The 61,628-nt window shown below is 46.0% G+C and overlaps 2 protein-coding genes across 2 annotated transcripts; one reads left to right on the forward strand and one right to left on the reverse strand.

Moving 5' to 3' along the window:
• Positions 1 to 8,557: 8,557 nt before the first annotated feature.
• Positions 8,558 to 15,605, reverse strand: trhra (thyrotropin-releasing hormone receptor a). The gene is made up of 2 exons (XM_030102476.1): positions 14,734 to 15,605; positions 8,558 to 9,275 (listed from the first exon to the last, which is right to left on the reverse strand). The coding sequence occupies exons 1-2, from the start codon at positions 15,538 to 15,540 to the stop codon at positions 8,835 to 8,837; spliced, it is 1,248 nt and encodes a 415-aa protein (XP_029958336.1). The 5' UTR covers positions 15,541 to 15,605; the 3' UTR covers positions 8,558 to 8,834.
• A 19,897-nt stretch (positions 15,606 to 35,502) lies between these two features.
• tmem74 (transmembrane protein 74) lies at positions 35,503 to 37,156 on the forward strand. The gene is made up of 2 exons (XM_030102956.1): positions 35,503 to 35,566; positions 36,262 to 37,156. Exon 2 carries the CDS (start codon positions 36,317 to 36,319, stop codon positions 37,154 to 37,156), a length of 840 nt encoding a protein of 279 aa, XP_029958816.1. The 5' UTR covers positions 35,503 to 35,566; positions 36,262 to 36,316.
• The last annotated feature ends 24,472 nt before the right edge of the window (positions 37,157 to 61,628 follow it).

The raw sequence follows: 61,628 nt of genomic DNA on the forward strand, positions 1-61,628 counted from the left end.
CTTCACAGACTCACTTTTCAATGTTAACTTCGGTACTGGTTTGTTTGATGTAGCGCTCCGGAGCATGCGTATAGGTGCGACCGGTGTACACCCAATGCTGTGCGCAGATGTCCCCGGAGGAATCTACGCGGACGGGAGCGTACGGACGTGAGCTGAGTTTTACGTGCTCCCTTAAAAGTTATAAGTGCTCACGTAAACAACTTTACGCGAGCGCGTAAAAGTTCTACGTGCTCACGTAAACAACTATACGCGAGCACGTAAAAGTTCTACGTGCTCACGTAAACAACTTTACGCGAGCACGTAAAAGTTCTACGTGCTCACGTAAACAACTTTACGCGAGCACGTAAAAGTTCTACGTGCGCACGTAAAAGCTTTACGTGAGCACGTAGAACTCCCTTAAAAAAATAATTTTTTTGATGTCCCTTTAGGGGCTCCGTACAAACTCAATCGTTTATTTACTTTTTAATGAATCAAATGTGATTTTTTTTTTTTTTTTTTTTGTGTTGATAGTTTTCACAGTGTAAGCTTCTGTGAAGAATAAACCTTTTGAAATCAGTACGAAGTGTGGACTCTTTCACTGACCAGCAGTTACACTGATCAAATGTCTGCCATCCCAGAAACATCTGAGTGAAGATCTCTGAAACAATCCTGCTGCAGAACTGCTGACGCTGTCATTCAGAACCCACTGCTCTTTTATTCGGGCAGGAGCATCTTCATTAAGCACGACTCCTCCCGGTCTCATCCCTCCTCCAGTGAAGATGCTCCACTGTCAGAACAGCCAAAACCCCGTACCTTCAGCTTTGCATCGTCCTTGATCCTGCTGGGGCAATTTCTTCTGAAGGGTTTGAAGAAAGCCTCTCTGGTTTGTTCCTGTTTTTCAGCACTAGTGCACCGTCTTTTATACATGTGTTTTACTGTATGTTGCACTGTAGATTGGTATGTTTATAACTAAAAGTTGTCTTCACCCCAAAAAGGGTCTGTCTTGTAAATAAAATAGTTTTTCATTGGAACTACTTGTATAAATAAAGGTTAGTAAAATCGGGCTGTGGCATTTGGGAAGTGTTTTCTGTCAGCTACAAGTAGAAGTACTCAACCATGATCCGTGTGTGAGTGCATTAGCGCTCAATAAATACTTTGAATTGCCTTGTGTTTGAATTGTGCTCTGTAAATAAACTTGTCTTTCTTGCCTATTAAAGGTTTGTGGTGCTTATGTTTATTTTTCACACAGGAATGTACCTGTTATCACTCTCACCTTCATCCCCAGTCCCGGTCTGATCTTAAGGGACAGTTCTGTGCCGCCTTCCCCCTGCACATGGTCATTTCCTAGTTTCTCCAGTTCCTTTCCATGGTTCAAGAATAGGTTATTTTGTGACTATAAATTGCTCTAATGGTGAGCTGGACTGTAAATCGGCTGTAGGTGTGAATATGATTATGAGTTGCTGGCTGTCTCTCTGTAATGGACTGGCGATCTGTCTGGGATGCTCCCGGCCTTCATTCATAGTCAGCTGGGATCGGCTCCAGCAACCTGCAACCCTGAGTTGGATTAAACACGGTAGAACGGACGTGCTTATATTATGCTTGAAACAGAGGTTGGGATGTCTCTTTTAATATATAATTAAGATAAAACTGCATGACCTTAGGGAGAAGTACGTCCGATTTTAGAAAATCAGGACATTAATATCATACAATAAACTATATAAACAATAACAAGTGTACATGGTTACAGCACAGATTGTAGAACAGTTTCAAGGCAACCTTTCCCTCCTCGATTGACTCTGATGCTTCTGGGCTTTCCATTATATTATCGATAGTGAGGCTTTGTGAAATGTCAAATCTGAGCCTTCAGGGCTGTCTCCATATGTGTTCATTTTATGATTTGATCCTGTTAACATGCAGTCAGATCGAAGTTTATAATTCACCTCTGAAAATAAAGACTATAACATGTCAGCTGTGTACATTACTGAATTGGTGAAATGGGCTGAAACTGCATTCAACATAAAATGAAGGACTAATCAATCGTGTGGGGCATATCTGGGTGAATTTGCATGCATGTTAATGGACTTCAGAGGAGGAATAAGAGCCGTGATTCACTGTTGGAGTGAATTGTTGGAAAATGGGAGGAAACCCATCGCGTCTGTCTTCTTCGCCCTTGTATGTGTGTTGGCGTTCTGCTGATGGCCGAAGCATCATTTCCTTTCTTCTTCCTCATCGACGAAGTGAACACAAAAACGTACGGCACTCTAAACGTAATGGGGCTGGAAGGCAGAGGTAGGAGAATGAATGAGGTCCATCAAGCCAGTACCATTTCAGTGGCGCAGCTGCCCGGTGCCGAGGCTTTTATTCTGATGTCTCATCCTCTTGGCCACTTCAATGCTGCTCAGTGTCTCATTTTCAACGGTGTGAAACACTTTGCCAAAGCTGTAAGGCTCTCTCAGGCCAAAATGCTTTGGTATCACTCCCTCTCGCAAAATGACTGAACTGATCTACCCAGAGCCAGTGCTGAGCTTCATTATCTAAAAATTAAAAGCCGAATATTTCTCAGTTCGCTGTTTGCCGATTAATGCAGTTATTGTTAAATGACATACTCAGTAAACAAGTTTTTCAGTCTGCAGGCCGATTGCGTTCAGCTGTTTCCCCTCACGGATCGATCCATGCTGCTTTGCAGAGTGCAGTCTATAGGAGAGATCTTTAGCTTAAAGGTCACAGGAGAGGTTGACTATGAGTGTGTTGCTTGAGGAAAAATCCTCTAAATGGTAGCACAAATCGTTGTTATTCAGCTTTGTAATCATCGCATCCCAACAGAAAAGTGGAGTGTGGATTGAACCTTTACCCTAAGTGAATATAGGAAACCTTTTTGACCTTTTGCTGTGCATTTTCTGAAATCCTGCTGCCAATCAGGGAGAAATTATGCAAGATACTCCTGAGGACTGCCGAAAGTGCAAATATAAGAGAATATATATTTGAAATGGACCAGACAGTATTATTTCTTTGTACTTTCTTTGTTCAAATTGGAATTCAGGAGCTGCATTCTGAGACAACAAGCAAATAGTTGATCCCGCTTCTGTAGACCCTCAGATTCTGACCTGTGAAAATGTAAGAACATGGCATTTGAATGCCTTCTGCAGACACACTGCATTAATATTTTATTTTCTCATTGCACTTCCTTCCTGGGAGATCTAACAGTCGACTTTCACCTCACCGCAGATCAGAACGGGGCATTGGCTCCGGCTAACCTCCTGAAATTACAAATCATCTGTCACTCTGTTATATTCAGATGACATCCGAGGGAGGATAATGGGAAAGGAGAAACTCTGCCCCACAATTTGTAACTGTTTTCTTCCACCTTGTTCTTTTTTTCCTCATGTACCTGTGCCGGGAAATAAAAAAAACCCCATTTTGAAGTGATTACGAGCGTGTGAACATTCAACTACATGTGTCACTCTGACCAATGTTGGCTTCACTTTCCACTGAATAGCAACATGTAAAATGATCAACTGGAATGGGACCATTTATCATGTCATGGCAGTGAGGGTGGGCCCTGTATACTTTGTTTTTTTTTTTTTTTTTTTCAGCTGTTGGAGACCAGATGAATGCTTGTGCAAACTGTCAAACTAAGTGAGAGGCTGAAGATTTACAGCAGTGTCCTGCAGCTGTAGTGCTTTCTGCATTCTGAGGCTTTGCAGATAGAACTCAGAATACCTGTGATTGCTGGGATGCTGATTCTAGGCAGAAAAATGTGTTCTCGTTCTGGCTGACGAATGTCCAATCGGACTGAGTTTATTCATTACGAGGATCTTGGGACAGGCGAAGGTGTCCAGAGGAGAGTCCAAACGCTGGTCAGGAGGAGAAGCAACGTCCACACAAGAGAGCACTGACATAGAAACATTATGGAAAAACACGGGAGTGACAAGGCAAGGTACGGGACAATCTAGCACAGACACACCGGGAGACGGGGGAGACGGGGGAGACGGGGGACACAGGTGGATGAATCACACAATCAGGACAAACGACAAGCAGATGGAGGCGCAGAAAAACAGGTACAACAAAGTAAAAGAGGAAACAGAACAGGTGAACTCCATGAAGACGCTCAAGGATCCCCAACAAGAGCTCTGTGTAGATCCGGATGGCATCACTTCTGATGCTCAGCCCCGTTGCTGTTAAGGGTTGCGTTGTACATGAAAAATGATATTGTTGAAATTCAATTGACGACAAGGGTCAACATCTCACCTGTTTAACTTGTGTTACAGTATTTTATAACGTTTCTATGAATTTGTCTTCCCTCTGGTTGCTTAAGCTTTTCTTATACTCTGTCTGTACATAAATTAGAGGCTCTACCTCTGATTATTCCAGCTTTGTTTCCTTAAATACATATATATCTGTGTCTTTGTCAGTTGAAAGACTTTTTGTTCTCATATTGTCCCTGTATTTAGTTTCTGTTTTGATTAATCTTTTATCTTGACTTTAACAAGACCCGCGAGTGAGCTTTTTTTTTAAACACCATCTTCTCTAAAGATTGAATTTTCTTGGAAATATTTCTGTATTTGATTCTTTTGCTTTCAGCTTGATGCCTGAGATCTGTAAATTTACAGATGTGTCCATCCAGGAAATAATCCTTTTACGCCAAACCCTCCCTGGGGAAAATTACAAATAACCAACTGCAAAATGTGTATGAGTTGCACTTGTGTGTCTGCAATCAGTGTGTCTGTGTGTCAGGGACGCGCTCTGCCAACACTTTCCATCTCAATAACGGTGTGCAGGTAATTACAGCGATATGTACTGGAGGTGTTTGCATTATTGCTTCACAAAACTGGGGAAGGTTTGATGACTCAGACGCTCGGAGTGGCGTACCCTCTGCAGTTGCTAAGTATAAATTGTATGTGTGTGCATGTGTGTGTGTATTTTCGGTGGGTGGGAGGGGAGTGACCGGCCACATTGTTTGTATTAAGAGAACATTCAGGCCCTGAAAGCTCCGGCGAGATAAATTTGTGTCGAGGCGGGCGGCCGCCACATACCGAGTGAATTCAGAGCAACGCCATCAGCTCCTGTGATTGATGTCCCCGCTCCGGCCATCGCTCAGAGAGCAGCTATCTGCGACTGATTCATGTCACAGCCCGAGATGAGGCAGTTTCTTCAGCCGGCGTCGGTAATAGATCAGCAGTGTCGGAGTCCTTTAGATGTGAGATCAACAGACACACACACACTTCATGCTTGAGACCGTCTGGAGCAATAACACACCGTTAAACTGGGAGCTAGAATGATCGTCTTTTTATTCTAAACAAAGAACAATACAAAATACAAAAACAGCCCATTGAACAGCAAAAGCAGAGGAAAGCAGCCTGGAGGCAGAACCGTGCGGAAATACGTCAGGTTGTTGAGTTTTGAGTTGAACGTCACAAAAGCTTGTGTTCGTGCTGCAACCTGTGCACGCTGTGCAGAACACAATCGGCAATTTGTCCAAAATGGAAACACATTTCAAGAACAAGGGAGAAATCAATGACAGGTTCTTGTTAAAAACTTTCCATTTGTGTTTTAATCTCCACGATTTTCTCACTCGTTCCACTTTGGCGATCGTGGCAGCAAACACACCGATGAAAACAAAAAAAAGGATCAATATGGGCTTTTTTTTCTTAAAATCCGTTTGCTGGCACATATTTGAAAACACAATACTGAATGAATTTCACATTGCAATACACAGTCAATTTTAAGCAACTTTACGCTATGAACACGTTACGTTTACTGGATTCACTGAGTGCCCTGCAATTTACTCACACATAATTCAAAGAAACGGCAGAACGTCCTTCCTTTAATAGCAGGGTGAGCTATATACACATTGTGGATTGGCCCCAATTCAAGTATGGCACTTTGTTGGAATCTATTTACACATTCCATCATTACTCGGTGGGTTTTGCTGACCGGATAAATCAGAGAAAAGTGCTGCATTCTGCAGTCGCGGGCAACAGCAGTGAGTTACTGCCACGGCATTTAATCTGACCCTTTAATATCCGGCGTCTCCGTCGTCACATCAGAGGGAACACATTTCTTCCTCGTTATGATGCACTGGCCACTGACCTTCACAGGCTCTCCACACCGGTCAGCGTCGGTGACCGACACGGCGCACCGCTCTGACGTTTCTGTCACCACCAAGATCAAAATCCCTGCAGAGATCATCATGGAGTCCAGGCGCTTTCAAATCCACACGGCAGGTGCGAGCGTGTGTCTGGAAAATCGCTAACTTTTCCGTGTTGGGACCTTTCTGAAAGGTCATGTAATTCCATGTCGCCGTTCTCCCTCGAGTGGCGAGATTAAAATGTCGCGGTTGGGTGTGTTTGGTTACGTTCGGATTACATGGCTCGTGGAGTGGAGATGTGTGGTGAAAGAGAGTTTTGCTCCATCTGTAAAAGCTGGCTGCGCCACAGCCACTAAAATGGACGTCTGGGTGCTAAAGTGAAGTGAAATACTGACTGTGTTAGAAAATCTACTTGATTAGAAGATGAAAAACCGCTGATGGATTGTATTGTTTTGACAATGGACCCATTCGCAACAGAGCAGACTCAAGTTCATCCCAATGAACAAATTAAAAAAATAATCACTTCATTTATTCTCTATTTTCCTCATGTTTGAAATGCTTTCCCTTTTCATTTAATAATTATGCTTCTTGAGACAAAAAAAAGTGGTTATAGCATAAATATCATTTTGACACATTTAGAAAAAGACAAAACGGCACTGGGGTCGTCTGCATTTCCTCACCCTTAGTAGCTTGTTTCATTCATCTATACATGTTCTGTATCAACAGAACAGTTCCCATGAGGGTGGGATCTGTTCCTGCGGACGAAGGCAAAGTACCCCGACAAAGGATCACCAGTCCATCAAAAGGTCCAATAGTCTCTCACACACACACACACACACACACACACACACACACACACACACACACACACACACACACACACACACACACACCATAGTACACACACATATCTTGGGATTAATAGTCATCAATTCACCTGAAACATACGTCTTTGGACTGTGAAAATCCACATATGCAAACGGGGAACGTGCAGACTGTGAAGTGACAGTGCAAACCACTACACCAGCAGGCGGCCCGAGCAGGACGACCCCAGTAGGCCTGACCTTGACCTTAAAGTCGAGGCTCCATAAGAATTCTGAACACCCAGTGTGTGACTTTCACGACAAGTAATTGACACATTATGATACTTGAGGATGAATGGGTTTCTCATGATTAACACTCTGGCCTCACTGAAAAGATCCCAGGTTTGATTTCAGGCTCAGGATGTTTTCTGTGTAGAGTTTACATTGAAGTGTTTTCTCCCTTTGGACAGTCTGGCTTCGTCCACCAAACCACAGAAAACCTGTCTTGGGTTCCAGTTCATATAATTTTGACATGAAAGTGGACAGATGGACTGGCTAACATGAGAGAGATTACCGGCAAATCACCATCGATTTCTTAATCGCAGCAGATCATTACTTGGATGCAGTATGGATTTGTATTTCTGCATTTACAGTTATGTTCTTATAATCTGAAACTCAAGCAATCAAAAGTGTTTCAAAGGGAAACCAATCTGTTCAATGATTCAGCAAAAAGTTCAGTGTTACTTTTACATTATGCTTTTTTTGCTAAATTGATATCACATTTTGCAGGCTGTATTTGTGCTATTAAATTACATGAAAGCCATGCTTGCATCGCAGTCAGGAAATTTGTTTATATTGTTTCCACTTGATTTGGAACATGCAAGTTTGTCACGGTTCATTCATATGTTCAACTCATGTATCGTCGCTGCACCCTTTGTCACCTTTGTGAAACAGTTTCATATAAAGAAAAAGGGTTCTTTATACCATTCCGTGCCAACATGTGCTTGAAGAAGCTACATTATATATATATATATATATATATATATATATATATATATATATATATATATATATATATATATATATATATATATATATCAAGCACAATTCTTTAATTCGTTGCCCAAAGTCTGCCTCCTGGGAGAGCAAAAACCTGACCCTGTGCCTTCTAAATGCACCTCTGTGCTCGCCAACAGCAGTTCCTAATTGTGTTTCTCTGCAGAGACCGGGGATTAAAAGCTTTTCGTTGTAAACCTGCATGGCTGAAAGTGTCACTGTAAAAATTGTGAGTCTGAAGAAATTCTTGAATTGCCAGACAGCCAAACAGAGAGGCGGGGTGTCTCGGTATGAATTGTCAGAGAATATTTCCTAAAAAATGTTTCATACATCAGGAGCATCTACGATGTCCACTACTGAGACTTCCTGTTGCTGTTTGCTTTGTATTGTATGATTCAGGGCTGTATTCAGTTTGAAGTGGAGAGGAAGGTGAGGAGACGGTCTGCTTCAACCCAACCATTCATGCAACTTCACGGTGAAAACTGACAAACTGCCATCATGCGGGTTTATCTTGTGCAGCTTTAGGTGGCAGTCACACAGGAGACGTCTCTGCTGTTAGATGCATCATATTCTGCAATGCCATTGATATTTTGTTTTTCAGACATGCCACAGGCAGAGATTCTCCCTGCTGAGTTTGAGCATTGATGCTGCACAGATGTGGCGGGAAAATGTGTTTTTGTACAATTCATAATTCCTCCATTCACTTATATTTTTTTTACAAAATGCTAAGAATCCTACAAGCTCATCTTGTTGCATCCTGTTTAGCTTTTGGCAAACGTTCTTGTCGGGTAAAAACATTTACAAGAGTAAACACTTTGGAGGATTGAAACAGAAAGTGGCTGCGCTCTTTAATTAAAACCTCACTGAACCCAGACTGTAGCTGTCAGGATGTGAGCTCGACTCGACAGTCAGGCTTTGACATCTCTGGCCAACAGGGACGGCGTCTCATGTGGGGTCTTCTTGGCGCTGGGCAGCATGCCGGCGTGGAGATACTGATCGGAGGGAGTGTGTAAATCATCCATTTCCGTGGTGAAGTGGTCCGGGCTCTCGCCGTTGGACGTCTCCTTGATGACGCTGTAGGTGAGCGCCACGCTGTAGGACGTGGGTTTCTCCGTGCGCTGGGGACCGCAGTGGCACAGCTTCTTGAAGGCGGCGCGGAACTTCTGCGACATGGCGTTGTAGATGACGGGGTTGATGGCGCTGTTGAGGTAAATGCAGAGGCGGCAGAAGAGCAGGAACCAGGTGTCCAGGTAGGCTTTGTCCAGGAAGGAGTTGACCACCACCAGGGTCCGGTAGGGCATCCAGAGCAAGGCGAAGAGGATCACCACCACGGCGAGCATCTTTGTTACCTGGTGAAATGAGAAACGCTGTCACACACGGCAGGGTTTAAACTTCAGGTCTGCAGCACCGAGCAGCTCACTTCAAATCCTGTTTACCACCTGTGGCTCACATAATAAGATTGTAAATGGCATTAATAATGGCTCTTTTATGGCCCCAGTAACACATGGCAGTGAGTCTGCATGGTAAACGTGGAAGATGCAATCAGATCGCATCTTGTCATTTACATCAGCGTCTTTCTGGTGGGAAAATATCTTTAATCAATCAGACATCTCAGAACTTACACCTTGTTTTAGACAAAGGTGAGATTTTCTTGTGTTTAGGGAAGCCAATCGAATCGTCTGTGACCTCTAAACACCTCGTTTAGTAGAAGCCTCACAGGCTTCACAGGTGATTTGAACCAATAACTTTGTAATTTTATCACAATGATGTCAACTAGAGAGTTTGAAGAACTCGGGACGAAGCTTTTCCTGCTACTGCCTCTTCCAGGCATTCAGCTTGAGGAAGAGGAGTTGTCTGTTCTTAGGAAGTAGTCATCGAAATACATGCATCTGGTCATCAAATGTATTATTATTTTGGAAAAAGGAGCCATAAATATGTTCAGGAGTATTAAAGATAAGAAGGAACTGTTATTGTGGGCAAATGCAGACCACAGCTGAATGCCAAAATGCCAGACAATCCAGTTTTTTTCTAAAACAGTAACCATTAGTTCCACTATGAGGTGATATATCGGTAGCTCGAGTGTTTCTGTTTTCTTTAGGATGTCGCTGCTCCGGGGATTTCACGGTGTTACAGTGTGATGCAGAATGCACCTGGAGACACACGTGTCAAATTGAACAAGGATTCAAGGAATGAAACCTCAGGGACCCGTGACAGGTGCACAATGAATGTACACAGTGGTACACACACTTAACCAAACTACAGAAGATTAAAAGATTGTATTTGATTGTTTTGGTAAATTCAAAATTGATATTTGGCCCTGCACTGCACTTAGAAATAAAAAGGCAGTGCTGAAATAAGAATCAAAAAGTCTTAAAGTAATTATTTTATTGACAAAATCCTGTCCATTAACTGTAAACTAGATAGAAAAAACACAGAAGATCAACAAATCGATATGAATATGACACCTTCGCTCACTTTTGGGTTGTTTTTCAAAGGGGTTTTACAGTCAGCAGTCCTCCTTTATCTCCACAGGGATGTATTCATGATCACAGGGGATGGCAGTAGCAACATCTTTCAGAAAAGATACAGTTTCTGGCTTGTAGGAGACTCAGACGAACATCCACATCATGTCTATTGTGAGTCTGAAAGGGATTTCTTTTCTGACTTGTTGCTGTTTTTAAGAGAGTCTTAAAGTTGATGGCAACCATTTTTTCCATTATTCTGTGATAAGAATGGCTTTAAACTCTGTGTGTGTGTGTGTGTGTGTGTGTGTGTGTGTGTATTCCTCATTATAACACAGTGACACAACCTTGACGTTGTACACATGAACACCTCACTCAGACATAGCATTTCCAGCAACTCATAAATCTCCTCAGCTAATACCAGACACATCAACAGCGAAGGTTAAACAACATGGAACAACTGCGGGTGAAAATTTTGTCTTGGACAAAGATGCACAATGGTGTTTTTCTCCTTTTTCAACTAATTTTTTCACGTTTTTTTTTTTTGTTAATATTAGCATCTTGATAGGCCAGTATAATAAAGATCATCTCCTGTTTAAGCCATCGCTTCTCTTTTAAAGACATCCTGGGGCATGTGCTTCAAAAAGACAGCCCACTGATCTCATGGTGAAGGCATCAAACTTTTTAGTAAATCTGTTCGCTGCTTTGTTGCAGATTAAAAAGGGCCACAAGCAAATCAAGACGTGGGCTGACCTTTTCAGATAGAGCTTGAGTGCCTTTGTGCTATCTTATTTAGTAAAAAAAAAAGCTTCAGTGTGGAGTCAAAGAATACACATTAAACAGCTAACAGCATGCATGAGGCTCAGCAAAGGTCGGTATTGGACATTTTTATGTAAAGACAGAGGGTAAATATGCAAGAGTAGCATGAAAGTGCTTTATATATCAGTCTTTATAAAATGCATTGTAAGAGCATAAAGGCGGGCTGGGTGGATGTTAATATCTTCATCTTTAACCCTTCTAGACGTTTGGATGTGTAGGCAAAGAAACTTCAGTTTCAGTTCATATGTTTGCCATCGACACTGGCATGATTTGTAATGCAAGTTCAAACAAACATCCAGTTTCAGTTCTCAAAAGACACATATAACAAAATCAGGTGCTGCTGAATAATTCCGACTCTCTATGCACAACTTAACAAAGCATGGATCTGTTAGTATAATTAGCAGGTAGAAATCGGGATGTGAGACTCGTGGCTGAGTGAGCCGTATCCATATTTATGTTGTGTTGTGTCGGCTGCATCGAGGTGAGTCTAATTGAATTTGATAAGGCCCCTGTGAGTGAAATGCTTAATTCTGGATCGTCATTTCTCCCTGACCTTTAGCTAACTCGGTGAGGTTTGGAGGAGACGACCTGTCGCTCGCGTTTGCTGTGAGCCGCTAACGCCGACCGCCGAAACCACATGTGACAGCGTGTTTGCAGGAGGGGCGTTCGAACACCGGCCACACCGGAGGAAAAGAGCAAAGCCTGTTTGAGTTGGAGTTAACTGATTTGACTATTCAATAGAGCATGGCGCACCCTCAGGGCAGCACCCCCTCCCTCCTGTTCCAGGAAGGCCTGTTCCCCTTAATCTGATCAACAAATGTCTCCCTGTGCCTTTCTTACCTGGGAGTGTGTGTGAGATCTGTTTGTTTTTACCAGAAGAAGGTGTAACTGTGATCGAGAAGTGTGTTTCACTGTCATGAAATAGTGAGTAAGGTTTAAAAAAAAAAAAATAAGATCCCTTCTATGAGCAGATCTGGTAAACAGTCTGTTGCTTTTCTGTTGAAAGCTCCTGCTTTTGTAGGATTATGAGAGTGTGGGTGTCCCGACAAATTCGTCTGTCATGTTTTGAGGAATCAGCGATTGTCAAAGGGATCCACGGGATTCTTCTCCAGCCAATCCTGAAGAGACTCCAGGGAAAAAACAGTTCTGAACCACAACTGAAAGCCATAAAGAAACCGCTCACCAGCATGGACTCATATTAAAGGACAGTAACTCCATGACTTTTCCCTTTTTGTCACTAATTTTCAGTAATCTAAAGTCTACACTTCTGTTTATTTTGCCTGAAACCACAAACTAGCAGACTTAAGACAGTGACTGAGAGGATCCTATAAGTATTCAGTAGACTGAATATCAAGCTTTCATTTAAAATGAACCCATTTAACGTTTCTGAAACAAAAATACAAAAATGATGCATTTTCATGTAAACAGGGACTGAAATCTAAGACCTGATCCCAGAGATGTGTTATGCAGCAGTGAAATACACCTTAAGTTAGTTTGACGCCATCAAAATTCTGTATCATGCAGCAGCTATAGCAGAGGTTTGGTTGGACTTTTCACTGCATTCTGCACCAGAAGGCTTCATTAACGTTGGCTTCAGGCTAAGACTGTATTCATTTTCAGGAGTCATAACAAGGAAAAACTCTAAAGTTTGAATTTAAAGGTTATCGTGGTGATATTTTACCGGTCTGACCCACTCAAGATGGAACTGGGCTGCATTTGGCCCCTGAACCAAAATGTGTTTGACCCAGGTCTGTATTTCAAAAGTCTCCAAAATGTTTCTTTTCTCCAGAGGTCAAGGTTCTTCCTTTCGGTCTTCGAGTTGTTAAGCTGTTACTTTCAAAAGTATTTTCTTTTGAAAACTGAAGAAAAAAAATCAAATCAAATAAAAGTAAACTGTGATGAAGGGGTTAATGTTGGAGCTCTTGGTCCTGAACTCTTTTCAACAGCTGGAAAAAAACATGTTTTATCACGTTGATGCTTCATGTGTTTCTCTGGAAGCTGAATGACTATAAAAGCAGAGTTTTTTCTGTTCCTGATGGTAGTTTAGAAACAGGACAAACTTTTCCCAAGACCAAGATAAACAATGTGTAGGTCTGTACAGCTTAATATTCATGAAATGATCTCATTGGAGATCAAATTCAAAGTAACATCCCAGATCAAAAGAGATTGTTGTGTTTTTGTTCAAGTTTTTTGGTTGAACTAATGAGTCACTAGAGGAAGGAAAAGTTTAACTCAGAGGTGTCAACAGTAATCAAAATTTCTAGTGAAGTATAACTAAAGTTACATTACTAAAATTACTCTCTATTAAAAGTTAAAGTAATAAAGTAGATATATAAAGTACTGTTTGTTACTTTTCAAGTGCATTTACCATATATTGTCAAAAACAGGAATTTTATATAATTTAACTGTATAAAAAAAGTCATCGACATTCAAAATACATTTCTAAAATTACAAATGTTATAGAGATTACACAACAGCACTTTATTTTTTACAAAAACAAAAGTTAAATTGGAATTTTCTTTAGAACTTCAAAAACTATGTAGCTCAGAAGGTTTGAAAAAGTAAAAGCTGTTGGGTCATGGTTTGAAGAGACAGGATGAGGTAAACTGTATTCATTAATACTTAAATCATTTCCATAAACACTTAATGACAGCAATGTTGATATTCTCAGGCTGTTACTTCAGCCTCTGTCTAGACCAGGGCTGCGGTATGTGGCTCTTCAGCACCTCAGCAGTGGCTCCAAGAGGTGTTCACAAAATTATACAAGAATAAACATTTATTATTCATTTTATTATTATGGGGAATCATTTTCAAAGGATTCCCTGTCTCTTTAAAAAGGTACCAAAAAAAAAAAAGAGGAAAAATATTAAAACCATAAGAAATAGGACAAAATTAATGATACAATTTGAAATCAGAATTTCTGAAAGAAAAAAATGGGATGACAAACAGGTAAACTGCTGAAAGGAGGTATAAAAACAGGACGAATGTCATTATGAATAGTAATGGAAACTTCACACATGCAGCACAAGATGTAGTTTTAGTACTTGCATCGAAAATATATAAGAAACTTAATGAGTTGTGTGTCTCATTTTAAAGGTTAACCATGTTTTTGCTGCTCCAGTTGAATTTGGCTTTCTGGGAAAAAAAAAAAAAATCACAAAATTGGCTTGAAAGCTGCAGACCTCTGGTCTGGACAGTAAGAAAATCAGCAGAATAGTGAATAATCGTCAATTGTTTTTGTGCTTGGAAGTAACAGGTCTTTAATATTCATAATGATTAATTTTTTAATTTTTTTTCTCCAGTGAATGAAAAGCTGTTCTGTCTTGATTTGATTAAAAAAAAAAGTGAAACACAAGCAGACTGATAAAGATTAGTAAAATGTGCTCGTGCTGATTATGGGAAATGTTGACTTTTACTGTACTTTTGACCTGTGGCGCAGCTGCATGCGTCGCGCGCTCTTCACACACCTTTAATGGCAGCGATAATGAACAGACCGGGGAGGGGAGGGGAGGGGAGGGGGGCGCACCTGTCTGCGCGAGGCGGCCGTGGTGCTGCTGGAGGAGCTGGAGCCGATCGTCCTCCCCGCCTGGCCCGTCTCCTTCTTCCACTTCTTGGTGCTGTCCTTGGGGTCGGAGGGCAGCGGGTTGAGGAACAGGATCCTGGCGATCAGCCCGTACAGCACGGTGGCCAGCATGAGCGGCAGCACGTAGAACACGGCGAAGTCCGTGAAGTAGATGGGCAGGTAGTGGCTCCGGGACACCTTGTAGGCGCAGCTGAGCAGCACCACGTTGTCGTACACCAACTTCTTGGTGTCGGACAGGAAGAGCCACATGACGCAGTAGACGGACGTGAGCGCCCACACCAGCATGATGATCCTCTTGGCGCGCGATAAAGTGCACAGGAACTGCGCTTTGATGGGGTGGCAGATGGCGATGTAGCGCTCCACCGTGAAGGCGGTGATGGAGCACGAGGACGCGTTGATCCCCAGGTACTGGAAGTAGGTGATGCCCAGGCAGCCCGCGTAGCCGTACACCCACTGGCCGTGCAGCGCGTCGGTGATGTTGGGCAGCCCGGCGGCGGTCAGCACCATCAGGTCGGCGGCCGCCAGGCTCACCAGGTAACAGTTGGTGGGGGTCCGCATGTGTTTGGTGGTCAGCACCACCAGGATGACCATGACGTTCCCCACGATCCCCACCCCGCATATGAGGGACACCAGGAAAATGCTGACCACCTTGTACTCAACCGTGTAGTCGGTCCAGACGCCCAGGGTCTGGTTCCCGTGCGCCGACGTGTCATTCTCCATAGTCAAGTTATCCATGGTGAGGTTCTCCATAGCAGGAGGCGGCTTTCAAGGCAATCACACCGGCACAAAATCACTAAACCATTGCTATAATCTGAAAGTCTCCCACTATAAATCCTCCAAAAACTTCATTCCATCCGCATGTAATCCAAAGTGTCTCTCCATGAAATCCAAGCCATTGAACGAAACTCCACTTTGTTTTCCCGGCTGAAGTTGGCAGAGAGGGGGAGAGGTGTTGCATGCAGCCCTGCTCCAGTCTCTCTGCTCACACAGTCATGACCGAGCGCCTCCCGCAGAGCCTCCTGCTCCTCAGAGCCTCTTGCGCGCACTGAAGTCACAGCCTGACGCACCGCAGCCAATAACTTTCCTCCTCCTTTTCACTCCCATGGCATTGTACACGATTGGTCTAGAATATCTCGTTAAAAATGATTAGTAAACTCATCTTTGTGTGTTTGAAACACTTTTTTTTGTAATGAATGGAAATATTGACACAGCAGCACGCAACAAAGTGCTGCGTAAAAGCGCAAAAGAAAAGATGAAATGCTCAAAATCTTTCGTTGTCATTTTCATACTCTAACATGTAAACAAGTTTCGTTTCTCAGGACCAGTGTGGTACATAAGCACATAAGAAATTAAGAATTAAAATGTAGGATAATAAATGAAGATAGTATATGATTTCAGGTTTTTTTTTCCTGTCATTGGAACATTTTTTTTCAGTCCTGTGCTGTTCAGATGAATAATGAGGATGAGATTCTTCACGTGAAGTTTGAAAATATTACACATATCCTGCTGCTCCTGTCTGTTTTGGACTGTTCTTTTTGTTACTACAAGGTCCATAGCAAACAGCAATCAGGTGCACATGTCACCTTCTTGTTAAGATTAATATGTTTTGCTAATGTGCTATTTATTTTTGAAGTTGCATAAGAGAGTGACCTGATATATTAAATCTCAAAAAGTGAGCACTACTTTATTCCTCTCAATATTTGGTTTCACTGTTGAGAAGTTGAGAACTTTGTTTCTGATGTATTTTTGAAGTGAGTCTTACATGGCACCTTTTTTTTTTTTTTTTGAAAGAATACACAAAAGATCAAAAAGGAATTTCTTTCTTTGAGTATATTCTTCTTGGGTCTCACAGCTTGTTGAAAGAAGCAGTGGTGGAACCTTGTTTTGGCCCTGCTATGCACACCCACACAGATGGTTTCACAGACATAAACACAGACATAAAAATAAATCAATTAAAAGATGAGGACATGATGTAAATGCAGCAGATATGAAAGACAGTAATCAATACAAACATCTGGCATTTTTACACTCACATACAATACACTGAATGAATAGACCGCACCTAACAAAAGCAATCTCACAATTTGATTTTAAAAGAATCAATAGTTTCTAGTGTGTCAGCTGCAAAGACCCGCTATCGATTGTATTACAAAGTAAAAGCCTCTAACCTGAAACATCCAACAAACGTCATGTACGGATCTGCATTTGACAACAATGTCTTTTATTAGGAATTCAGCGAAAACGTCCTACTTTAAAAGTCAAAGTGTCCAGAGTGATGTTTCAGTCTCATGTCTGAATGGTGTCAGCTCTGCTTTATCCGGATTATAAAATACGTCTTATTTAGCGTGGATTGTTGGTGTATTCCAGGGCATATATATATATATATATATCCTCTCCTGAAGTAAAAACAATTAAGCAGAAGTACACAGATGTAGACTGGAGGGGGAGAAAACATCCCTCCGCTGCAAAGCCAATTACACTCAGTGTATCTTCTTCTTCTCTTGGCATTCTCCTGTTATGAGTTGCCAGAGTGAACCATCTTGTTCCAATATCCTCCGTCTCCTGTAACCCTCCTCCTGTCGGCTTCCTGTTTCCTGTAGCTTTCATTTCTTCTACATACACGAGCAAACCATTTCAACAATGTCCATTTTGAGCTGTCCCTCTGACACACTCCTCTATAAAACTCTGTTTTCTGGCCACTCCCAGTAACTCCTGGACAAACACACACACATGGACAAGTCTTCCTGACAAGCCCTCCATTGGGCTTTTTTAACCAGCGCAGTGGCATTTGAAGTCCTCACAAATGTAATATTTAAAGGTCATAACCCTCTTCACCTCCCCTACTTAAATCAGGAGTGTCTGTTTCACCGTTGTTCCCGTCTAAAGTCCATAATGAGCTCCTTGGTCGGTGTTTAATGTCAGATTATCAGATTGCGCAGTGTGGCCTCTGAACAGGCTGCAGCGGCGGGAGTCTGGCACCCTGCAGTTCTTTTTACATCCTCCATGGACAGGTAATTAGTGGGGTACTCATGCACAAATCCAATTTTGGAATAAATCATTGAAACAGGACACTGTGAAATGCTGATTATTCAAGCAAGGGTTGGACTGACCGGAAAAATTCAATGAGTGAGTTCTAAAATAAATTCAACTTTCAATACCTTCAATATTCAGTGACGTCAGTATCATTCAGTCACACTGTGTTATTAATATATGAATGAAACTCTGGTGTATTGTCTGTGATTGGACTGCTGTAATGTGGAAATCCTGAAAGCCACCATAAGGACCAGCATTAAGCTCTATTTCTGTACTTTCTGGTCGATTTTCAGTTTTGCTAGATATCATCAATGGTTATGAGAAGCATGCAGTCCAAACATTAGGATAAAAGAGAAAACAGATTTTCCAAAAAAAGTTTTTTCTTGTCTTTTTTTTTCAAACTATAACATCAAACAGCAATAATTTAACATCTAATGAATCCTCTGCATAAAATATTCAGTGGCCAACAAATTCTAAATCATTTCATATAAAATGCAGTCGAGAGACAAACTGATTATCCCAGTTTATTGTGAAACTGGTTTAGTATCCTTAAAGCCCCAGAATTCATCATTCTTCAGCAATGGTTATGTGCAATAAAACACAACTTAAACATAAAAATCTATATACTGTCTGAGTAACCCAACCGAGACAGTGAGAGCAAACTATACTGTAACTTTTCCCGATTATAACAACATGAAGTTCAGGCTTCATGCTCTTTTACTTTAATTTTTTAAGTTGACTTGGGCAGGCAAACAGCAGTTTGTCAATTATTTAAATTGTCTGGCTTGTATAAGAACATTATGTTCAATGTAGCGAGGAAATGAGGTGTCTGCCTTGGTGTTTCAGAGTCTCTCTTGCTTTCCGCACCTGCTGCTGCATTACTTCTCATGCCTCACTGACGAGGACAGGAAATGAAGGTTGGTGCTGCTGCGTGTCGTTCAATTACAGAACCGCGATGGAGAAAGAGAATGTCGAGGACTCAGGATGTCAACTCATTTGCTGTTTTTGTTTTGTTGCTTATTTTAACCTTTAAGCAGGTTTCTGTGGATGATGGCTCACTCAGTAATTTATTTATCATTGATCCATGCTTAAACCTTTATTTTCCAGTAGAGTTACTTTTTACTTTGAGCTGTGAAAAAGTTTTTGACGTTTCTCGACCGGGTTTTGGGCGACTCCTCTTGAACCATCTCTTGGTCCAAGAGATTCAGGTCAGAGTTCTGATCTGTCTTGAAGCTCCTATATCGCTACACTGCTACATATTCTGAGACAAATACTGTATGCATTTTATGTTGCAAAATATCTCAAAACATTGAAAGTGGTTTGACAGTTTCCTTGCATGAATTTCAGACCTTTGCAGAAGACTTGTCTGAATAGTGAACACGATCAAAGGCTTTGCTTGGCTTTATTTCAGTCTCATAGTTTTCACTGATGCCTCAGATATATCTAAAATACATCTCGATTCAGCTTCAACAAAGAAGAATGTTGGAGAAATTAGATTTCAGCAGCAGAGCCTGGTCTTCGTCCTCGTCCTTCAGCTCATGCACTTGGAGGTTATGAGCTCCATTTTAACATGACATCTGATGATAAAATGATACCTTTTCTTTGGAGATACCTTGTATTTATGTGGTCAGCAGTTCAGCTTCATGGCGTTTGTGTGTCTCTGCTGACAGACAGTCGCAATTAGCAAACATGTGTAATGTTATCTGAAGAGTAAATTGTAAATCTCAAGCCAGGGCTGTGAGACATGAATGCGACCCCGATGCAAATTCTGACATAAATTGCACTGGAGGTTTGTATAATGTTCTCCAAGCATTCATGTGGCACATGTAGAGCCTATTCAGTGTGATCCCACATCATAATTGACAAATCTGCATTTTTCTGGTTGCTGTGTGAGACTCATTCTGTATTATGATCATTTCTGAGATGTTTTTGTTCTGCATGCTGTCTAATGTACTTGTTATATTTGGCTAATTAACGGTGAGTTTGTGGGGCTTTTTTTTTTTACACCTGCTTAACATCCATGTTGCTCATTTAGTTGGTGCACCAGAGATCCAGAGACGGATTCCTCCCAAAATGCAGCACAGAGCGCCGCAGGAAGTCCTGTGGCCATCACACCTTATAAACCTCAACCTGAGAGTCACACACTGTTAGAATTAATGTTAACCTGGTATGTTTAATGAATCATCTTTTTTGTGAGGTATGTATTCTAAAAATATGAATATTAGCAGAAATAGATTTATGAAGAAATTACATTTTTAAAAAACAGAGATCAACCAGAAATATTTAGTCATCAATGTATCTGAATCAGGCTTGATGTTAATGTTGCTTGCTGTGGATCATTATTATATGATCAGGAGACCAGACTCCAGTTCAGGACAGCTACTCCAGAAACATGCTCTTGAAAATGTAATTTGATGGAGTGTATGATCTTGTTGGGATGTTGTGGTTGCATTTCTGTGTACAGACAACTTCACTTTCATTTAAACACTCCTCAGGATTGATCACCCAGAGCTTGCTTTTACATCCCTGGAGCTTTTTCACAGGTCCTGCGTTGTGTCTTTTCCTTAGATTAGATGCAGACATGGATAACTTTCCCGTGGAGCCTCGGTTTAAGGAGAACTTTTGGCTTCACAGCTTTGTGCTGTCTAAAGGACAGTTCAAACCATTGTTCAAAAGACAGGAAGCTGAATGGAGGTGGCAGTGGTGAGGATCTTGAGGTTTTCAACAGGGAGCGATCAGGAGGTTATAGCTATGTCAGGAAAAGGATGCTGAGGGTGAAGCTGTCAGGCAAGTGGAGAAGAGGAAGGGCCAGAAAGTAAAGGAATGCATGAGAGAAGGCGTACTGGAAGAAGATGATCTGCTGTGGCAACCCCTAACGGGAAAATGTTGATAGGAGAAATAGTATTGGTGCAGGAAAACATCTGAGCATGCACTGGAGAGGGTCTCAATAGATACTTGATCTGCTTTAATTTCAAACAAATTGGACTAGCCAGGAAAATCTTGATCCCTGTGTAATATCAGCTTTTGTTTCTTGTGTGATATCCAGCCAGTCGAAACTGAACTGTTGAGAAAAAAAAATCATAATCATAAATGTAAATGTGCCGGGGCACGTCTGCATTAGTTTAACTATATAGGTTAACTTACAAAACATGAGACGGGAGCCCAGGGAGGCGTGCGAGCGCTTGACGGAAATGCTTCACAGTGGGGGAAGAAAAAGTCCTTTTTTGTCTGCACTCATCTCCATCAGTGGTAAATCCATTGTGGAGCAACAAACCCAGACGCACACACTTGTGATTTAACTGCTCCTGATTAGCATCCTCTGTTCCCTCCCCGTGGTGTTTTTGGTCCCGCAGCCAAAAAGATAAACAAACCGAGGTTTCAGGCACTCGCTCAACACGCGTCCAGATTAGTGTGATTGTTATTCGAGGGGAAGCTGCGCAGGCATCTGAGAAATTACTCAGATCTCAGCGCAGTGGGCAATGCAGCTGTTTACGTTACTGTATACATAACCTTCCCAGGAGGCCAGTTTAGCACCGCGAGCTCCACAGGCTGCACATCACAATCTTTAGGCTACTCTGCTCAGATTATCCACGGTTCGTGCAGATAAAAAGCCAATTTACCTTGATTAGTGATGATATCAGTGTTTTGTAGACCAGTTCAGTTTTAATTTCCCGGAATTTTAGCTCTCTGGACGATTTCTGGATCCTTCCAGAGACTTGTTATCCCCATAACTTATCATACGGCATTAATTCACTGTCCCCTCCGCATCGATCCTCTCTGTTATTACAGCATATCAGGGGAAAATGAAGTGCCTGGTTCAGGTGGAAGACCCTGACAGATCATCATCATTGCTCACAGTGGGGGGGTTATTGAAGGGGTGGTAAAATCACACAAGTCACAGGTGAACGGCAGATTGTGTAACCGAGGAACACATCCAGCAAAGGTGTCTCAGAACGAATATTGATTCGGTTAATATGAATGGTCGTCTCCGCCGTGATTCATTACAGAGGCAGTCGTATTATTAAAGGCAGCCGTCACACTTCTTATTGCTCATGTCTCTCGATTCTGTGAACATATGGATCATTCTCGGCATGCACCTTACGATCAAGGCAGCAAAGCCGCTGACTTACGACCTGCTAAACAAATTTATTCAATCTATCTGCATTGCACTGAAGTGGAAATGTCACTGCCCAGTTCCTCCTCGGCTCATAACAAGAGTCTGACATTTTGGAGAGGATGGTGATTTGATTTGTTGTGTGGAGGGTGGAGGGGTAGAGAGGTGGAGGGGAGGGTCACCTTGTGGGTGGGAGAACTATCGGTCTGAGAATTTCACAATGAATTAAAAAAAAAACAAAAGAAAAAACAAAAACAAGCCATAACATTGATACGGACAGCAAAAACTAACCTATTGTTTAAGATGTGAAAAGTTAAAAATATGATTCAGAGAAATGCTTCTTTTTTTTTGGTAATTCTTTGATCAACAACAGATTTCTTTTTCCAAATAACAGCCTCATTTTTGTAAAAGGTTTGTGATCAAGGCCTGAACTTCCATGTCCACGAAATTCCACTGAGCAGTATATAAGATTTAGGGGAATATTTTCCCTAAGAGGTTGAGGCTCACAGACATCATTTGAAATGTAGAAGAAAAACCGGAATTTCGACAATTTGAAGAAAACATATTGACTTTCAAAAATCTGACTTAGGCAGCTATTGTCTCTGGAGCTGTAAATGTTTAATACTTTAAAGTATTTTACGTTTTACATCCACAATGAAATTGTCACGTCTAAGAGCAGAAAGTTCTGCCTTGCTGCCACAGTGGGTGTTTACTGCCACCTGCTGCCCAGAAGCTGCTACTACAACTTCACCTCATCAGTCTTCCAGGGATTAAAGTCGATCCATCAAGAGTCAAGAGGCTCTGCAGCAGGGCAGTCCATCACAGGCTGAATTAAGAGACAAATAAACACACTTACAGTTTCTCAGGGACAAAAACAGAGAGAACAAACTGCACTAAAAGGACTCAGTGCCCAGACTGCAGCCATCCATCTTCTGCTTTATCCTGTTCGGGGCAGAGACGAGAGTGTGAAGCACAGCACCATCAAGCATCTAAATCACTGTTAGGCTTTGCATTAAAAATCAAAACACTGGGATGAATTGTTTAGCATTTGAATATGTATAGACTCATAGACCTTTTTTTTTTAAATCAGAAAGCTAAAAAAAATGCTGTGCGCCTGAGTTTCCACCAGGGGCGTCACTAGGTTTTAAGTTCAGGGGGGCTTAGCCCCCAGGAGATTCACAGAATGTGAGCCAACACGGCACACAAGAACAAAACTACAGTAACATCGAGCAATGACTGAGAAATTATTCATTATTTCTTTTTTAGAAATACAGTACAACAACCACCACAGGTTTCCACAATAACAGAATGTTTACAGCAGCAGTTCTCAAGCTGGGATCTTTGGACCCCCAGGAGTCCACGAGCCAAAGGTTGAAACACCTGGAGTTCAAAGACAAAACAAAGGATGTTTTTCAAGAAAAGAGTGAGGAATACATTAGCCAGAAAACACCAATGGTGAATTTTGGCTACAACTTGAGAAACAGCCCAGAGGGCTTCTTATTTAGTGGTAGAGGAGGATCTAAGAGTCAGTCTGTCATCCACCACCCCAGGAACAGAGAAACTGTGTTGTGAGAAACAGGGTCACCTCCTTTTTCAAATGAAAACAATCATGTTTCATTATTTTGTGATTTTTTTTTTCAATGCTTAGTATGTTTTTTCCTTATAGCTAAACTCATTCACACCTGAAGGCAGAGATGGACGTGTGAGAGGAAGTCAGCCTGAAGACACAGAAATTAGTTCGTCCTGTCTGTTGTCACTCAAAGGTGACTTTTCTTCTTCTGTGTTTCTGGATTCCTCGGTTTCAGGGTTCTTCTCCAGAGACACGGTTTCTTGTGTGCCTCTAACAGAGATTCCTCAGAGACCTCAAAGTCCTCGTCCTCTCCCAGGTCTTCAGGTTTGCTCTGGTGAGTGTTGACAGACTCCTGCTTGTTTCTTTGTCCATCACATCTGGCCTGTTGTCTGCAGGGAGACCAGTTCTCCTCACTGAAAGGCGACTTCTTTCTTCCATGTTTGTGGTTCCCCTGTTGCAGGGCTCTTCTCCATGTATATGGTTTCCTCTGTGCCTCTAAGATGGACTCCTCAGAAACCTCGGAGTCCTCGTCCTCTTCCAGAGCTGCAAACTCAAAATATCAGCAGGTCATTAGCCTTGGTTTTAGCCAAAATTTCTCATCCCTCCCTAGTGGACGGAGTGAGCGCCTTTGCATGGCAGCCGCCTCCACTGGTGTGTGAATGTGTGTGTGAATGGGTGCATGTGATCATGCAATGTAAAGCACTTTGGGCTCTTTCAATGCAGTGTAAAAGTGCCATATGAGTGTAGTCCATTTACCATTTACCATTCCCTTTTCCTTGAAGTCTGGAGCCCAGTTCTCCTCTCGGTCCTGCATTTTAGCAGAGAGCTCAGAGTTGAGGGACATTTCCATCTCCAGTCCGGCCGTCAGCATCTCAACTTCTCCTTCCAAATCCAGGTGATCCACTGTCCATTTCTGAGTCAACCTTGATAATGATAATGATAAAAATGTTTATTTGGAACATGCCCTACTGGGAGTAGTAGGCTTTCAGCTGTCAGTGTTCCCACTCTCTCCGCGTCTTGGTGGCAGCAACTAATTAGCTGTTCTTGATTCTCGTCGGTGGATTGGCTCTTGCCGAATCTTCTCTCCAACACGGTGGTTCAGGTCTGTAGATCCTGCCGCTGCAACGGGATGAGGTCCAGCAGCACTCGGGCTGCCTTTCCTTCAAGCGCGACGGCAAGGCTCGTTGTGGTCTCCTTGGGGCTCCAGCCTTTTCACTGTGCTAGTAGCTTCGTCTGAGCTAGGTTTGGGGCGAGATCTCTTTCTCCGCTGTATTTAGGCCTGCTTGACAGGAACTCTTCGCTCGGTGGTGGCGTCGGGTTTCGTCCCACTCTAAGCCACTGGCGGCTGGACATTCGCTGCGGTTTTAGCCTCGGGATCGACGACAGTGTTCCTCATGTTTGCAACTGCAGCTACTATGACGTCTGCTTCTTCACTGTCTGAAGTAGCCACCGGGCCGCCAGGGATGGCAGAGCTGTCAGGGCTATCGGGAGCATGCTCTCCGCTAACCGGTTCTTTTTGTCTTAGCAGGGCTCAAGAGGTGGCTCAGGCTCGTATCGACAGCTCGATGAAGCTCCTCCAGGTCTTTCTCCACCTGTAGTCGGGTGTACGCCATCCCACTTCTGACACCAATGTGTCGAGTGGTGACTTTGAGGTGCGTAGGAAAGACAGGAGACTTCTCTCTTTAGCTAGGGCTTTTATTTTCAAAAGCACACAAGCTAACACACACACAAAATGGCTCGTAGGCCCGGAAGTCATGGCGGCACCATCCATCCATCCATCTTCTGCCGCTTATTCGGGACTGGGTCGTGGGGGCAACAGTCTAAGCAGAGATGCCCAGACTTCCCTCTCCCCAGAGCACAGGTGTAATTTATGTAGGGTTGGTGGGTTATGAAAACCCACGGGCCCCCCGGGCGGCCTGAGCACCACACCGCTCGCCCCCCCCCCCCCCCCCCCCCCCCCTTTGACAACTCTCGGCACCGCATGAAAACCCATGTGGAATACATCCCAGCTACGCCACTGCCCCAGACACTTCCTCCAGCTCTTACGGGAGGATCCAAAGGCGTTCCCAGGCCAGCCGAGAGACACAGTCTCTCCAGCGTGTCCTAGATCTTCCCCGGGGTCTCCTCCCGGTGGGACATGCCCGGAACACCCCCTCAGGGCGGCGTCCAGAAGTCATCCTAAAGAGGTGCCCGAGCCACCCCAGCTGGCTCCTCTGGATGTGGAGGCGTAGCGGCTCTATTCCAAGCTCCTCCCTGGTGACTGAGCTCCTCACACTATCTCTGAGGGAGCGTCCAACCATCCGGGAACTTGTCTTTTCAGTCACGACCCAAAGCTCATGACCATAGGTGAGGGTGGGGATGTAGATTGACCTGTAAATTGAGAGCTTCGCCTTTTGGCTCTGCTCATTCTTCACCACGACAGACCGATGCAACGACCGCATCACTGCAGCCGCTGCACCGATCCACCTGTCAATCTCACGCTCCATCCGTCCCTCACTCGTGAACAAGACCCTACGATACTTAAACTCCTCCACTTGGACCAGAGTCTCTCCACCAACCTGAAGAGGGCAAGCCACCTTCCTCTGGTCGAGGACCATAGCCTCAGATTTGAAGGTGCTGATCCTCATCCCTGTCGCTTCACACTCGGCTGCGAACCGCCCCAGTGCATGCTGTAGGTCCAGGTTCGATGGAGGAAACAGGACAACATCATCTGCAAAAAGCAAGGATGAAATCCTGTGGTCCCCAAACTGGACACCCTCCGGCCCCTGGCTGCACCTAGAAATTCTGTCCAAAAAATTATGAACAGAACCGGTAGCAAAGGGCAGCCCTGCCGAAGTCCAACATGCACCGGGAACAGGTCCGACTTCCTGCCAGCAATGCGGACCAGACTCCTACTCCGGTCATACAGAGACCGGAAGGCCCTTAACAAGGGGCCCCGGACTCCGTATTCCTGAAGCACCCCCCACAAGACACCACGAGGGATGCGGTCAAATGCTTTTTCCAAGTCCACAAAACACATGTGGACTGGTTGGGCGAACTCCCACGAACCCTCGAGCACCCTATGGAGGGTATAGACCTGGTCCAGTGTTCCGCGACCAGGACGAAAACCGCATTGTTCCTCCTGGATCCGAAGTTCGACTATCGGTCGAATCCTCCTCTCCAGTACTCTGGAATAGGCTTTCCCAGGGAGGCTGAGGAGTGTGATCCCCCGAAAGTTGGAGCACATCCTCTGGTCCCCCTTTTTAAAAAGAGGTGGCACCAACACCTCTCATTCATGGTAACTTTTTTTCCTTTCTTTTCGGTTGATGAAGTTTAATTGAATGTTTATTGAAGTTTTATTGTGACTCACGATCCGTCAGGAAGTGCGCAGCGCGGGAGGGACATCGAGCGAGTTAAGCGGTCAGATTTCCATCCCTTCTGTTTTTATTCATTTTCTGTTGGTCATCCAGGTGAACACGTTAATTATTAATTTTAATATGTTTTTAAGGAGCTGTATACTTTGTTTAGAGCGATATGAGATACAAACTCAACCATTTATTTACTTTTTAATGAATCAAATGTGATTTTTTTTTTTTGTGTGTTTTTATAGTTTTCACGGTGTTCCATCAAGTGGCATAGCTTCTGTGAAGAGTATACATTCTTGTGGACATCAGTACGAAGCATGGACTCTTTCTTTGACCAGCAGTTCCAGTGAAAACGTGGCCTCATCCATCCTCTGGAGCCATGTTGTCTTCTGCGGTGGATCGACGGCATCGTGCACATCAGCTTCACCCTCAGCAGTGAACCTCAGGCTTCAGTGAGCAGTTCTGCAACTTCTCCAGCAGTGGATCACCATTTCAATTTGTAGCTTTGCTTCATCCTGTGGTGATCTGTTGGTCCCAGCATGCAGATTTGCTTCATCTTTGGCAGCAGACTTCAGGCTCTACTTCATCCTGTAGTCTGCTTCATCTCCTGGTGGACTGCAGGTTAAAGTGAGCATCTTCAGGCCAGACTGTGCTGAGCAACATTCAGCCTCCGATAACGGATGGAAGATCCACATCAAGGTAAAAAGAAACTCAACACTGCAGAATAAAAGCTAAAAAGGGCTTTGGACCACTTGTAAGAGACTGATTTAAAAGTGCTGCTCAAAAGTTGCTCATTCGAGTTAAGACTAATATTTACAAATTAATGTTTGTTTGAATTCATGCTTGCATTTTTTTAAAGATTTGAACATCAAGGTTGAGAGCAATTTTAGTTAACTTGTTCAAAGTGTTCCATTTTCTATTGCTGCATCATGTGTTTCTGGGTTTCCTCATTTTCTACCTTTAAAAGCAACTTGTTTTTACTTTTCAATAAAATTGTTACTTCAGAGTAAATTTGTTTCTGTGTTGAGTTAGATGAGTAGACAGAGGATGTTATGAAAGATGAGCGATCTAAAACTGACAAAACTGAAGCAATGCTAACAGAGGTTAATTTAACTGAAGCAAATGCAGATAAATCAAGAAAATCTTCCTGCGAGTCAGATTTAACCCCGAAAAAGTTGGAGTTTAAAGAGCAAGAATCAGCTAAGAGAGAGAAGAAGTTCAAATGAATTTCTGAAAAATTGAAAACTCAAGCCAGATTGGTCTGCACAAAACTAAAGCATGAGTCTTCTGAGACTGGTTTGTATGATTGGATGGATTCAGTCAAAAAAAATATGGAAACTTTTGCATAACTGAATTGACTAATGTCTATTTGACAATTGACACATCTTTAAACCTTTTTTCAGCATCCTCACCTTCCACTTCCTACCACAAACTTGAAACAGAAGTGTTGACTTAGAAACTACTGGCATTAATTTTCTTTATTTGACTCGTTGACATTTATCTTTTGCAATTCATTGAGCAAGCTCTTTTCTTCCTGCCTCCCCGTCTTCAATTTAATTTATATTTATGAAATTCATCCCTTCAGACGTCTGCGGCTCAGATATTTCAACTGCAGAGAATTACTCCTGTGTCTGAATGACCACTGAAGGACCTGAAACAAGCAATAATAGAGAGTCAGCTGTAAAATACTGCTCCAGACCTCACAGAGGAAAATGAAATATGGGCGTGTGGCGACCAACGTCTACATCTCTGATCACTGGAATCTCCCCTTGTGTTAATACAATGCATCATTCATGAGCTGCAGCTTTTAAGGAGCAGGTCTCCTGCGCTCCTCATTGAAAATTCAAGGTAGACCTCCGAGCAGACATCCAGAAGGCAACATTTTTCACCAATAACAGCGGCGCCAGTAGACTACTCAGCGATTGGTTGAGACGGCGCACCAAATATAAATGAGGTGTTTGGCCCAAACTCAAGACTTTTTCATTTTCCTAATGAATGAAACTCATCCCATTTCCTCCATGATGTTTGACTTGTCCATATTAAACAGCTGCTCTGACAGATGGCGTTTGCAGGATGTCAGAGCTACGGTGATTATGTCTATTTGTTAAGAAGAAAAGAGAGTGTTTTAATTAGAGCTCCATTATAACTGGGAGACATAATCAGAGGAAGAACGCAGGACAGGCAGTTATTGCGTGCAGGATTGGGAGCTGATGGTGTGAGTGGATAACATCACATTAATTATGATGCGGAGAAGATAAAGCAAGGAAGAATCAATGAAGTGGTGAAATTAATTATCTCTTCAAAAAAGGCTTTTTATCTGAAGTCTTAGATTTGCATGAAGCATAAATCTTAGTCTTTCACTTCACACACATACACACAAACCACCTGAAAAGCCATTAATCCTTCCATTATCCCGCAGTATCGGCGCTGAGGCCAGCCTTAAAGCTTCAATTAGGAAAGGCGCTGTAAATTAACTTGAAAGTCCCAAGTGCTAAATATTTCATATCATTGTCTGCTGTCTCTGCGACACACACACACACACACACACACACACACACACCCACCCACCCACCCACTCAGAAGACCCAGACTGAACCCCAGTCTGCCTCGCTGTCGATTCCCTCGTTACCCTGCTGTCTGGCAGCACTCTCTGCTCTGGCAGGAGTTTTCAGAGTCACTGGACCGTTTGCGTGCCGGACTCCCTCGACAAACCTTCCTGGGTTCACCTGCTCATTAATAATCCACGCTGCTCTGCTGCTGTGGCACACTAACCCCTCAGAAACCTCTGACTGCTGCTGAATTTCCTGGACTGATGGGCTCCAGCCGGGGTGTTAAACATAAAGCGGTCTGCACTCGCCCCTAATTAGTTTATCAAAGACAGCATGTGCACATGCATTTTTATTTTCTAGTGTAACTTTTATTGGTGAATTTCATGGAGCATATTTGGGGTGGGGGGTTAAGTTCTCTCCAGTTAATTTGTGTGCAATCATGAGCAGATGTAAAATTTTGAAGAAAAAAAACAAACAACTGAAGCACTTTGAGCTGGATTTTATTGTATAAAAGGTGATATATCTCAAAAAAGATGGATTCATAATAATCAAACTGTGTGGCAACATTAATTCAGACACATCAGTCTCTGGTCTGGACCAAATTTTAATTTCATCTACTAAACATCTGTCATAGCTCAACATGTGACCTGTGGCCCAAAACCGGCCTTTCAGAGGGTTCAGTCAGCCTTAATATTGTAAGATGTAAAAATTCCACAGTATAGAATAACTACATGTTTTCCCAATTTGTCCCTTGTGGGATTACAGTTTTAGTGAAATAAACAGAAAAAACAAAACACTGAGAAACTGTCTGTGAGGGTAAACTGAATTATTTTTTATTTAATACTTGAAGAAAGAAGAAGCATTGCAGCAGGAGAAGCAACAAGCTTTTACCAACACAAGCTGAGAGAACCACAAAGAAATGTCATGCTGTTCATAAAAACTTTATGAAAAGTGCATTCAGTGTGAAGATGTTCAGACCTGCTGTCGGAGCCTGAGTGCAGATTGTGTCATGTGAGCAGTTCACTGGCAGAGCAGAGAGAGTGTGGCAGTCAGGACATGCAGGTTTATGAGGAATGTGGGTTTCAAAGTAAGAAAATAAAGTCACCACCTGACGCTCTCTGTCTCTTTTTGTTTTAAGTCTTGTTGAAGGATATGTGGTTACAATTGCAAGTATTCACCGAGAACGGTGCAGACATTATCTGTCCTGCTTTCTCTTTTTACTGAGGGTTGTTTTTTTTTTTTTTTTTTTTTTTTTAAATTTTCCGACCTGAAGAAACGATTACTCAATGCACTTTCGACCCATAACACACTTTCGACCCATAATTTTCACGCTGTGGGAGGAGATACCGGAGGGGGAGGACCATCCATCATCTAAACTCAGTTTATTAACCAGTTGTCCCTCCACCTCACACTGTTACATTCCAGTGAATTTCATTAACATTATGAGCAACTGCATTTTACTGACTTTCCAAGCACTTAAAATAAAACATTTGATTTCTCAAGTTTGTTGCAGCAATAAATGTCCTTTCATATCTTCGATAAACTTTTCCCTGAAAGTCTCACCATTTAAATAGCAGGGAGAAGTCGTTCTGCAGCGTTGCCCATTTACAGAAAGAAAATCACACATAAAGTGTTCCCTTTAAAATGAGCGAGACCAACCGTATCAGAGTTATTATTGGATTGTGTTCATGTGCATCAGCTAGCAGCTATAAGCTTTAAATAAACTACTTTGGATAGCCAACGGTTTGCTTTATTTATTTATTTATTTTTTAACCCAGCACAGGGTGCGGTAGGTGTTACGTATCCCTAAAATCCCCGGACTCACTCGCTTACAAATATAAACCATCTACCATACAGCCACGTTTGTAATCTGTGCAGGCAGCTTGATACGAGCCATATTTAGTCCCCCTCTTTCTTCCAGAAGAGACTAAAGAAGCAGCTGTATTGTGTGTTTTGCCTCCAGCCACTGCTGCTTATTAGCTTTTTCAACTGAGTCTTTACCTGTGAAAAACTCTAAAAACATTTGAAAAGAAGCTTCTTTTTTGGGAAAAGCTGAAATATTCATATTTATGAGGTGGTGCTTCACAATTCCTTCAGCCATAGGAGGGTGGGGTTGGTTAAATCCACCTTAAATTTTATTAATAGGTGTATCGATAGTTTTTGCAGTACTTGTTCATTTTACACATTATTCCAACATTACAGAAGGAAGAGTGGAGAAACGGAGGAGACTGTTATGAGCTGGACAGTCATCACACAAATCGCCATTAGAGAAAAGTTTATTTAAGTTGTTATTAAAAAGACAAGAGCTGTTGAAAGTTCCTGTTCTACTTCCTTTTTGGGTTAACTGGTGTTTCTAAATTAACCTATATAGCGCGTGATTGTTCCTGTGTTAACACTACCTTACATAAAAGTGTTGGAATTGAAGTTGGATGACTGGATGGTTGGACGCCTTTGCACATGGCTGTCAGTAATATGCAAATTAGTGCATATACTTACTGTTGTACCATTATTCTACCCAGCAGTTAATTGGATGTGAGTATCTGACCTGGAGAGCTTGTTAGTGCGGAGCAGGGGTCTGCAGCCTGCGGCTCTGAAGCCACATGGGGCTGTTTAGCCTCTCTGTCGGGGCTCCCTGAAGATTTCACAAAACTATGTCTGTAATTATGTAAATAATCATTATTCAATTAGTTTGATTTCATTCATACACAAGGTACATTTTCCAAAGCAGTCCTGAAATTTTCCCTTTTTTTTTTCCTTTGCCTTAAACTATAAAAGCTAAAAACAGGTAAAGTGGGGGAAAAAAACCAAACACATTAGCTGAAAATGCGAGGAAAAGTGTGAAGAAAATCAGTTAAAAATGGCCAAAATGGCTCCAGGCTAAAATTGTTAAATTGGATTAAAAAAATGTAAAACAGCTGAAATTGGGAAAAGGGTTTCCATTTCAAACAGCAATAACAAAGGTTACACGTGTTTTGGGGCTCGAGAGGGATTATATTTGATCAAAACTGGTAGAAATAGCTTCTTTTTTTTTTCAGGCCTCTGGGATAAAGACAACAAAGAGGACTCTTTCTGGTGTCACGATAGAAACACTTGAACGATTGAACTTCTATGAAATATAAAGGCTGTGGACTCCCCCCCCCCCCCCCCCCCCCAACTTCTATGAAATATAAAGGCTGTGGACTCCCCCCCCCCCCCCCCCCCCCCACACCCCCCAACAAGCTGCAGCCTATAATCCACATTTCACGCAGACTTTAACTCGTTCATCTCACACTCTCTCCTCCTGACCGGCTCCAGCAGCGGCAGGAGCAACTGGAGTTTAGGTGAACTCAGTAACTCCCCGATTCATTAATTCACTTCATAATTCACACTCACACACTGTTTCGCTCCTCTCCTCCCTCCCCTTCCCTCCACTTCTTCCCTCACAGCCTGAGAAAACACACTGCTGTATCCACGCTCCGCGCTGCTCCTCCAGTGAACGGGTTCATGCCTGCAGCAGGAGGATATATGGCCTTTCCAGGCACCGGCTCTCCGGCCGCCCCTCCTCTTCCAGCCTCGCTGTCCTTGCCAGCAGGAAAAAAAAAAGTGGTGCACTGTTGCAGACAGATAGCATCTGATAGTCGGTCGTTGTTGCATCTCAGACAAGCACACAGTCAGATATCCAGCTCCCTCTCTGTCTCTGTCTCTCCCTGAACTGGATGGATTGACTAAAATCTGACCAAGTGCATCACGAAGGCGCTCGTCTTATTTTACCACAAACAGCCCGGTTCGATCAGAGGAGAGCGAGAGCAGCAAGAAAGGAGCATAATACCCAGTAAATCAAACTAAATGTGAGTATACTGTGAAAATGGACTCTGGAATCTAGAATCTGATTGCCATGATGTTTCTTCTGTCGCTCCACATTGCTTCTGTGGCAACACTTTCACCGCAGTCTTCGATGTGAAGAGGAATATTCTGGTGCTCGTGCTTTTCTTCCTCACAATAAGGTTGATTTCACAGCTGGAACATGATGGGAATTGCAGTTGAAGAGAAATGTTGCTTAAACTGTGGACAAATAGGAACAGCATTGTTGTACTGTGTAACCCCTCATCATTAACCATAGTGGTTCATCAGTCAGTGATATGGATCATGTCCCTGAACGCTGGGAAGAAGGAAGGAAGTTAAGACAGGAAGAGACAGAACAGTTTGGTTCCAGAAATCAGTTTCTCTCTCTCACCGCCCTCCCTCGCTCTCTCTCTTTACTCATCTGTTAAATGGAGCCTTGTTGGGAAGTGAGCCAGAGCCATTCACCCGGCCACCGGGACTCCACAAAGAAGTGGCAGCTACTGTATATTTATAGCCGCTTTGTCTGCATGCGCCAAAAAGAAAAAAAAAAAAAAAAAGGTGGGTCAGCAAATGAATTTTTACTTTAAAGTGGGATTAGGCTCTTAACTGTCCGGTGGAGGCCAGGACTTAGCATCTAGAGTTTACAGTGACTTTCATAGAAGGAACTGAGTCTCTTACTTTGTTGATTGTTTGCTGTAAACCTTCTGAGATTAGACCTCTGAAGATGTGGAACAAATGGCAGAAACTGAAGATTGACAGTAGGTTGACAGATCAGATGACCTATTAGATCTGTAGATTAAACCTGGATTAGGATGGCTCTGACATGCTGACCGGTAATCTTCTGAGAGAGCACTGGAGAACAGATGGTGCATGATACTTGCTGTTGAACAATGCAGCCCGCCTGATGCCGCTGGACTCTTCTGATATGACGACCTGCTGACACGATGCCGACATGAACACACAGCAGACACTGCAGATTACTGCATGTACTGTCTTCAACTGAGAGGTAAAACAAGCATTACTATTCTTTATGTATAGGTTTTTTTTTTACTTCAAATGTAGGCTAACAGCATATATGATCATGCCATGGAGCAGCTGCTCTGTGTACCCAGTTACATGTCAACCTAAAGCTTTACTGAACACTAAATTACCAGAATCAAACTGTTAGTGTATTTAGCTGTACCTCCACCATGGTATATTTGATAATACAATACTGGAAACACACTTGACATACACAAATACACACAAATACACAGTTGCATTGTGGTTTCTTTGATAGTGCCATATTGTACATTCTGGTATATTTGAAAATACTAAGATGTGCACTATAGCATATGAATTGTGTAGCATGGCATATTTAATAGCAATATATTCTTTAACATAGTAAGAGTAAAAAAAAGCAGTGGCTAGGTATTTTTGATAGTGCCATAGTACAGCTGACAGGAACATGCTTTATTTGATTGTAACATGGCATGTTTTACAATAATATATTCTATTTCATGATTTATTTACCAGTATACTATGGCCTGAATGACAGTTATGTGTTTTTGATGGTACCAATGTGTATTTAATCGTACTGTATTGTATACTTTAGTATATTAGCAATAGCATGGTATGATTAAAGGAACCGAATAACATTATAAATAGATACCATCTTACTGTATTATGATGCTGTATTATAATGTGTATTTGGAAATAGTATTTCATGTTTGAAGGTACACTGGACTACTACAGTATTCTATTATATTACACTTCATACTGTGTTTGTCAGGACCAGGACTTCCCATTTACTGTGAGCGTGTATTGTATGTATACACGGGACTGTGAAAAAGCCAGTATAAATATCTAATTTGTAGGTTGAACTGACTGCGGTTGCAGGTCTGTCCATTTAACCTCCCCTCTGCAGCCTTACAGACACTGTAGCAGCCAGGGATCCTGCTCAGGTGCTTGCTGCAGGAAAAGCATGACCTCTGAGAGAGAGGGAGAGAGGGAGAGAGAGGGGAACAGCTACAGTCAGGACCCTGGAAACCCCCCCACCCAGCCTGCTCTCCGTCCCGGATGTGTTTGAGTGGCTGGCAGAGATGCGGATCGGCTCCCAGATAGCGGCGCTCCTCTCAGCGCCACGGCGCGGCGCGGGGCTCGCTGTGTGGGAGGGACTAGGGAGCGCTCCCCCCGGTGCAGCCTGCCGTCACTCCACCAGCAGGGACACACATCCAGAGCGCATCATCCTCTGATAAGGCTGCCGATCTCTCTCTCTCTCTCTCTCTCTCTCTCTTTTAATGCGGTCTCATCACCCGTGGTGCTCCGGAGGAAGGGGAGTCGGGAGGGATGCTGAAGTAGCGCGGTGAGTTTATTTCTCCTGCCCGTTCCGGCTCGTTGTGGCGGATTAGGAGAATATAAAACGGGATTGTGCACGACAGGTCCACCCCAATGCAGAGGAGCATCCCACATCCTCGTGATGGATCCATAAAGTCCGCGAGACTGTGCGCATTTTTTTAAAGCCATGCACTGCTGAAAGAAGATGATGCTTATAAGAAAGTGGTATATTTAATTTCTAATTCCGATTCATGGATATATGTGGTATTAGTTTTTGCTCAGTTTTATTAATGTCTCCGCTCACGTGGGCAATCACGCCTATTTTGAAGCACATTTAAAATAGGTTGTGGCTTAGTCTGGCTTTATGGGTGAATTGTTTTCCTAATTGGATACTGAGGCATTTGGCTAATCACAGACATATAAGCGCCTTTCAGGAAGGGTCTGCGGATTTCTCTAAAAGGATCCAGTCAACTTTAAAATGGCCTGTATTTCAGTGTTACGCCACAAGTATAATGCTACTGTGTGTGAGTTTGACTCAATAAATGCACAAGTTCTTTTTCTTTTTTCTTTTTTTTTTCTTTTGCGCTTTCCTGGGAAATAAAACGCGTCCGGGCTTCGTAACGAGGGCAATCTAATTAGGATGCACAGTTTAACTTGGAGCTGGTGTGTGTGTGTGTGTGTGTTGTGTGTGTGTGTGTGTGTGTGCGCGCGCCTGCTCATCAGGGATGCTGTGGAGTGAAAACACCGTGGGAGGAAGGCTCAGAGTCAACCAGCGCGAATGGCCTCTCCGGAGCTGCTCCCCGCAGAGGAGGGGGGCAAACAGCCCGCCGTGCCCGACGTCCTTGACCGGGTGTCCATCGCGCTGCACGCCCGCAGGTCGGGCGGCTCAACAGGAGGCGCGCTCCCGGGGGAGGGCGGCTGCAGCCCGGCGCGCGGCTGCCGCGGCCGCTGCCTCTCGGCACCGAGGACGGCGGCGCGCAAGGCGGAGGTCAGAGGCGGCCACCCCGGGGAGGAGAAAGTCAAAGTGTGCTGCGACGAGGAATTAGAGACGTCTTTCACGTACATCGACGAGAACGTGAATCTGCGGCTGGCCAGCCCGGAGACGAGTTGTAAAAGTACTCACAGACCCGTGCGTAACGGCGAGCCCTGCTCCGAGACGTTCCCGGAGCTCTCCTTCATGTCGGAGGACGATCTGTCCTTCGGGGAGGGCCCCGGGAGCTCTATAGACTACGGCTTTATCAGTGCGGTCACGTTCCTGGTGACCGGGATCTCCTTGGTGATCATCTCCTACGCCGTGCCTCGGGACGTGGTGGTGGACCGGGACAGCGTGTCCGCGCGGGAGATGGAGCGGCTGGAGATGGAGAGCGCGCGGATAGGGGCCCACCTGGACCGGTGCGTGATAGCCGGGCTGTGCCTGCTGACGCTGGGCGGCGTGGTGCTCTCCACGCTGCTGATGATCTCCATGTGGAAGGGGGAGATGTACAGGAGGAAGGTCATTGCTTACTCCAAGCGCTCTGCTAAGCAGTATGGCTCCATCAGCCTGAAGACCAGGTCCAGTCCCAGCCACTCCTCCGTGCATTTGTCCCTGGAAGAGGAACTGGATGAAACTTTGACTTAAGCTGCTGCGTATTTAAAACTGTCTAACTGAGGGGGAATGCCATTCACACACACTGAAACTGTAGTCACACATTCATAGTCTGCAACGTTTTTTTTTTTCTTTTTATGTTCTAGCAGCTAATCACATCTTGTATTATATTTGCACACTGCAAACTGAATGGACTTAGAAAGCACTTCTAGTAAATTGCCAGGGCAACAAAGCATTATATGGTACTAAGTTGTTTTTGAAGGATTTTACAGTCACCAGAACATGAGTGGAAAGAATGCGAAGAGCTGCGTGTCACAAACACTTGATCCAATTTTTTTTTGGTGCGCCCCTGGATGCATTCTCTGAGAGCTTCCATTTATTATTAAGGCTATTCATATTTAATGTGAATGTTTCGAACGGCAAAACTGCACACGGACACATTTCGGGAAGTGGCGGGAGAGTGGGAGTGAGCGGGGACGTAAAGCTGTCCCCGTCTCCTGTGACCTGGGAGAATCAGCTCACTGGTCCACATGGTAATATCCAGTGACAGTCCCTCTCTGGTGCAGTGCTGAGGTAAGCCAGTAAGCCGGGCTTCCTGCATCTGAGCCATTGCTACGCATCAGTTCGATTGTTGTGAGCTGTTTGACTGCATCTGACAGCGCCGACATGCACCGAGCGCCTTCCTCTAGTTTTCATCCAGACTCCTCTTTCTCCTCTTAGTTCCGTCCGACACAAACATCTGTCCTTGCAGATCTTCAGTCCTGTGATCCACTTTTGTAAAGTACATTTAAGATCTAGAAAGTCCCGCCAACCCAAGTGCCTGCCACATTCTGAGGTTGCTCACACGTTCCCTACAAGTCTATTTTCTTCTCTTCTACTACGTGAGGATGGACTTAAGAACATCTAATCGCACATGAAAGAGCTGCCCCACTTCCAAAACCTTAAGCTGCCGCTACTTCAAAGAGCTAATTACCTCTGAAAAGTGAAGCATCATTCTTTTAAAAGGTTATATCTGATGTTATCACTCTGAGGGGAAAATTCCCAGTGAACAGAAATCATTAAAAAAAAAAAAAAGGCTATCAAGTGCAAACTTAACTCAAACTCACTTTTCTTACTTGTGAAAGATTTTTACTAAAACTAAGTCAATGTAGAAGCAGCCTGCACCTCCCTTGTTGCTAATACAGACGAGAGAATGCCATGCAATTCTTTTTATAGAAAGAAAGTGTATTTCTGCGTAGGCTATCCCGTGAGGCTCATAAATCATGCATGAACCACTACGATACATCCACATTTGCATATTCATATACACAGCAGAGTGTGTTCTTAAGCAGTGTCGCCGTTACCTTGGTTTCCTCTCCTCCAGGTTAGCGTGCGTGTGACCCTGTTTCCAGGCTTTTCCATCCACACCGACGTGAGTCAGGCTGTATTAATGGGATGCAGAGGCTGATGGTTCCTCTGGTGAACAGCTCGAGGTCACGGCGTCTCGCGAGTCTTCAGCCTCGGCGTACGTTTGGCCAGTGCTCAGAAGGGAGAGGAAGGGTCACTCCAGTAATGTGGGTATAATGGTGCGTTCATGAGTAGCAGGGAGCCCAGAACAAGGTCCTGCTTCTGAGTGCAGGAAAATGAATCTGAACGCTCTCAGAAAAATGAGGAGTTTTGGAAAGTTCAGAGAAGCCAAAGCTGGAAGGTTCACAATGGTATTTAGTGCATGTATGTGAGAAACATTCAGGTTGCGATCTGGATGGATAAATGCGCAGGTATCAACCCCGATGCTCCCTCTCACTTAATGGATTATTTTTAGTCTCCCAGCTGTGATTAAAGCTACTTCACCAGCAGGCAAAACACATAAAAGTGAAGCAGAGCTGTTAACAACCATGGATTAAGTGAAAATCACACTATTAATTCTTAAGATGACACATACAGCTGATTTGCTAACAGCTGTCGAGATACATCAGGTGAGAGAGTCCTGATGCCTGTTTCTAAAATGTTTATTCATTGATGCTCATTTTATAACTTTAGCTTGTTTTCATTATATTTAGATGACATTCTGCTCTAAAATCTGTCTCCCGATAAAATAAATATTAGGGTTAAGTCCACTTATTCCTATTTCTGTCATGATTTCTTGTTAAAACAAAAAACTCTCTTCTGCTCTGTGGAACTTTAAAAAAAAAAACAGATTTACACATTGCATTGTTAATTTCTTTTTTATTGTGAGTTCTCCCAAAAGGTTGCATTCTGAGCCAACCCGTTTCTGAGTTCCCAGCTGCATGAACGCACCATTAACCTGGATATTAGGACAGCTACGCAGCTTTTCGTTCTCTCGCCGTGAGCTGACAAGTGTGTGTGCATCAATGAACAACAAATATCTCATTTCAAAAATGCCCATAAAAATGCCAAATGAAGAGATTTCCAGGAAAGGTAATAAAAGTTAATGATCCAAATGAGGCAATGTTGTCCTGTTCTCTTCACAGAAGCTATAAATCCATGTCCAGTATTGCAGATGTTAGAGCGATATTTCACTGAGCGGCCTCTCCCGGTGCTGCTGGCTGTGGAAATAAGGTGCTACGCCCAAACCGGGCTGCTGGACGCTCATTCCTTCCTCGTTTCTGCTTTCTTTCCTGCTCACCAGCATTTTCAAGTGGAAAATTAAACTTGTTTAGCACTTGTGGGCTGGCCAATGACAACAGCGCCGCGGCCAAGAATATATAAAAGACAACACTGAGAAATCAAGTGAGACTGTGTTGAGGATGAATCGCGTCTGTGTGTCTGCATTTTAGAGGTGGCTTCTCCTGTGACGGTGTCACTCCAGAGGATGGTAAATGCCCGAGGGGAGCCATTAACAGACATCAAACAGCCTCATCTGCACCATGCTGCGGGATTTCAGACGTACGCCATTCCTCCCCTTCTCTCCGTCTCCCTCTTTATCTTCCCCTCACTTCTTCTTCTCTGTCCTCCTCCACAGTTGGCACCGAGCGTCGCAGCCGGCACCAGGCTCCCCCCTCATACAGCCAACTAAACGTGTTTGGGGGATTTAATCAGGGATTTGCTTGAAGCGACAGCATTTTTACATGCCAAGCTCAAGTGTATTTCCAGAGGTTTCATGCATAAGCTCTTTATCCTTGAGCAGTGCACAGCTAAATCACCCTTATTGATATTTGGTTGACTCCTCTGTAAGTCGATCCTTTCAGGTAAGGCTGAGGAGCCGCAGAACTGCTGCCATCAGCTAATTTCCCAAAGGTGTTATTACACCCCTCCATCCTGTCATTGCCGAGGCTCCACGTGTGTGCGACTTTATGACTTTGCATAGGGTCTTGTGTGTCGCCCTTTCAGATTAAAGAGCTGCTGACCTGAAATTTTCATTTTGAACAGTTTATGTGGACACATTTGGAGCCCAGAGATGATCTACACAGGCTTTTCCATCCAGGCGCTAATAAAAGCCACAGTAAAAATGCAGGCACAGCATGAGAAAAGCTATGAACACTTAGATATGTATATGGGGTGTTGTTAAAATGCTGTGGGAAAAGCTGCGCCTGTTTTCCAATTTCCAGTGTGCCGAAATGTCAGCCTCACAAAGAGTGGGAAAAGTCACGCTCTCCTTAGTTTTCACCTTGCACTGATCCCTAAATTTCACTAGGTGACATTTCTACAAGCCTTTGCCTCACAGCTGTCTCATCTGTAACAGACAATGCACGAATTTAAACAGAAACAGAACTGCAGATACAGGACAGGAATGTAACAAGACGAATTAATGCGACACGATAATCACTTCTTCCTCTTCATGAATGTTTATCATCTCGTCACATGTAATTCATGGAGCTCTATGAATGCCTTAAATCCGTCTGTGGACTTTTTCACACTTGTACGCCCACTGCAGGAGATGTTGTGTGCATGCATCATGCATGTGTGAGTCTGTATGTGTGTGTTAGCATCCTGGGATTTACATGTTAACACCCTGAAAACCTGCTTCACATGTTCTTCTGTCCGGAAACAACAGCGCAGCGTCTTGTGCAATCAGGAGTTGGCTTCAGCCATCCACGATCCTCATGAAGCAACCCTCTCTGAAAAACTCCCCGCACCGCCTCCACTCCAGTTTCTGGAGGTCTGTTGCTTATTGTGTGTCACAAGCATGACTAAAGCCTCCAGAACACTGTGTGAGGAGAGGCGTTTGAGCCGTGTATGAATTACTCTCACAGGAACCAAAGAGACAGTGAAGCAATCAAGGACTGTAAGAAGTAGAAAAATAATGAACCGTGCAAACATCAGTGAGACAAAAGTCAAAGAGGCCTCATTAGATAGTTGTAATTAGTATGAAACCTTTAAAAATAAAATGGATTACTAATGGGAAATTATGTAATTGCTCATGATTTTTGTTTGTCTCTTAAAGGTGTAATACAGGATTTTCTATTTGCTTTGAGTTCCGGTGGGTCTGTTTGTCAATCAACAGGGCCGTTCTACGTGCTCGCTCCCAATAAGCTTCTCCCTTTTGCGCATGCGCATTCAGAGTGTTTATGTAGCCGCCTCAGGTGAGCTTCGGTTTCAGCTAGTACCTACCGATGGCGAGTCTGACATAATGAAACTGTAACTGTTTCGGAAAACAAGCTTTATGAGCGAGGGAGATCGCAGAAACTGTAAACAGAGCCGTGCACGCCCGGAGAAGATGAGTTCGCGCTCGCACGCTTCCACCATTGATAGGCGTTTCCTGGAGAAGCAGGAGAGCCGGGCGGATGGTCTGGCGCATGCGCATTTTTCAAAAAGTGAGTAACAGACGTTTGGCTTCATCTTTTCAAGAAAATCCTGTATTACACCTTTAAATGTGAAACTCATGTTCTCTTTCATTGAGTGAACAAAATGTGTAATCTGGAACCAGAATGTATTTTCACATAAAAGCATTAAACCACTTTTAAAAGTTTGGAACAATGCGAAAATAAGAACAAAAGGTTTGTCTGGATATTATTTCTTGACAAGCTAAATGTAAGTCATTCCTGCAGTGTTACTTCACCTGAGCGCCAATATTCTTTGGTCTGGCTTTCAAAACTTCTCTCATTCCAGGTTTGGGACCTTTCTGTGTGGACGTTGCATGTTCTACCTGTGTATGTGTGGTCGTTCTTCTGGGTTCCCTGTCCTGGTTGTATCCTACGTTCAGCCTTGTGTCATCTAGGATTGGCTGGAAAAGAAGACGGATTAGAAGAAGTTAAGCCAACCTTCCCACTTATGCGTTTGAACCACTCTTCCATGAGAGTCCGATTGATTTTTTTTTTCACTAAACTCTCGACATGAAAACAAATGAGCAGGATTTCCTAAAACGTAGAACTGTTCCTATAACAGTTTGCAGCGCGTATCGCTGTGGCTTGTGCACTCAGCTTGACGCTAAAAGCAGAAACAGCCCCTCTTTTGTCATACATATTAGATATATTCCTGCCTGCGGTGAGCTTGCCCTCCATCTATCAGTGGACGGTGAGGCCAAAAAGAAGAGTTTCCATTCCGATTGATTGCTTTTGAGGGGAAGACTGAAGCCAAACTCCTCGGGGATATGACTTCATTCTTGGTCGCTCCCTCCACCGCTTCACTCAGACAGGATATTTTTAGTCAATATGCATATTGGATTTTTGGAAAGCTCATCGTCCACAAAGCCCATTGCTCAGGATGCACTTAGCCAGCCTGTTTTACATTTAGACTGCCAGAACATCCTTGTCTGGAGTGGCCAAGCTCTTTCTTGCGGCTTCACTTCTGCTCGACATCAAAGCTCGTAAGAAGTCTGTTTATTAAGCCTGTGTGTGTTTTTGTGTACAAATACGCCTCCTCCTTCTCGGCATTGTCCTGCTCCCCCCCCCCCCCCCCCCCCCCCCCCTCTTTTGTGCGTGCCTCGCGATTCTTCAACGGTTCAGCAGTTCCCTTTGCTGTGCAGCGCATCCGAACAAAACCCTATTCTTACAGGGAAACGCCGCCACTGCTGCTCCGTGTCAAATCGATTTACGTCTCTGCTCTGCTCCGTTCTGCGTGGTTGACACTGAATCGGTCTTCACGAGAGCTCCGTCGCTCCCCGTCTGAGGTCAGGCTCACTCATGCCTCCTCGGCTGCCTCATCCCGCAGCCGGCGATCGGCGTCTGCCATAACCAGAAGCAGGAACGTCAGCGGACCCGTTTCCCCCGTGTTGTACTTGCCACCTCAAAATCACTTTCTCAGATGGATAAACCATCAGCGCGCTGGCTGCCATGCTAGAAAGGAGAGGAAATGGGGTGATCAGTTAGATCAATCTTACAGTAAAATCACTCAGCTGCTGCAGAGAAGCAACGCAGGTTACATCTCTCTCTCTCTCTCTCTCTCTGATCCTCCGGCGGAGTGAATTTTAAATGGGCTGTTTGCAGCGGCAGAGGCCACTGATGTGGCTGCACGGTGGCTGCCTCCACAATAACGCCAGCTGAATGCCTCCTCTGCCTCGCAGATACGGGTAATATAGATGTATCGTGCGGCAAATTGCAGGCTTTGTTCACCTCTTGATCACCTTGCTGTTCAGCCCCCTCAGCTGTAAATCACATGGTCTCAGGGCTGCATTGATTTAATTTGTATCAAATTGCTAATGCGGTGATTTGTCATGCATAGCCTCTCATGTATGCTTGTTTCCTCCATTATGTCCGTGCATTTACCTCCAATTACGGTAAATAATGAATGGCTGCGGTGGATTGTCAAGGTGGGCCGGAGCGTCTCCTTTTGATAATTCATTGAACAGTAATGGAAGAAGCAGGTTAATCCAACCCAGTCGTCTACTAAAAGGTTTGAGGGTTTTCAGTGTAACACGAATGCTGGCCTGGAGACATGCTCACAAAGTTTGCTATATTTAACAACCCTGCTTTGTTAGGATGCTAATGTAATGTTATTCACTTTAGATCCTCATTGTAAAGTGAACCATAACAACTGACTACATGACTTTAATGTCAATGATTGTGCTGTCATTTAGAAAATAACTTGTTTAGCTTTATTATTTAAAAAAAAAACAATGTATATATCTTTCTTTGTAAGAGCACAACAAAGCAGAATCTACTGCCACATATTGATGGAACAGAAAAAACTAACAGCGTTTCTTTGAATCGTCTTATACACTTCATTTGGCCACATGATCTCTGAAGCAAAGATTTGAGTCCAAGATGTTATGCCATTCTAGAACATGCTAACAAGAAGCTAAAAAAAAAGGAGATTGTGAATGTGTGTACAGAGAGGCCAGTCCACCCCATTGTTGTGGGGCGAAGCGGTGTTGAGGCTAACCTACATTCTCCATGTCCCCACAGTCAAGCTGCGAGTTTGGCCAAAGACAGCAAAGAAAGCAGCGCTCCATGTTCGAATGAGCGGGATAGCTCGCCTCTCTGGTAGTGACCTTTTCAAGATCAAGAGTGCCATTTTCATAAAAGGCTGGGGGAATGCCAGTTCCAGCTAATATGTATTCATGCAAATCTCATCGCTTGGCTCCACTAACATAGGTTTAACTTAATTATAAGAGTGTTTTCTGATCCCAGAACCACATCCAGCCTGCTATTGTCCATTTCTCAGTGTGTATGCGTGTGTGTTTTCAGCACTCCCTGCACAGCAGATAAAGTGCAGGCTCTGGTCAGAGTCAGAGTCAGCGTCAGAGCTGGGTCTGAGGCCCAGACCGAAAAGCAAGGCGCTGCAGGGCCGATCGACTGCACCGCATTTCATTTTGCTCCAGTGTTGTGTTACCAGGGAGCATCAGTCTGCTGAGAGACGATACCGGCCGGTGGACAGGGCCAGCAGGATGTGGAGAGAGAGGGATGCTGACAGGGTGAACACACACACACACACACACACACACACACCGGCGCACTCTTGGAAGATGCAATCAGACATACAGTTGCGTTAATGCACTTTGACAAACAAAAACCTTTGCTAGAAGTGTCAGTTTGTGCAAAATGAACTGTAGGCAAGTTCCTTCATCTTCCGCAGCCTGCTGCTCCGGGTGGCAGGGCGTTGGACCGCCACCAGCTGTGGTGGGAGGCAGGGTACATCATGGACAGGTCAGCAGTTCATCACAGGGCAAACCCTGAGACACACACACACACACACACACACACATACACACACACTCAAATCACACACTGACAATCCTGAAGGCACTAATTAGCCTCATATGAGTCTCTGGACTGTGGGAGGAAACTGGAGCGCCCAGAGAAAAGCCACATTCAAATTGAGAACATACAAACTGGCAATTTTTTTCACTGTGAAGTGAAAATACTCACCACTACACCACTGTGTGGCCTTTTGATGGGCATAAAAAAAGATTGCATTTGCTAAAGAAGGCATTTCGATCCAATTTTTGTGAGTTAAAAATCAATTAAAGGTAGAAATGGAATCGCGAATGCACTATATTTGAACCTAAATGACAAAATTGCCAGAAAATGTATAACTTACGGAGGCTACATGATCAATACCATTGCATGAAACAGGTTCAAGTAAGGGGAAAATTGTTTGTAATTACACTTCTGTTCTATGAGATTTGTTGATAAAAAAAGAAATCTTTTCTATAAAAATAATTGATGAATCACATGTGCATTACTGTATGACTGACACACATCTGAGAAACTATTTTTACAGAAAAAGGCCAAACTGACTCTGTCCATTTCAACAATTTTTTGCTCAAAATTTGTATATTGCTCCTTTTATATCTCCCCAAACAGCATTCAGTGTGATCAAGGTTCTTAAGACTCTTAGACGATAGTTTGTATCGTCAGAAATTTTGTGAAAACTATAACAACACAGAAATAAAACATTTCCATTATTGGGTAAAAACAATGATTAAAGGAAACTTTAAAAGCAACCTGAAAGCCTCAATCAATACTGCAGCCTTCTAATTCAGATTGATATTTTAGAGAGAATCTTCCAGGCACATGTATCTGCATGTCGCTTGAGAATCGTGGCACAAATCCAAACTCCCATTTAGAGACACTGAAAGTAATTCATCTTGAACCAAGAGGACAGAAGCTGGAAGGATTCAGGAAAATGTCTCATGTGAGATGTGTGTTTGCTTTTTTATTCAAATCTGTAAGAAGAAGAAAGAAGAACAGATGACTCTGGTCTCCTCATCTCATGGGTAATGCTCAAGAATCCTAAAACAATGGTGCAATTCTGCAAAAATGCTCAACCTGTACTGTTGGGATTCATGGTGTATCAAAGAAATGCCTAGATGAAAGAGGCAAAATCAACATTTATCTTCACACACACTCATCTGTAGTCTATCTGTGGTCCCAGAGTCCTCTGAGAAATATCACTTTCCTTGCAGCTACATCAACACACAGCTTGGATTCCATTTACACACACACACACACACACACACACACACACACACACACACACACACACACACACACACACACACACACACACACACACACACACACACACACACACACAGACAGACTTTGCTGTCACCTACATGTGTGCAGTTTCACATTACCGCCCGAAGATGGCAGCATCGGACCTCTAAAGGAAACCCGAGGTCTGGGCGGTTTGTGTGAAATCCCTGGAATCATGTCATGAAATGTTTAATGCAGGCTGCATGCTTTCACTCCACCATAAAGAGCCGGCGTGCCTGTGTGTGTACATTTATAAATGCAGGCACACACAGCCTCCTCTGGAGGCTCGCTCCTCCATCCCCGGTGTGTTATTGTGCAACATCTGGCTCAGGTTGTGTATTGATCTTGGCCGGGGTCAAGATGAGGGGTGAGAGAGCAAGGCATACTGGGACGGTGAGGGGGCGGGGGTGGAGTGGGTTGTAGCATGAGTTAAGTGCATGGCGGGGTTTTTTTTTTTTAAGGACCTCCTGTTTGTCCCAGTGAGCATTTACCGTCAAGTGGTGCTCTAGCGCTCACGGAGAGTGAGCGTCGGTCCCACAGGAGATCCACCAGTAAGAGGCTGAATAATTCATCCGGGCCTGCGGCTCCTCGGAGCACCGTGATGAGAGGGTCGAAAGCACTTCTTCATTTCCAGAGATCCCCCACTTTCTCCTTGACCTCTCCTTTTCTGTCTCTCGCTCGCTCTCTCTCTCTTTTTTTTTTTTTTTTTTTGCACCAGGTAATCTGTTTCAACTTCCCTACTTCAACCAGTCTCACTTTAGGATGTTTATGCATCTTTTTTTTTTTTTCTAATGTATATCTTGTCATCTTTCTCCTACTTTTGCACTTTGGCACTGAAAGTGTTGTGCAACTGATACGCAGACAGTGATGCCCTGGATCTGATGTCTTAACGCAATAATACCTCCACCCTCCTAACCTCCCTGGATGTTCTGCTGTGAAGGTGGGGTGGGGGTGGGGGGGCTCTTTGCGGGAAACTCTAGCATTCAATCCTATCTGCTCACATCTCAAGTTTCCCAGTGGCACGGCGCTCTGATGTGAAGCAGTGCATTCTCATCATCCTAACCTTCAAATTTTCGTTCCTCCTCCCTTCTCCTCCTCCACTGCCACCGCCGCCTCATCCCGCCCCCTCCTCTTTGCTGGAACTCTTCTCTCCTCTCCTTTCCTCTCATGTTTCCCCCCCCCCCTCGCTGTATTCGCCCAACTCATGCTCCACCTTGCAGTGATGCAGAGGAAAATCAGGTGGGAAATGTGACAGCAGGAAATTGAAGTCATGCATGTACTTGACCCGGGAGACATCCAATAAACGTGTCATGCGGAGATAGAGTTGTGGCCACGTCTCTGCCCGGGTAATAACTCTGGAATTTGAATAGACTTTCTTCCTTCTGCTAATTGATGCTGCATACTTCTTGACTATGCGAAACATGTGGGTTTGGTCAGGGGCTTTTGCTTTTAGACAATGAAAGTTTTTTGGATATTTTGACATTCAAGATAATGTTGCAATCAGTTTTAATGTCAGCAGAATCTGGAGCAATAAAAATCTGTTCATATTAATCAGGAGTGCAATGAACAGCTATATCAAGGATGTTAGACCCGTGACTCAGAGGCCAAAACTGACTCCTGCGTCGGTCTGTTCCAGCCCACGGGATGAACGGTAAAAGGTAAAAAGGACATTAAGAGCGAATTTTCAATAATTTGCTCCTAATTTGTCTACTGGGCCTTGATGGTTTACAATACAACACAAAGAAGTGAACATCGGATGAAAATACTTGATTTAGGTCAGTCCACGAGGGTGAATGCGTGAAAACATGCAAGGCTGCAGAAAACCTGCGTTCTGAGTGATATTCATTCACTATTATTCCCCTGAAGAGAATTATTGTGGATTGTTTCTTGAGACATTTTACATTGCTTCAATTAAAACAAATGTTCTAAACCAGGAGTGTCAGACACATTTAAGTTCAGCAGAATACCATCTTGAATGGGCCAGAGTGATAAAATAACATAATAATCTTTAACGTTAAACTTTTGAGTTTTTCTTTGTTGTGCTGGGACATGTTCGTTGAACAAATCATAGGAAGCAGATCAACGCCTCTAAGTCAAGGCCGCATAACAGACTGAATCCCCTTCAGGTACAGGGGGGAGAGCCTGCTGCTCAGAAATGATGGAGGATCTTGTGAATATCGGGACATTGGTCGCAGATTTGGTGGCCACAGTGATGCAAAACTGTTTCACAACAGGTGCCTCATCAGAGCCGTCTCCTAAAACCTTTGGTTATGACTGAAAGAATGAGACCTCAAATATAAAAGTGAAGTTTTCTTGACCCTTCGGGATTGAATAAAGAGCTCAGCCATTCAGGACAGACTCAACGCTGAACCACTTCACCTCCACACTGAGAGGTTTTATTTCAGCTGGTTCACATTTCCCATCAGAGGTTTACCGAGAAGGTCCAACAGAAAATTCCCCAAGAGCAACCCAGCATCCTCTGGAGGGATTATAATACTTGGTTGGCCCGGTAGCAGCTTGGACTCCCAACAAGAGGAACTGGAGCTCGCTGCAGCAGACCAGAAGTCTTTGGCTTCTTTGCTTTTCATTCAGCCATGACTACCTCATGTGGACTAAGTGTGAAAGAAGATTCGTTGATGGATGGATCCTACTTGGCAATCCAGACCAAGGCTGTGTTTTGGCTTCTTATCCAACCTGAACCTCAGTCACAAGTCTCCTGGAGAATTTGTCTGATCAGAGCAACAACTGTTTTTTTTTTGTTTGTTTTAAAGAAATGCCGACTTGCATCATCTCTTTTATTTAAGCAGCGACTTACTTCAGCCTCTACAGATTACAAAATATGGGCCATTTTTGCAGCTTGCATAATCGTACAGATATTGAATTTGGTTGAAATGTGAAGCTGTGTCGTGTACAATGTCACACTTTAGCATTTGAACCCAAACCCATGTTGATTGAAAGCATTAACTGCTCGCAGTTTGGGAGGCAAAAACAAGGCAAATCCTCAGCATTAGATTTGACTTGGATGCTCAGTGTGATTGAGGGAACTGGGCTGGTCGCTTCCACCACATTTCACATGCTAAAACGTGAGGCGCGCTAGAAGCAAACTAAACTAAAAGCATGACTTGTAATTTTGATGGTCCGTTTGGACGTTTTCAAGAAATATTTCACCAGCACATGAAGGAACAATATGTTGGATAACAAGTAATGCACAACCACATTCTACCTGTTAACAGCTTCTCTGACCATAAATCACGGGAAGAATGTGGCTAGGAACCAGGTTTCTGCTATCAATCAGGCCGAGAGCTACCTGAAAGACCACTGCTCTCATAGTTCATTCAGGGTTAAAAGGAAAACAGCACAGGATCAGTTCTTTCTGAAGTTTAGTGTATTCACCACTGCCATTTGTTGCTTGGTGATATGAATGAATGTGAGGCCTATTTTAATAGAAAACCTCATAGTTTGACCCAGAAGGCCATTAAAGGAGGATTAAATAGCTACATATAGCAAGTGTCATGTAGATGATAAGATAACATAGCATGTTCTACTTCGTAAGTGCTTAGCCCGCCTACGGGCTTCGCTAGTGGCACACCTCCAATCTCTGTCCAATCCACTGAGACTATACAAAGCTTGACGCACCAATCCCCCGCACGCGATGGCGCAGCGCCACGCCCCACACCGAGGGTACATAACCTCGGATGGCGCTAAGCAAACCCTTCTTCTTTCTCAGCATCTCCATGAGACTTAGAAGCCTCTATTCTCCGGATCAAGATTCAACTAGGATGGATTCTCCGGCCCGGGACCAGTCGCCATCGGGCGTCGGGCCGTTCTTCTGCCGCTCTTGCGGCATTCCGCTCATCGTGCAGGACTGTCACGAGCTCTGCTTCCTCTGCCTTGGCTGGCAGCATCACCGCCAGCGGACCTCCTGCCCGGCCTGCCTCGCGCTGCCGCTCGAAGAGAGCCAGCGGCGAGCAGCCTTTATGGGCGCAACCTCCCCTGCTCCTGCCGGTGAGGACGACGCCGAGGAGACCGCTGCCCCCGCCGCCTGCGACTGGGCCGAGATCCGCGGCAGCGTCAGCAGCAGCAGCAGCAGCGTGTCTGTGTCACGGAGTTCGACTCGGTTCGACTCCGCCTCCACCGCATCCCGTCTCCCCCGTGAGCCTGTGGAGCACCTCGCGGGGCTCTTCACTTCAGCCGCCGAGCGCACCGGCCTCGCGCTGCCGCCGCAGCCTCCAGAGCCGGTGCAGCGTGATTTTGCACTCGGGCTGGCAACCCGGTCACGGGCTCGGTCCCGGACTGCGGTCCTATGTCCCGCCGTGCCGTCGTTTCAAGCTCACGTACAGCGGGACTGGGGTACGCCACTTGCCGCCAAGGGTACGGTGAAGGGCTACCGAGAGTATTCTTGTGTGGAGGGCTGGCCGCCGGTCTCCGGAGTGCCTGCCATTGAGGACTCCGTTCGGCTGTGCCTCCGCCCCCGATCCTCCGCCTGGCCCGGCGGAAAGCCCGTGCTGCCGTCGGAAAGGGACAGGCGCATGGCGAGCTTCCTGGATCGTGGCTACGCTAGCGGCAACCTGACGTTCGCCCTAGCCAATAACATGACCTTCCTCCTGGGCTCTGTGGACAAGATCTGCCACGAGAAGTCCCAGCTTTCCCCCGAAGACATCGTGGAAGTCCAAAATACGGCCGAAGTCCTGATGCGCATGTGCAGAGCCATCGCCGTCAGTGGAGGCCGCGTCATGGCCAACGCACAGCTCGCCATGAGGCACCTGTGGCTTGGTCTGTCTTCTTTATCTGAGCGGGACCAGCGGGGCGTCCTGGGACTCCCCCTGTCCACCTCTTCTCTTTTTGGGCCCGATATACAGGTGATCATCGAGCGCCTGGAGGCAGCAGCACGAGGCTCGCAGCAGCTCGCCCCGCACCTCCAGCCCCGCCGTGAGCCGCCGCCGCAGCGCCGCCGCTCCGCGGACCAGCGGCGTCCCGCTCCTTGGAGCACCTCGGCACCTGGACAGACCGGACCGTCTTTCCGCCGATCCTCCCGGGGCGCCGATCAGCCCAGACGGTCCCGCGCTCCCGAGACACGGAGCGCCCCGTCCGCTCGACCCGCACCTGCCAGCAAACATGCAAATAAAGGCCGTCAGGCCCGTTACATCTTCCAAAGAGCAGCAGTCCCTCCTCTCCCCCGTGTTAGCACGATCGAAAAGTGCAAAACCCGGCTGGGCCCTTCTCCCTCCCTCCTCCCGCTCCGCGATAAGGCGGCTGAGGATGGTGAGCGGAATGCGCACGGAACCGCCTCTTCACCGGCGCTTTCTTCGCGCTCTGGCCGCAATGCGGCTGCGGACGTGGGGCATAGCAGCGCGCTGGAGCCGCTAGCTTTCCCACTGTGTGCGTCACGCAAGCGGTGCGCTGCTGATGTCTTTTCAGCGCCCCGCAAACGCTCTAGGCTGCACTCTCCACCGGCTTCGGCTCGAGTGAGCATTTCGAAGCGTCAGAGCGACGGCTCCGGCCCGGCCCGGATCCCCGCCGTGGGGTGTCCCGGCCCCGGCCGCACCCATAGCGCTCTCAGCAGCGTATGTCCGCGGACCTCCGCTCGTGTTAAGGCCTCAGTATGCTCCCCCGTCGCCGCCACGGCGTTCCTACGCCGACAACCCTACGCCGCTACTGAACATATCTTGCTCCTGCGTCAAGGGAACGCCCTCCTCTGCCAAGCCGCGAGCAGTCACAACAACAATGCGGCTTCCGTAGCTCCGGCTTTACCTAGACATAGATCTATAGACAAAGATTTCTAGACGTACGTATCTAGACACGCGTGCATTTACCGAACATATATCTGCATATATGACATATCTGGTGACACCGGGCTGTGGTGGAGGAGAGGCTGAGCAGACCGTGATGAAATATTGGTGAAACTAATGAGCTTTTGGACGATTAAAGCCGTTTTCGGAGCGGCTATACACATAGACCCGTCTGCTAACAGTGCTAACACTGCTAACAGTATAGGGATGTGCGCCGCTCAATTTTGGATCTCAATTTCTCCCGAAGCACTGTTCGGATCAGAAAAGTTTTCCGGGTGAGTTGTACTTTATTCTATAAACAACGCGAAAGCGGACCAATCACAGCCCTCGACGTTCACGTCACCACGCGTCGAAACGACGCGAAGTCACAAATTTCGGGAGGCGCACGTCAAGCCCCGACGTAGCCCGACGTAGCCCGTCGTAGGGCTACGACGTCTACGTCGTAGGAACGACGTAGCGGCGACGGGGAAGTATACTGAGGCCTTTAGCATGACGAGGCGTCAGAGCGGCGGTGCCGTGACGCCCCGGGCTGCCGACGTGCAGCGCCCCAGCCCCGGCGCCACTCATGCCGCTCCCAGCGGAGTTTCTCCGCCGAGCGGCGGACTCACGCCGGCCCGGGTGTCCGCCGTAAAGCGCCCCGATCCCGGCCTTATTGGTGTTGCTCCCGGCAGCGCTCCCTCGGCTTTCCCGTGTGTTGTCACAGCGGAGCCTCGGAGCAGCGGAGCTCTGCCGTCCCGGGCTCCCGCTATTGAGCGTCCCGGCTCCGGCTTCAGCATCACGGCCAGCGATCCGGAAGGCTCCGACATCAGCACCGAGGACAGCGACCCGGAAAACTCCGGGATCGCGCTGCCTCTGCTCGGGTTGTCCCCAACAAAGCGCCGGTCCGCGGCCGCCTGGAGGCCGCCCGCTCTCATTCAGGGGACGCCTGCTCCACAGCCCTTTCGCCGGGGGCCCCCGTCTCCCGAGGCCGGGAGGACGGGTGGGCCGTCCCCGCTGGCCGTGGTACAGCCACTCACGCTCCGGTTTCACACGTGGCGTGTTATGTTGGCACCGCTTTCTCCCTGGCTGTCCAGGACACTGAGAAACGGTTATGCCCTGCAGTTCGCCTGTCGTCCGCCTCTCTTCAACGGCATCCTTCGTACGCGGCTCGCATGCCCTGCGGGGACGGCCGCTCTCGAAGCAGAAGTAGCCTCACTCCTCCGCCGGGGTGCGGTCACGGAGCTGAGCGCGACAGAGGCGCACTCGGGTTTTTATTCCCCCTACTTCTTGGTCCCCAAGAAAAGCGGGGGTGTAAGACCCATTCTGGACCTGAGGGTCCTCAACACTCACATAGCCACCAGGAGGTTCCGCATGCTGACGGTCAAACACCTCCTGGAGAGCATTCGACCTGGGGACTGGATGACTTCGATCGACCTGACGGACGCCTACTTCCACATCCCCATTCTCAGAAGGCACAGAGCCTTCCTCCGCTTTGCCGTGGGGACCAGGTATTTTCAATACAACCGGCTCCCCTTCGGCTACTCTCTCGCCCCTCGCACCTTTACCAAGTGTGTCGAAGCAGCGTTGGAGCCCCTCCGTCGTCGTGGTCTGAGGATCCTCACTTACATCGACGACTGGCTCATACTGGCGTCCTCTCATCAGGAGGCTGTGCTGCACACGACCCAGGTCCTGCACCACATCGAGCTCCTGGGGTTCATGGTGAACCGACACAAGAGCGCGCTCACCCCAGCTCAGAGCATGGCTTATCTGGGGTTGGAGCTGGACTCGCTCTCTATGACTGCCCGCCTCTCCGAGGAGAGACGGACCTCCCTTCTCTCGACCCTGAGGTCTGCAGTGACCACACCCCTGGTCGGGGTTCGTCTGATCAGGACCGTCCTGGGTTTAATGGCCGCGGCCCACCCAGTGGTCCGGCTGGGCCTTCTACACATGCGCAGGCTGCAACGGTGGTTTGCACGCCTCCGCTGCGTGGGGAAGTGGGACGGATGCAAACGGTTCCCGATCCCGCCCCAAGCACGCCAGGATCTCCTTTATTGGATGGATCCTGCTCTCCTAATGCAAGGAGTTCCCCTGGGCTGCGTGTCGCATCACGTCGAAGTGTTCACCGATGCGTCTCTCGCGGGATGGGGAGGCACCCTAGACCACCACGCGGTGGGCGGTGCTTGGGATTTGACTCCCACTCACATCAATGTGCTGGAAATGACGGCGGTGCAGAGGGTCCTGCTCCATTTCCAAGCCAGGCTGAAGGACAGCCATGTGCTCATCAGGACGGACAACACTACGGTGGTCGCGTACCTGAACAGGCAGGGGGGGACCCGGTCTCCCCCTCTTCATCGCATAGCGGCGAAGATCCTCCGGTGGGCGGACCGGCACTTCGCGTCTCTCAGAGCGCGTCACGTGCCCGGAGTCCTCAACGTCGGTGCAGACAGAATGTCCCGGGGAGGCCCACTCCACGACGAGTGGGGCCTGTCCCCGTGGGTCGCAGCCCGACTCTGGCGCAGGTTCGGATGCCCAGTGGCAGACCTTTTCGCCAGTGCAGAGAACGCACAGTGCCCACTCTGGTTCTCGCTCAGGTCGTCAGACGTCCCCCCTCTAGGGGTAGACGCCTTCGCACACAGGAGCTGGCCGTCGGGCATCCTGTACGCGTTCCCTCCAGTCCACCTCTTGACCCCGCTGCTGCGCAGGGTGAGGTTGCACAATCTTCACGTGATCGTGGTGGCTCCGGACACCCCGAGTGCGCGGTGGTTCCCGGACCTGGTTCAGTTGGCAGTCGGGGACCCGTGGCCGATTCCCGACGGGCCCGACGCACTGCAGCAGGCAGGAGGCGCCCTTCGGTCCCGCCCCTTCCTGGGCGGGAGGCTCCTGGCTTGGAGGCTGAGCGGGTGAGGCTGGTGGAACTAGACCTCCCCCCAGCGGTGGTGTCCACCATCCAGAGTGCCAGGGCCCCCTCTACTGTCAAGGCCTACAGGTCTCGGTGGAAGCTCTTCACGTCGTGGTGCTCGGAGAGGGGCTTGGACCCGGTCTCCTGCACCATTGGTGGAGTTTTTGGAGTTCCTCCAGGCCCTGCTGGACAGCGGTCGCGCTGCATCCACCCTGGCGGTGTTTGCATCGGCCATCACAGCGGGCCACGGCGGTTTCGGCCGCTTTTCTGCACGCAGCCACCCGCTTGTGAAGTGGTTTCTGCACGGGGCGTGTCGGTTGCGACCGCCCCCCAGGCATGTGGTCTCTCCATGGGACCTCCATGTGGTGTTGGAGGGCCTTAAGGGACCTCCTTTCGAGCCTTTGGAGCAGGCGGAGGACCGCTTTCTCTCCTTTAAGGCCGCCATCTTGTTGGCGCTAGCATCCCCCAAGAGAGTTGGGGATCTCTGCGCATTGTCAGTTCACCCATCCTGCATGGTGTTCAGCCAGGATGGGGGACTCGTGCACCTCTGGCCTAACCCGGCCTTTCATCCCAAGGTGATCACTTCGGACTTCCGGTCGCGAGTGATCCGGATCAGGACGCTTGACTCCATGCCTGGTTCGTCTGGGGACGACCCACGCCTGCGGTCACTGTGCCCGGTCAGGGCTCTGCGTCTTTATGTCCAGCGCACAGCTGGCTTTCGCACCACGGACCAGCTGTTTGTGAGGTTTGGAGTCCGGGGGCGTGGTTCCCCGCTGACCTCTCAGCGTCTCGCCCACTGGGTGGGGGGCGCTATTGCAGCTGCCTACGAGGCACAGAATCTCTCGCCACCAGCAGTGATTCGTGCTCATTCCACACGACGTGTGGCTGCCTCTGCGGCCCTGTGCAGAAGGGTCACGGTGAGTGACATCTGCCAGGCTGCCTCCTGGGCCTCTGCGTCCACCTTCGTGCGTTCGTATCTGTTGGATATGTGCACTGACTCTGTGGCCATGTCGGTTTTCGGCGAGAACAGGAGTTCGGTCGTCTAACCGTTTCGGTCCTTCTGGCCTGGCTGCCGCGTCCCGGGTGGGCTCGCGGACCAGGGGTTCCCCGCCTGCCGCTCGGCTCTGCCGCGGTCTGCGGATGTTGTTTACGGTGTTGCAGGGGCAGGAGTTCTGCCGCTTGCCGTTTTTGGGTTCACTGCCGCTCCCCGTGCGTGGAACGCGGGCCAGGGGTCCCCCCCTTCACCGCCTGCCGCTGTGGTGTCCCGGCCGGCGTGTGAGTGTGTCGCTGTGGCGATGCTTTGTACGTCGTGGGCCGCACTACGTCGCTAGGTGCCCGCCTCGTCCTTCGGGAGTTCTACGGCCGTTCTGGACGTACGGTTTGTTTACTTCCGTCTTACGCACCAATCCCGTCAGCAGGCCAGCTGGGAGTACATTCATCGACCTACGGCCTTCGCCTTGGTGAGTACCACTAGCGAAGCCCGTAGGCGGGCTAAGCACTTACGAAGTAGAATTAGTAGTTACTGGATGTAACTCCAGTTCTACGAGTAAGTGCGTGCCCGCCTACCTGCTGGCCCAGCTGTCTGCTTCCCTTGTTTTTGCTACGTCAGAAGAAGGGTTTGCTTAGCGCCATCCGAGGTTATGTACCCTCGGTGTGGGGCGTGGCGCTGCGCCATCGCGTGCGGGGGATTGGTGCGTCAAGCTTTGTATAGTCTCAGTGGATTGGACAGAGATTGGAGGTGTGCCACTAGCGAAGCCCGTAGGCGGGCACGCACTTACTCGTAGAACTGGAGTTACATCCAGTAACTACTAATTCTCACACTTTTGGAGCAATGCACAACCACATTTATTTGAGCATTAAGTTATTATCATGCAAGAAATAATAGTTGCTGTTGTTAACCATGCTGGCTACATTCGACACACAAAGACCAAATGTACAACATTTGACCAGATAAGCTCTTAACCTGCCTTGCCTGAAAAGATAACGCTGCTCTTCACCAGAATGAGCCTGAAGATACAAAACGGAAATGAAAGAAGGAACACAGCAGCTTGTGCTTTAGCAGCCGTTAAAATCAGGTGTTGGTGTAGAAAATTGTGACTCAGTGGTTTGAGTTCAAAGTTGAAATTAAGTTCAAAATGACACAGAAAATATTGGTAGAGACCATGTTTGAAATATGAGACGACCAAACTGTCCTAAATTTGGATGTTTTTCTGCAGGTTTTCTTTTTTTTTTTAGTCTCAATTGAAATTAGTCATCATCTAAATTTTTTACTCAATTGACAGATATATTTGTTGCTAGGAAAAGTTTTACTTTCCGTCCTGAGGTAATCACCGGCAGGTTTCAGTGGGAATTCTCATCTCCAGTTTGACTGAATGTCTGGAGCAGATTCCTGTGAAGAGGTTAAGTGAGACTTTTTGATGACCTTGACCTGAGTATCAAATCAAATACTGATCCCACATATTTTATTTTACTCTTTTTATCAGACATGTAGCCACTTTACCATCAAAGTCTTCATATGACGCTGCTACAGAGTCAGATGTATTGCTGGGTGCTTCCTTCTCTGAGTCTGCGGCTGTAGAATAAAGGTTTTTTTGAACTATTCTTGATGGTCCAACTGCTTCTTAACCTCAATCAAGCCACTGCCTTGAGCCTATATAATGTATTCATCAACTTTATTCAGTGTGAACTCTAAATTCAAAGCAGTAAAGTCTGCTGTCAGTTCCTGACTGAACAAAGTTTCTCTCTTTTTATCGCCGTTGTGCCGAAGTCAGTTGATGTAATGAAGTCTGCGGAGTCAACAATGCTCGGAGGCCAATATGGATTAAAAGTTGCGATTCAGTGGCTGAGCGCGGGGCCGATGCATTGCGTCACCCCTTGTGTGCTGTTATTCATTTCTTGCAGCGTAATTGAAGCAGCCACAGATGATGTCATCTAAACACAGGACTTCCATTCAGAAGTTGTTTTGTTGCTCCCGTACACGACCGGGTAGACCGGCCCCATCACCATAACTCTAATAAATGGACTGGATGTGGCGAGCTGAGAGCGTACTTGGCCTCTGCGAAGGAGATTGGCAGGTGTTTGATATTCATGAAAGGTAAACCCTTCCCTGGCATCTCGGTCCCTCAACCCCACCCCTTTTAAAAAAAAAAGGGATGTCTGAATATAAATTATCTACTACGATACTTGGAACCCGTTAGCGCTGGATGAGTCATCTTGGACGGACGGCGCCGGAAGTGTCTTCCTTCAAACCGTCTGCTCAAGAGATTAATCAGCCTGTTTAATGACACAAACAGAACTAAACCTATGTCAAAGCGTCTCTTTAGCATTCTGTTTTCAGTCTCTCACTCATTCACTTCTCACATCGCTCCCTGGATCGTGGCGGCCAAGGTTAGAAGGGTGCAATGAGAAGGGGAGTCGAAGAAGATGGGAAGGGCGGGGATGGAGGGGTCTAAACAAATCCCTGTCCTGCCAGGACGTCCTCCTGCCAAGGTTTGTCTCAGGCTGGAAGGGATGAAAGAATGAAGGCGGGGCTGCCTGTGGAGGTGGGGGCCGATGGGGGGGGGGATGACGTGATCCCCTTTATCCCAGCCAATAAAACAGAGTGGCCGGTGAGATCCGGATCCGTACGTGCCGTCAAATTCAATAAGGTAGTGCTTTAATGTTTTCTTTTAATCAACCAAATTGCATTACGCACAGTGTGCCTCCTCCATGAGGTTCCACGGAGGAAGGAGGGACAGGAGAGCTGCAGGGATGATGTTCAGAGGAGGGGGCGGTAGCTGGACGCACCGGGGAGGGGGGGGGGGGGGGGGGGGGGGGGGGGGGTCATTCCCGATATCTGGAGGAATTTGGAGAGAGCTCCATGTGGAGGAATTGGTTCTCTTCAGGCCCCCGATCGGAGCAGCGCTCCTCCTCTGGTTCCCCTTCAGTGCGAGGCAGCAGGGGCCAGTGTGAATTCAGGGTCAGACTGGGGACAGACAAGGTGTACAGACAGGCTACGTCATCCCCGTAATGAATGCCGGTCCAAGTTTGAGAGCATCAGCTGCTTTAAAGGCAGAGCACTCTCCCTCCTGGATGATGTTGTCTCTTATCATGAGCAATGCCCTCAGCAGTTGCCTTCCTCCTCTTCCTCCTCCTCATCATTTTCTCCTGCTCGCACAGCTGACCTCACTCCTCCTCCTTCCTCTACCCACACCTACTATGACTCAGCCTTTTCTGAAGGTACATCGGGAATGCTCCTCCAAATACCTCATCATCAAATCCCCCTTTTTCTTCTCCGTTGCCGGAGGACGGAGGTCCCGGCCGGGTGAACAGGGATCGTATGTCTCTGTCATGTACAGTGGTAATCACCGGCCGGCGGATCGGCTTGCTGCCCCGGCCTGCCGGAGTTTCTGGGGTTTTAATTCTGATTGGGGTTTTATGGTCGAATGTTTCATTCTACCTTGGATCGGACGGTGCTGTTGTGGCCTGGAGGATTACGGCCTGCTGCTGTCAGCCGTTCATCTGTGGACAGATGAAACTCCGTAGTGAGCGGTAATCTACAGCAGGAGGGTGGCTCTGCTACTCAGCCCCAGCCACAGCTTGAGAGCCAGCTGACATTTAACATAATGATCAGTCAGAGTGGCCGAGCGTTTACACACAGGAGAGGTTTCCCGGACACAATTAGACCGCAGTCCTTGCATGGGCTAAAAATGAATCACAACACACAATACCGTAGTGTAGTCCCTCCATCCATCTAATGGTAAACTGTGAGTGGAGTGACTGGAAGAAAAGCCTCAGTCTCAGCTGTGATATTACAGTGGTCTGTCCACAGGGCTTGAAAAGATGACCACAGTTACAATCTCCCGTACAGTGTATAGTCTAGAATACAGACAGCGTTCTGGTTTCAGCAATCCATCCCGGTATGAGTCATTTACGGTATGCTATCTGACAGAAAGGTTACCCAAGTTTTCCAAATGCTAGAACAGCTCAGTGATCACCAGAATGTACTTTCTCACTGATTTTCACCAACAGGAAAGAAGCTGTCTAGAATTTGTGTTCCACCCAACTTTCCTCTCTCGGGTTGTTACAGAAATTTGATATCCTCAGATTTTTTTTGTAATTTTGGCAAAATGGTGGTGAAATAAATGCCTTGTCATGCTTGTCCCCATATCATTTATTGGCCAGATCGTCGGCCAAGTGTAAAGATTTCACCATTGGGTGAGCTCTGGCTAGACAGCACTCCTGGTCAATAAACCAGCAGGAATGAGGGGAATTAGACTGCGGACTGCTGGACTGAAGACTGTCCATTAAACTTCATTTCTTATGGGATGAATTGGGAAGTGTGGAAACATTCCTTTGAATACAAAAGTCTCACAAATTGTGCCTTCAGTCATGTGAAATATTAAGATGCATGGACAACATTTGATTTCTGCATCAATTACCCTATTTGATTGAAAGGTTTTACCTGATGTGCTGAGTCCATGCCAAAATATTGTGGTTGACATGTATTACTTGTCAAAAAACTGGCAATTCCAGGATTAATTAACATTAGTGTCTAAAACCAAAACTTGAAGTTAGACATTTGAAAATGTGACACACTGTGTGTGAAGAACAGTGAAGAAAGAAAGAGTGCATGTAATAAAGTAGCCTGCAGATCAGAATACTGTTCTACACACAACATGAAAAATAACAACAACAACAAGCAGCATGGTCCGGACTAAACCCACCCCCGAGATCCCTGATGGGCGGATGACTTCAGCAGCAAAGTCACTTTGACTCAGTGAATCAGGAATCAGGTAACGGGATCAGGCTTCATTAGGTGACTTCAGCCGAGCTGGCAGACGGCCAGGTGAGCTGGACTCACAAATGGACATTGATTTTTCAATAAGGGCCCTGAAGCTGTCAGCCAACCAGGCCATGGTGATATCTTCTCTCGCGGGGATGGCCTTCTCCTCGACGAATCCCTGACTGGCACCCCGACCACAGGCCACCTCACCAGCTCTGCGCACCCCCCCCTGACCATGCACCATGACCCACGCCGCTGTTATGGGCACTATCCAGAAATACAGCTCAAGCTGTAAAGCGACAGAGGAGCAAGAGTGTAGACACTCAAGAGTCAGTAAATCGAGGGATTAACAGGTGTGTGCGTGTCTTCCAGTGATTACATAAGCACTCAAAATGTGACACCTGGGCAAAGTAGGTTGTAGTTGAGTTCTACTGTTCAGCCACCACTATTTATCTTTTGTAGCTTTCAATTGTCCGTCTTCGAGTCATGGCTGAAAAGGACTTTTCCCCATCATGCTTTCAGTCATCGGGGTGGATCTCAGCCTTCGTCATCAACACTTTCACTCAGTTCACCTTATTCTGAACATTTCAGTCAGCAGAGCATCCTGCAGGAAAGGAGGTGCGGAACTGACAGCCAAGGTTTTAACCCTGAAATATTCAACATTTCAGGGTAAAACCTTGAACCTGGGGTAAAAGCTGTTTCAGAGTCTATTTGT

The sequence above is a fragment of the Salarias fasciatus genome, chromosome 11, assembly GCF_902148845.1.
Source record: "Salarias fasciatus chromosome 11, fSalaFa1.1, whole genome shotgun sequence".
Classification (NCBI taxonomy): Eukaryota; Metazoa; Chordata; class Actinopteri; order Blenniiformes; family Blenniidae; genus Salarias; species Salarias fasciatus.

What these genes read in the sequence shown, in the direction of transcription:
- trhra (XM_030102476.1), bottom strand. Translation starts at nt 15,540, where the DNA reads ATGGAGAACCTCACCATGGATAACTTGACTATGGAGAATGACACGTCG. An exon ending in CGGCCGCCTCGCGCAGACAG is followed by an intron (nt 9,276 to 14,733) that starts GTGCGCCCCCCT and finishes TCATTTCACCAG; the next exon opens with GTAACAAAGATGCTCGCCGT.
- tmem74 (XM_030102956.1), top strand. Translation starts at nt 36,317, where the DNA reads ATGGCCTCTCCGGAGCTGCTCCCCGCAGAGGAGGGGGGCAAACAGCCC.